This window comes from Hyla sarda, chromosome 5, assembly GCF_029499605.1.
Source record: "Hyla sarda isolate aHylSar1 chromosome 5, aHylSar1.hap1, whole genome shotgun sequence".
NCBI lineage: Eukaryota > Metazoa > Chordata > Amphibia > Anura > Hylidae > Hyla > Hyla sarda.
The window spans coordinates 70,736,768-70,808,856 of record NC_079193.1 but is presented as its reverse complement, the minus strand read 5'-3'; positions in this window follow the sequence as shown (position 1 = coordinate 70,808,856).

Genomic DNA, 72,089 nt, shown 5'->3' with positions numbered 1-72,089 from the left:
GGAGAAGGCAGAGGCAGACATCCGCACAGGCACAGTAAGACGTGGAGAAGCAGAGTAGACATCAAGGACTGTCTCACCTTTGTGCGGAGTCAGCGTACGTCTCTCCAGGCGGGGAGGACGGATAGGACAATCCCTCAGGAAGTGTTCGGTACTAGCACAGTACAGGCAGAGGTTCTCCATACGGCGTCGTGTCCTCTCTTGAGGTGTCAGGCGAGACCGGTCGACCTGCATAGCCTCCACGGCGGGAGGCACAGGAACAGATTGCAGGGGACCAGAGGAGAGAGGAGCCGAGGAGACGAAACGCCTCGTGCGAACAGAGTCCATATCTTGGCGGAGTTCCTGACGCCTTTCAGAAAAACGCATGTCAATGCGAGTGGCTAGGTGAATAAGTTCATGTAGATTAGCAGGAATTTCTCGTGCGGCCAGAACATCTTTAATGTTGCTGGATAGGCCTTTTTTGAAGGTCGCGCAGAGGGCCTCATTATTCCAGGACAATTCTGAAGCAAGTGTACGGAATTGTACGGCATACTCGCCAACGGAAGAATTACCCTGGACCAGGTTCAACAGGGCAGTCTCAGCAGAAGAGGCTCGGGCAGGTTCCTCAAAGACACTTCGGATTTCCGAGAAGAAGGAGTGTACAGAGGCAGTGACGGGGTCATTGCGGTCCCAGAGCGGTGTGGCCCATGACAGGGCTTTTCCGGACAGAAGACTGACTACGAAAGCCACCTTAGACCTTTCAGTGGGAAACAGGTCCGACATCATCTCCAGATGCAGGGAACATTGGGAAAGAAAGCCACGGCAAAACTTAGAGTCCCCATCAAATTTATCCGGCAAGGATAAGCGTATCCCAGGAGCGGCCACTCGCTGCGGAGGAGGTGCAGGAGCTGGCGGAGGAGATGACTGCTGAAGCTGTGGTAGCAACTGTTGTAGCATAACGGTCAGTTGAGACAGCTGTTGGCCTTGTTGCGCTATCTGTTGTGACTGCTGGGCGACCACCGTGGTGAGGTCAGCGACAACTGGCAGAGGAACTTCAGCGGGATCCATGGCCGGATCTACTGTCACGATGCCGGCTGGCAGGTAGTGGACCCTCTGTGCCAGAGAGGGATTGGCGTGGACCGTGCTAGTGGACCGGTTCTAAGCCACTACTGGTTTTCACCAGAGCCCGCCGCAAAGCGGGATGGTCTTGCTGCGGCGGTAGTGACCAGGTCGTATCCACTAGCAACGGCTCACCTCTCTGGCTGCTGAAGATAGGCGCGGTACAAGGGAGTAGGCAGAAGCAAGGTCGGACGTAGCAGAAGGTCGGGGCAGGCAGCAAGGATCGTAGTCAGGGGCAACGGCAGAAGGTCTGGAAACACAGGCAAGGAACACACAAGGAACGCTTTCACTGGCACTAAGGCAACAAGATCCGGCAAGGGAGTGCAAGGGAAGTGAGGTAATATAGGGAAGTGCACAGGTGAAAACCCTAATTGGAACCACTGCGCCAATCAGCGGCGCAGTGGCCCTTTAAATCGCAGAGACCCGGCGCGCGCGCGCCCTAGGGAGCGGGGCCGCGCGCGCCGGGACAGAACAGACGGGGAGCGAGTCAGGTAGGGGAGCCGGGGTGCGCATCGCGAGCGGGCGCTACCCGCATCGCGAATCGCATCCCGGCTGGCAGCAGGATCGCAGCGCCCCGGGTCAGAGGACGTGACCGGAGCGCTGCAGCGGAGGGAGTGAAGCGAGCGCTCCGGGGAGGAGCGGGGACCCGGAGCGCTCGGCGTAACACACACTTTGGGCCCCTCAGTAATAATTGAGCATTGTTTAAATGTGACACCCTACCACAGTCTTGTTGCTGACCATGTCCATCCCTTTATGACCACAGTGGACACATATTCTGATGATACTTCCAGGATAATGCACCATGTCACATGACATCATCTCATACATGACAATGAGGTCACTGGACTCCAATGGCCTCCACAGTCACCACATCTCAATCCAATAGATCACCTTTGGGATTTGTTGGAAGATTTACATCATGGATGTGCAGCCAACAAATCTGCAATAACTACGTTAGGCCATTATGTCCATATAGACTAATATCTCTTAGAAATGAATCCAGCACCTTATAGTAAGTATGCCACGAAGAATGAAGGCAAAAGGGGGTCCGGCCCGGCTCTAATAGGTGTATCTAATAAAGTGTCCAGTGAGTATATGTATTCTTTGGGCAACTGTCTCCTTCATATTACACACAGGACAACTTAAAGACGTCACGGCCTCGCCCCACTTGTCTCATGATGTCATGGCCATGCCCTCTCAATGCCAATCTATGGGAGGGGACTTGATTGCCGTCACTCCAGAACGGAGTTTGCTCCGTGCACCAGATGTCTGGGATGCCACAGCCGAGCTGGTACTACAGCTCCCAGCATGAAGCAGAGTGTGCTCCATGTTGGGAGTAGTAGTACCTGCAGTTGAGAACAGATCACAGCGGGTATCACTCCTGACACCCGATGCGATCTTCCTATCTATTGCAGAGATGTGGAGTGTCTCTATACAGCGCTCGCATCTCTGCACTATACTCCGTCGAGTGATGTGAATAGAACATATTCATATTTCCCTCTGAGAGCGGTGATTGGCTGCAACCATCCGGCCAATCTCCACTCTGGGTCGAAAATATGAATGAGTGATGTTCTAATCACATCACTGGCCGGAGTATAGTGCAGAGATGTGAGCACTGTATAGAGCCGCTCCACATCTCTGCTATATTATGGATGATTGCATCAAGTGTCACAATTGACACCCGGGGCGATATGTCTATAGTACAGGTACTACTACTCCCATCATGGAACAGTGTGTTCCATGCTGGGAGTAGTAGTACTACCTACAAAATGTAAAAAATAGAGAGAAAAAAGTGAAACACACACATACTTAAAAATGTATTAAAATTTCGTTATAAAAAATATAAATTTCGTCAAAGAAATGTATTTTCCATCACTACTGCATCCTTTTTTTTTTTTTTTTTTTTTTTTTTTTACCCAACTAATTTTGGGTACCAAAAAAAAAACAAAGGGGCCAAAATGCAATTTCCACTCAAATGCAAAAAACGCCAGAAAAAACGCAAGAAAAAAACACCAAACACAGGAAAAAGCTGTGGCGTTTTTTCTGGTGTTTTTTTCTTGCACTTTTTGGGCCACAAAAAAAAAAAAAAACAAGTAGAAACTTAGCCTTATACTTGCATTGTCGATTTGTCTTGCTTAGTGCACTCTTCTGCAAACTAGTTGTAGCTATCGGTCACTGGAAATAAATCAAAATGTTAGAGATATGAAGAATTTCCCTTTAAGACTTCCTAGTTGTCCTCACTGAATCATAAAACTATGCCAGTAAGATGATATCTACTGGCAAATGTGGATCTATTCTATAGTTGACTAGTCTGAAGTGTATGTGCAGAATGCATCTGAAGTGTGGCTGATTAGATTGTAGCTCAGGAGTGTGTAATACTCAGAATGCATGCTGCAGCTTATCATCAACTTCAGAAACTTTCCAAACTTTCCAGGCCATGACACAGTGATCGGAACCAGATGACAGGTCATTGTGATATAAACACGTTTTATGCCAAATAATAACACCTATTTTTAACCATTATCCTGAAAGAGCATATAACATTTCATAAATTTACCATATATTATTATTTACTGTTGTTATTATTATTATTATTATTATCAACCTCTTCAGGACACAGTCCATTTTGGCTTAGAGGACACAGAAAATGTTCATTTTAGTTTTTTTTGTAAAACTATACCCATGGTTTAATTTGTGTCTGTATAAATAATGTAAAACTTTTTTAAGAAAAAGAGTATGCTTAACCCCTTAACCTGTTCAGGTCCCAAGACATATTCATACGTACTGAGTCATTCCGGTCTCTGCCGCGCGCCGGGCAGAGATCGGAAGCGGATCCCTGCTGAAATCGTTCAGCAGGCATCCAGGGCAAACGCCGAGGGGGGCCATGTAGGCCCCCCATGTTGGCGATCGCCGCAAATCGCTGCTGAAATCACAACAGCGATCTGCAGCGATACCGGGCTGATCGGGTCTCTGGGACCCGACCGCCCGGTAATTTTGCATGATCCCGGCTGTCACAGACAGCCAGGACCATGCTGAAGTATAGGAGCGAGGTGGCAAGCCTGCCACCTCCTCCTATCTCCTGCGATTCTTCGGTTAGCTAACCGACCAATCGCAGGGGGGGGGCGGTTACTTCCTCCCGCCCTACCCGGCCCCTGGAAGTCCGGAGAGGACGGGAGGAAGGCCGGAGGACGCGGCGGGGGACGGGGGAGTTCTGATGCCCGGCCCCAGTACTTACCTAGTCCCTGAAGACCCGGATCCCGGCGGCGGCGACAGGTGAGTGGATCTTCAGCCGCGGTCGGGCCCTTTACAGCAATGCACGTCGCTGTAAAGCGACATGCATTGCTGTAATGGGACCCTGTATACTACAACTCCCAGCATGCCCAGACAGCTCTTGGCATCTGGGCATGCTGGGAGTTGCAGTTTTGCAACATCTGGAGGTCCACAGTTTGGAGATCACTGTGCCCTTCCAGATGTTACAAAACTCCACATCCTCAGCATGCCCTTACTGTCCAGTCATGCTGGGAGTTGTAGTTCTGTAACATCTGGCCCTTCAGATGTTGCAGAACTACAACTCCCAGCATGCCTGGACAGTTTTGGCATACTGGGAGTTGTAGTTTTGCAACATCTGGAAGGGCACAGATTGGGAACCACTGTATTAGTGGTCTGCAAACTGTAGTCCTCCAGATGTTGCAAAACTACAACTCCAAGCATGCTGGGAGTTGTAGTTCGGCAACATCTGGCTCTAAAGATGTCGCCGAACTACTACTTCCAGCATGCCTGAGAATGTTTGGGAGTTGTGATTTTGTAACAACTGGAGGCACACTGGTTGGGAAACATTGTCTGTTTCCTAACTCAGTGTTTCCAAACCCGTGTGCCTTCAGCTGTTGCAAAACTATAACTATCAGCATGCACTGATAGACTGTGCATGCTGGGAGTTGTAGTTTTGCAACAGCTGGAGGTCCCCCCCCCCGTGAATGTACAGGGTACATTCACATGGGCAGGGGCTTACAGTGAGTATCAGGCTGCAAGTTTGCGATGCAGCAAATTTTGCGCGGCAGCTCAAACTCGCAGCGGGAAACTCGCTGTAATCCCCCGCCCATGTGACTGTACCCTAAAAACACTACACTACACTACACTAACACAAAATAAAAAGTAAAAAACACTACATATACACCCCTACACAGCCCCCCTCCCCTCCTAATAAAAATGAAAAACGTCTGGTACACCACAGTTTCCAAAATGGAGCCTCCAGCTGTTGCAAAACAACAACTTTCAGTATTGCCGGACAGCCGTTGACTGTCCAGGCATGCTGGGAGTTTTGCAACAGCTGGAGGCACCCTGTTTGGGAATCACTGGCGTAGAATACTCCTATGTCCACCCCTATGCAAATCCCTAATTCAGGCCTCAAATGCGCATGGCGCTCTCACTTCGGAGCCCTGTCGTATTTCAAGGCAACAGTTTAGGGCCACATATGGGGTATCGCCATACTCGGGAGAAATTGCCTAACAAATTTTGGGGGGCTTTTTCTCCTTTAATCCCTTATGAAAAGAGGAAGTTGGGGTCTACACCAGCATATTAGTGAAAAAAATTTTTTTTTTACACTAACATGCTGGTGTTGCCCTATACTTTTCATTTTGACAAGAGGTAAAATGGAAAAAAGCCCCCCAAAATTTGTAATGCAGTTTCTCCTGACTACGAAGATACCCCATATGTGGGCGCAAAGTGCTCTGGGGGCGCACAACAAGGCCCAGAAGGGAGAGTGCACCATGTACATTTGAGGTGATTTGCACAGGGGTGGCTGATTGTTACGGCGGTTTTGACAAACGCAAAAAAAAAAAACCCACATGTGACCCCATTTCGGAAACTACACCCCTCACGGAATGTAATGAGGGGTGCAGTGAGAATTTACACCCCACTGGTGTCTGACAGATCTTTGGAACAATGGGCTGTGCAAATTAAAAATTTTGTACAGCCCACTGTTCCAAAGATCTGACAGACACCAGTGGGGGGTAAATGCTCACTGTACTCCTTGTTACGTTCCTCAAGGGGTCTAGTTACCAAAATGGTATGCCATGTGGAGGTTATTTTGCTGTCCTGGCACCATAGGGGCTTCCTAAATGCGACATGACCCCTGAGCAAAATTTGCTCTCAAAAAGCCAAATATGACTCCTTCTCTTCTGAGCATTGTAGCTCGTCCGTAGTGCACTTCAGGTCAACTAATGAGGTACCTCCATACTCAGAAGAGATGGGGTTACAAATTTTGGGGGGGTATTTTCTGCTATTAACCCTTGCAAAAATGTGAAATTTGGGGGGAAACACACATTTTAGTGAAAACATTATTTTTTTTTTTACATATGCAAAAGTCGTGAAACACCTGTGGGGTATTAAGGCTCACTTAATTTCTTTTTACGTTCCTCAAGGGGTCTAGTTTCCAAAATGTTTTTTTTTTGCTGTTCTGGCACCATAGGGGCTTCCTAAATGCAACATGCCCCCCAAAAACCATTTCTGAAAAACGTACTCTCCAAAATCCCCTTGTCGCTCCTTCGCTTCTGAGCCCTCTACTGCACCCGCCGTACACTTTACATAGACACATGAGGTATGTGCTTACTCGAGAGAAATTGGGCTACAAATATAAGTATACATTTTCTCCTTTTACCCCTTGTAAAAATTCTAAAATTGGGTCTACAAGAAAATGTGAGTGTAAAAAATGAAGATTGTGAATTTTCTCCTTCACTTTGCTGCTATTCCTGTGAAACACCTAAAGGGTTAAAATGCTGACTGAATGTCATTTTGAATACTTTGGGGGTGCAGTTTTTATAATGGGGTCTTTTATGGGGTTTTTCTAATATGAAGACCCTTCAAATCCACTTCAAACCTGAACTGGTCCCTGAAAAATAGTGAGTTTGAAAATTTTGTGCACGGCAGGTCCCGGCTGTGGATCGCAGCCAGGGACCCGCCGATAATGGCAGACACCCGCGATCCCACGGATGTCTGCCATTAATCCCTCAGATGCCGTGATCAATACAGATCACGGCATCTGCAGCATCGCAATCACTTAACAGGATGATCGGATCGCCCGCAGCACTGCCGCGGCGATCCGATCATCCTGCACGGCAGCCGGAGGTCCCCTCACCTGGCTCCGCTGCCTTCCGGGAGTCTTCTGCTCTGATCTGCCTTCTCGCAGACCAGAGCAGAAGATCACCGATAACCCTGATCAGTGCTATGTCCTATACATAGCACTGAACAGGATTAGCAATCGAATGGTTGCTATAAATAGTCCCCTATGGGGACTATAAGAGTGTAAAGATAAAAGTTAAAAAAGTTAAAAAATAAAGTTAAAAAAATTTGAAAAACACCCTCCCCCAATAAAAACGTAAATTGTCCCATTTTCCCTATTTTACCCCCAAAAAGTGTAAAAATAAATTATTTTATATACATATTTGGTATCGCCGCATGCGTAAATATTCGTACTATTAAAATAAAATGTAAATGATCCCGTACGGTGAACGCCGTGAACGTTAAAACAAAAAGTCCAAAATAGCTGCTTTTTAATAACATTTTATTCCCCAAAAAATTAATTAAAAATGTAATAAAAGTTTTGTATAAGCAAATATGGTATTAATAAAAAGTACAGATCACGGCGCAAAAAATGAGCCCTCATACCGCTGCTTATATGGGAAAATGAAAAAGTTATAGGTCTTCAAAATAGGGGGATTTTAAACGTACTAATTTGGTTAAAAAATTTGCTATTTTTTTTAAGCGCAACAGTAATAGAAAAGTGTATAATCATGAGTATCATTTTAATTGTATTGACCCAGAGAATAAAAAACACATGTCATTTTTACCATAAATTGTACGGCGTGAAAACAAAAGGTAGTAAGCCAGCCAGGTATGTAAGTAGTTAGATAGCCAGGTATGTAGATAAGTAGTTAGGCATTCAGGTACAAAGTTAGGTAGCCAGGAGTTAGTCAAGTAGGTAGCCAGCACCCCCCTACACCCAGTGGCGGATCCATATTCTAGTCTCGGGAGGGGCATTATGAAAACCCCCTATGTAGTTAGTAGGTAGCCATCCTATTAGCTTAGTAGTTTATTCCCATATTAGTTAGGCAGGAACATAGTAGATAGTCCCTCACATTAGGTGTAGGCAATAGAGTTCCCCCATAGTGAGTGTAGGCAGCAGAGTTCCCCCATCGTGGGAGTAGTCAGCAGAGTTCCCCCATAGTAGATATAGGCAGCAGAGTTCCCCCACAGTAGTTGTAGGCAGCAGAGTTCCACCACAGTAGGTGTAGGCAGCAGAGTTCCACCACAGTAGGTGTAGGCTGCAGGCCCCCCCCCTACAGAAGGTGTAGGCAGCAGGGTTCCCATACAGTAGGTGTAGGCATCTGGATTCCCCCCCCCCCCAGTAGTTGGAGTTAGAGTCCCCCCCCCCAGTAGTTGTGGACAAAAGGCATCAAATTACAGATTAGACATTCTTATAACATGTCAAGAAAAGTTAGATTTTATTTCCATCATTTTCACTGCAAAAGTTTGGGCACCCTGCAGAGTTAATATCTTGTACTGCCCCCTTTTGCAAGTATCCCAGCTTGTAAATGCTTTTTGTAGCCAGCTACAGAGTCTTTCAATTCTTGTTTGAGGTATCTTTGCCCATTCTTTCTTACAAAAGTCTTCCAGTTCTTTGAGATATCTGGGCTGTCTGTCACGCACTTCTCTTTTAAGGTCTATCCATAGATTTTCAATTATGTTGAGGTCAAGAGATTGTGAAGGGCATGGCAAAATCTTCAGTTTACGCCTCTTGATGTAATCCCCTGTGTATTTTGAGGTGTGTTTAGGATCATTATCCATTTGTAGAAGACATCTTCTCTTTAACTTCATCTTTTTCACAGATGGCATCAAGTTAGCATCCAAAATTTGCTGAAATTTTATTGAATCCATTTTTCCTTCTACTCGTGAGATGTTCCCTGTGCCACTGGCTGCAATACAACCCCAAAGCATGATTGATCCATCCCCATGCCTAACAGTTGGACATAGGTTCTTTTCATTCATTCCGGCCGAAAAGTTCAATTTTGACCTCATCGGTCCACAGAACTTGTTTCCAAAATGCCTCAGGCTTGTCTATATGTTCATTTGCAAAGTTCAAACGCTGATTTTTGTGGTGAGGCTGTAGAAGAGGTTTTCTTCTGATGACTCTTCCATGAAGACCATGGAAGACATTTATCAAGGGGTTTAGTCAGGTTTTCTTTACTATAATTGTCGCAAAATTGTCGCACTACATGTGTTTTCGTGCGACAATTTGCGCCAAGAACAAGAGAAGCAAGAAAATTCAAACTTGCTTACGTGGTTAATTTTTCAAAATGGATTTGCTTTAGTCAGGTATTTATTAACTGCTACAGTCGCAGCTGCGCAATAAAAAGTCGCAACTGCCTTAAAAATTGATAAAATTTACTCCAGCTCCAACATGGAGCAGGAAAAGCTACTGCTGCCCGGGCTCCGACATACTTTCTCCCCGCTACCCTCACTTCGCTACAGGGACACTGCAGTGATTTACATCCCACCCCTCTCACCTGCCAGCGCCACACAACTCCCATCTGTCTGCTAACTGTTGCAAGACTACAAGTCCCAGCATGCCCTTACAGTGAGGACACGCTGGGAGTTGTAGTCTTGTAGCAGCGGGAGCTGAGCGGCGGGGGCGGGAGACAAGGGGGGATGTATATCAGTGTCCCCATCATTATTAAGTGAGGGTAGCGGGGAGGCAGTATAAGGAGCCCGGGCGGCTGCACTGTAATGTCAGTTACAGGGTTCCTTATAACATATACCGGCACCGCAGACTCCTAAATCCCCTGCTGTCATTTCACATTTCCCGCTGGGTCCTGTGATTGGCCAGGACCAGCAGCCAATCACAGGACCCGACCGGAACAGTGACATGATTAGGGGATATAGGAGTCTGTCAGGGGGGATCAGTCAGCATACACCCCCCCAACTGCGCTGCGCCCGTCCGTAACCCCCCCCCCCCGGCCTTCACCTGCAGTGTTCCCGACCTCCACCCCACCAGCACCCCTCTCACCCCCCCAGCCTTCACCTGCACTGTGCCCGGCCTCCGCCCCCACCCGTGCCCCTCTACCCCCCCCCCCCCCCCCCAGCCCCACAGCCTTCACTTGCACTGTGCCCGGCCTCTGCTCCCACGTCTTCGGTTGCGCCGGCATGACGTCCCTCCGTCAATGACGTCACTCGCAGGGCGCCCGGAGAGAAGGAGCGCTGCGCTGGATGGGTGAGTGTGTGTGTCTGTCTCTCTGTCTGTCTCTATCTCTGTCTGTGTGTCTCTGTCTGTGTGACTGTCTGTGTGTGACTCTGTGTGTGTTTGTGTGTGTGTGACTCTGTGTGTGTTTGTGTGTGACTGTGTGTGTGTGTGACTGTGTGTGTGTGACTGTGTGTGTGTGCCCGGGCTCCCTTTGCAGGACTACAACTCCCAGCATGCCCTTACTGTAAGGACATGCTCGGAGTTGTAGTTGTGCAGTGCAGGCGAATGACAAGCTTGTCCCCTTCCCCCAGCTGCAGGACTAAAACTCCCAGCATGTCCTTACTGTAAGGGCATGCTGGGAGTTGTAGTCGTGCGGGGTGGGAGATGTGCGAGCAGGTGATAATAAATGTACTAACCCTTTTTTTTTTTCTTCTCATTTCAGATCCGTGTATCCTGTGGACTCCTTCGGATTCGGTGGACTACTTCGATGACCAGCGTTTTTCTTTGTTTGATTTTAATAAAATGGTTAACAAGGGCTTGTGGGGGAGTGTTTTTTGTAATACATTTTTTTTAAAACCTGTGTTTTTTCCTTACTTTACTTGTCAGGCTTAGTAGTGGAAGCTATCTTATAGACGGAGTCCATTACTAAGCTGGGCTTAGCGTTAGCCACAAAAACAGCTAGCGCTAACCCCCAATTATTACCCTGGTACCCAATGCCACAGGGGTGCCGGGAAGAGCTGGTACCAACAGGCCCGGAGCATGAAAAATGGCGCTCCTGGGCCTAGGCGGTAACAGGCTGGCGTTATTTAGGCTGGGGAGGGCCAGTATCAATGGTCCTCGCCCACCCTGGTAACGTCAGGCTGTTACTGTTTGGTTGGTATTTGGCTGAAAATAAAAATAGGGGGGACCCTATGCGGTTTTTTTTAAAATAAATAATTAAATATAAAAAAAAAACACATAGGGTCCCCCCTATTTTTATTCTCAGCCAAATACCAACCAAACAGTAACAGCCTGACGTTACCAGGAAGGGCGAGGACCATTGTTACTGGCCCTCCCCAGCCTAAATAACGCCAGCCTGTTACCGCCTAGGCCTAGGAGTGCCATTTTTGACGCTCCGGGCCTGTTGATACCGGCTCTTCCCGGCACCCCTGTGGTGTTGGGTACCGGGGTAATAATTGGGGGTTGGTGCTAGCTTTTTTTGTGGCTAATGCTAAGCCCGGCTTAGTAATGGACTCCGTCTGTAAGACTGCTTCCACTACTAAGCCTGTCTAGTAAGTAAAAAAAAAAACACACAACAGGTTTAAAAAAAATTTTATTACAAAAAAACACTCCCCCACAAGCCCTCGTTAACCATTTTATTAACATCAAGCAAAGAAAAACGCTGGTCGGCGAAGTAGTCCACCGAATCCGAAGGAGTCCACAGGATACACGGATCTGTAGAAGAAGTAACAAAAAAAAATGAGTAAGTACATTTAGGGAGAAAAAACAGTGTTAAAAAATGTAATAAACACACACACACACACACACACACACACTATATATATATATATATATATATATATATATATATATATGTGCACTCACGGACAAGCAGGACTGATTAGTGTCCCAGTAGGTATTCCACCCCTAGTGGTGGAATTTTCAGGACCCATTTTCTTTATTAAATATCCTAAAGTTTTGGGATTTACAGTGCCCGTTTGACTAACCAGGGCTTCCAGTCAAGATTTTAGCTGATCCAGGGCAATTCTTTATCAGTAAGACAGTTTCACAGCAACTTCCCTACTGATTATTTCAGTAACCAGCATGGATTAGCTCCACATCTGGATCAGCACATCAATCCACAGCAGAAATCTAACTTTTAGCTGTGGATTACCTTCAAAATGTGCCTTCTGTAAATTCAGACTGTGTGAACATGCTCTTAGGTTTTAAAATTTGAAGAAATTGTGACAAATATGCAAAAACATGATAAATACCAACTCTGTGTATTGCATGATAAAATAAGATGAAGGATTTACCATACTAAAATGAATAGTAATAGAAGAAGTCTATGTGCTTTGTCTTGATAAAATAAAAATAACATACCTAATAATGTATGAGGTCAGATCAGCAAAATCTGCTGATCTAAGTATTATACAACCTAACTTTGCTGTATGTGTTGAAAGTGTCTGTTAAAAAATGCATATATGGGCCTGACAGGCCTCAATTCAGCCAACCAGAAAATTACAAAGGCCATCGAGTGGATAATGGTGTTCTCTTTTCTTGCAGCATTAGCATCAATGTAACAATTATAGTTAATCCTGACTGGTTAGTTCACACACATTGAATATGACCGACCATCTCATGCAAGGAAGTGCTACTGTTTACTTCTGAAAGTCTTCTAGAATTTGATCCTTGATCTTAACCTTTTAAATGTAATGTTTGAAAACAGATAAAAAGTTAAGATAATGGTAAATGCTAGTTGTATACCATATGATTAAATTAAAGTAAAGTAGAGTAAGGCAGGATTGGGACTTTCCGATTTCCCCTGCCTGTAAAGTAGAGGGAAATTTAACGTGGTATTCCGGCTTTTTACATCTCATCCCCTATCCAAATATCCAAAGGATAGGGGATAAGATGTATGATAGCAGGGGTCCCGCCGCTGGGGACCCCAGCGATCTCGGTGCAGCTCCCGGCATTCTGTGCTGGGCGCTGCCTCTGAGAAGGGGACGTGACATCACGACCATGCCCCCTAGTGACATCACAGCACGGCCATGCACACTAGTAATGCTGGAGGGTCTTGCCATGCTGCCAGGGGTCAATAACCACCATGAAAAGGTGCAACAAAATAGCATGACACAATCTTGTATGATCACACAATAAGGAATGATCTATATGCCAGATCTGACTGTTATAACAAGGAACAACACGTTTTTTTTTTTTTCAAGTAACAACTAACTACTGAGACCACAAAATGTACAATGCTGCATAAACGCAATAAATACAACCCAGCTGTTGATGCCCAGTTGTAGCCAGCATGGCCACATTTCCAGGAACCACTGGTGCATTTTAGTATTGTGTAGCTACAAAATCCTATCTGCAACAGTTCTCTCGCTAACAGCAGAACTACAATCCCCAGCAATGTCTACTTAGTACTTATTCCTATGAATGTAGTGCTACATTGGGATGTGGCATGGGGCCACAGTGTTAAGATGTGGTCAGACAAATCGACTGGGAGACAGGACACTATCAGATACTATCTTGGGAATCTGGTTGAATTGCTAAGATGATGCTGCTCTGAGCCTCCGCTTGGCATCAGCTGCAGCATCCACCATATACAATGAACATCCATCATGGTTACAAGATGGTAAATGCTGGACACTAGAAAAGGAAATCCTGTTCCACCAATAACTTAATAGCATGCCCTCAGAAGCAGAAGGTGCATAGAGGATATTATAGAGCAGTTCTGTGGAATGTAGACTAGGAATCAAGCACTGGAGTGAGATTCAATGCTTACTACATGCAAAAACTTTCTCTCTGCCTTTGTCTATTTCCAGCAGTCATTACCCTCTCACTCTTCTCCTGTCTCTATACACCTCTATAAGTAGCATTTAACCTGATCTGTTAAGTAACTCACCCTCCATCTGGTCTGCTAAAATAAATTCAGACAATTTTTCGGAGTGAATTTAGGAAAGAGGGGAAGCTTGATTAGTGGAGCAAGAGGCATTCTCTAAAAAGATTCAATACAATTAATGTTTTTATTGATTCTTACAATGTTTCTTTGAAACAGCAATAACCATTTAAAAGGGTTATGTCTAGAGATGAGCAAATGTTTGAAAATTTTGATTAGTCCGATTCGCTGAATTTTCCCAAAAAATTTGGTTTGGTGCGAATTTATTTAAAAATGGCTATTTCTGACCTACAGAGAGCCTCAATAGGGGTGTAGAACACTTTGCCTTGCTGTAACACGTAGATGGTGTGTGCTGGTTTAGTGAAATAATACTGTCATTCATTATGACATGCAGATTAGAGGCATGTCTATTAGAATCACTGTCGCACAATGACACAGCCTGGAGGTGGCATCAGTATGAGGAGACATATAGTGGCTGAATGACACAGCGTGGAGGTGGCCGCAGCATAAGGAGACCATATAGTGGCTGAATGACCCAGCATGGAGGTGGCAACAGCCCGACGAGACCATAGGGCCTCACAACTGAAAAGATTAAAGATATTTTTTAACATTTAAATTGAAGATTTCAAATAGATTAAACCAAAAAGTTTTATTTAATGTGCCAGCAGCATGAGGAGATCATATGGCAGTATTGTGACACAGCCTCGAGGTGGCTGATTGACACAGCCTCTAGTTGGTGGCAGAATGAGCAGACCATATAGTGACTGAATGACACAGCCTGGAGTTTTTGGTAGCATGAGGAGACCATATAGTGGCTGAATGACACAGCCTGGAGTTGTTGGTAGCATGAGGAGACCATATAGTGTCTGAATGACAAAGCCTGGAGTTGGCGGCAGCATGAGGAGACCATTTAGTGGCTGATTGACACAACGTGGAGGTGGCAGCAGCATGAGGAGACCATGTAGTGGCTAAATGACCAAGCCTGGAGGTGGCAAAAGCCTAACGAGACCATAGGACCTCCCAATTGAAAAGATTAAAGATATTTTTTTTTACATTTAAATTGAAGATTTCAAATAGATGTACCTAAAACATTCTATTTAATGTGCCAGCAGCATGAGGAGACCACATGGCGGTACAGTGACACAGCCTGGAGGTGGCGGAAGCAAGAGCAGACGATATAGTGGCTGAATGACACAGCCTGGAGTTGGCGGCAGCATGAGGAGACCATATAGTGGCCTATAGGACTCCTGAAAGTGACCCGGTGACATAGTGGGACGGTGGGTGGCAATACGAGTACCCAGGGATGAAGGTTGGATGAAGAAAGGAGAACTTGGCATCAGATGGGTGGAATCAGGTGAGTGGCAGGATCAGAATAGTAGCTGAGGCAGGTAGGCAGAAGAAAACAGTCTCTTTTTTAAAAGTGTTAGTGTGCACAAGTAAGTATTGAGGATATGCATTACGTAAAACTTTACTTTTAATTATATTCTTAGGATAAAATATATGGACCCAATTTTTTTTATTTTAATCAAATAAAAGGAAAGTGGTCAAAAAACACCATGTGCCACCTACACGACCAAGTATTGATGTGATACAAAGACCTCTAAAGGTGGAAGGGAATAATGTATGGTTCATTGTAAGCGTTGGGGGTAAAAACTTTTCCTGTAAGGCCCTACTCTAGCATTATTAATTCCCTTCTTGGCAAGTGTTACTCGCCCTAAAAAGGGTGGCCCCACACAGGAACCTCTCCCTATTTCCAACCACATACACTGCAATTTCCCAGGGTTTTTAGGTAGAAATAGGGAGAGGTTCCTGTGTGGGGCCACCCTTTTTGAGACAAGTAACACTTTCCTCTAAAAGGTGGAATGGAACAATGTATTGTCCATTGTAGCAGGTGGGGGGGGGGGGGGATTCGCCTTATTAATTCCATTCTTGGCAAGTGTTACTTGCCCTGTAAATGGTGGTCTCACATAGGACATTCTCCCTATTTCCACCTAAAAACCCTGTAAAATGACAGTGTTTGTAGGTGGAAATAGGGAGAGGTTCCTGTGTTGGGCCGCCCTTTTTAAGGCCGAAGAACACTTGCAAAGAAGGGAATTAGCAATGCGATAGTAGGGCCTTACCGCTACCGGTTACAATAGACCATATGTTGTTCCCGTCCACCTTTTAGAGGTCTTTGCATCACATCAATACTTGGTGGTGTAGGTGGCACATGGTGTTTTTTGCACACCTTTCCTTTTGATTTAAAAAAATGTTGGGTCCATATTTTATCCTAAGAAAAGTTACTTTTTAGCTTATGCATATCCTCAATACTTACTTGTGGTCTGATGCGGAGGAATGTCTGTAACTGTGGAGCAGAACCTTAATTATGTTTTGCACATATCCAAATTTGTGAAGTGTTGGTGTGGCACCATGGTCAATCTTCTCTGATCTATCAGGCATTGGTGGGTGGAAATACTGGCTGATCCATGCCTGATTCATTTTCACAAAGGTCAGTCTCTCCACATTTTGCGTGGACAGACGAGTTCTCCCTGGGGTTACTATTGCCCCCCGCCGCACTAAACACCCACACTACTGGCCAGGCAGGACAGTTTTTCCAGGGCAATCTCTGCTAGTTGCGGCCACAAATCAAGTTTGGCTGCCCAGAAATACAGTGGGTCTTCAAGGTGTGTTGGCATGGTCATGTCAATGTATGCCACCATCTGCTGGTTAAGGTTCAGCTCCAAGTCTACTTCTGCTGATGAGTTGCTTCACTATGCGGGTGAAGAAAGCTACTCATCAGCGACTGTAGACTCAGGCTGCTGCTGATGGAGCTGGTACTGCTCCTGTCAACCCACCCCTCCCCAGCAGCCATGGCAGTGGAAGGTGAGAGCATAGGGCTCCAGAGTCAGACCTGCGAGAGGATGGACGATGGCACAGATAGGCATCGGCCAACTGACGACGTAGGATGTCTCTGTAGAAGGTCAGTTTGCCCTCCCTCTCAGTGGGTGTAAAAAAGGACCCGATTTTGTGATGGTAGCGAGGGTCCAATAAGGGGGAGAGCCAGAAGTCATCCAGCTGCCCAATGGTGACAATTCAGCGGCCACTACGCAAGCAAGTGAGCATGCATTGTCGTGCCATATGTGCAAGTGACTCGGAGAGACTCCCTGCCTCCATCTCCTCTGCATTCTGCCACGGTGTGTCTAGGTCCTCTGTCTCACCTTCCTCATAACCGTCTAACTCCTCTGGCTGCTCCTCCTCTCCTGTCAGTTGACTAGAAAAACTGCCCATCTCGCGAAACCTAAACTGTGCTCCACTGTGCCCCTCCCCCTCCTCCTCCTGTTCAGCCCTCACAGAGCTCATGTGGTCGTGAGATGTAGGCGCCACATCTCCATTGCCCTGACCAGCCCTCGTTTCCAACACATGTTGTAGTAGATGAAGCAGTGGAATGACGTTGCTCATCCCATAATCCTGGCGACTGACTAATAATGTGGCTTCCTTAAAGGGCCTGAACAAACCGCAGGTGTCACGTATGAGCTGCCACTACCGTGTTTCTCCGAAAATAAGACCGGGTCTTATATTAATTTTAGTCACAAAAAACACACTAGGGCTTATTTTTAGGGTAGGGCTTACGGTATGGGGGGCTGCAGCAGTGTGGAGGATGGGAGGCTGCAGGAGTGTGGAGGATGGGGGGCTGCAGGAGTGTGGAGGATGGGGGGCTGCAGGAGTGTGAAGGATGGGGGGCTGCAGGAGTGTGAAGGATGGGGGGCTGCAGGAGTGGGGAGGATGGGGGGCTGCAGGAGTGTGAAGGATGGGGGGCTGCAGGAGTGTAAAGGATGGGGGGCTGCATGAGTGTGGAGGATAGGGGGCATCCTCCACACTCCTTCAGCCCCCCATACTCCTTCAGCCCCCCATCCTCCCCTTCCCCTGTCGTCCTCCACACTTCTACCGTACCCTACAGCAGTGTTTTCCAACCAATGTCCTCCAGCTGTTGCAAAACTACAACTCCCAGCATGCCCTGACAGCCTTTGGCTGTCCGGGCATGCTGGGAGTTGTAGTTTTGCAACAGCTGGAGGCACACTGGTTGGGAAACACTGCCCTACAGTGCCCCCCACCCCTCTGCCATAATAAACTTGGGTACCGGGACTCATTTCACTTTCTCACCGCACGGTACTTCTCCTGTTGCTTAGCAGCCGGGGGCAGGGACACGTCCGTGACGTCGGCCGTGCATACGCGCCGACGTTTTAGAACGTCAGCGTCCCTGCCCCGGTTGAATTACGGTAAGCTAACTTGCTGCGGGTGCCGGGGCTGGCCGAGGGGGGCTGTGGGGTCGGCGGGCATTACTGGGGTGGCCGGGGGTGTGTGGAATCTGCGGGCATTACCGCACTGTGGTGGCCGGGCGCGGTGTCGGATCTGCGGGCATTACTGTGGCGGCCGGGGGGGGGAGGGGGAGGTGTCTGGAGTCTGCGGGCATTACTGTGCTGGCCATGTGGGGTCTGCGGGCATTACTGGCGGCCGCGGTCCGGATCTGGACCGCGGTCCGCCAGCAGATTACCCCTGAACTAGGTCTTATTTTTGGGGTAGGGCTTATATTGCAGCCCTACCCCATAATCCTGCTAGGGCTTACTTTCGGGGTAGGGTTTATTTTCGGGGAAACACGGTAATTGACATTGAAGTTACACAGGGGAGTCCCCCTATCCGCTTGGATCATCAAGAAATCGGTGATGGCTTTTCTCTGTTCACATAGTCGGTCCAACATATGGAGGGTGGAATTCTAATGTTGGGAAACATCGAAAATCCGGCTATTTTGCGGGGATACCATTCTGACGCTGCAGCTCAAGGAGGGTGTGCTTTGCAATGTACGAGTGGCTGAAGTGCATGCAAAGATTCCTTCCCATTGTTAGGATGTCTTGCAGATGGGGGGGAACACTTCAGCAATCGCTTGACAACCAGATTGAACATGTGTGCCATGCAGGGCGCATGTCTCAGGCTTCCTTGTCGCAGCGCAGACAAGATGTTCTTCCCGTTGTCGGTCACCATGGTTTACACTTCCAGTTTTCGTGGAGTAAGCCATGATTCAATTTCTTGATGATGACTTTTAGCAGTTCCTCCACTGTGTGACTCCGTTCGCCAGGGCAAACCATGTGAAGAACAGAGTGACACCACCATGCCCTGCACACATGGTTTGCTAGAGGGGCACTGAGACTTGTCTGTGCAGTGGCAGCTGAGGACACGGTGGAGGATGAGGAGGCAGAGTTACACACTGTCACAGGACCAATGGCCTGAGAGCAGGGAGGCATAAGCAGTGTGACCTGTCCAAATTGATATTGTGACTATGCAGGAACCACATTCACCCAGTGAGCTGTAAAGGACATGTATTGTCCCTGACCGTAGTTACAGCTCCACACATCGGCGCTGCCGTGCACTTTGGTACACATGGATAGGTTCAAGGACTGGCCCACCTTCTGTTTCACAAAAATGTCCAAGGCTGGTACTGCCTTCTTCGCAAAGAAATGACGGCTTGGGACTCTCCACCTCGGCTCGGCACAAGCCATCAGTTCTCTGAAAGGTGCAGAGTCCACCACTTGAAAAGGAAGGGACTGCAGCACCAGCAACTTGGAGAGGAGCACATTCAGCTTCTGCGTCGTTGGATGAGTGGGCACATACTGTTGTCTCTTGGACATGTTTTCCTGGCAGAATGACTGACTCGAAGTAGGAGGAGCAGGAGCATCTGGAGCAACAGAAGATGGGTATGACACACAGCACCCTTCAGCTGAGGTGGTGGAGCCTTGGCTGGCTGAAACAGGGAATGGCATGCCACTGGGTGATTCAGCAGGCTGGACCATCACATTGGAGCCACGGTTCTCCTATGCTGCTTTATGGTGACGCTGCATATGTTGAGACAGGGCAGTTCTGCCAGCATTGGGACCCTGGCCACGCTTCACCATCTGCCGACACATCTTCCATTTGGCCAGGTTAACATCCTCCAGATACCTGATGAAACACTGCCACACTGAGTAGCTGATTTTCCCACCAACAGTCCGCACTGATTGATTGCTTCTGCCGCCAGGAACCCCTGTTCCACTACCTCCTGGGAAGGTAGGCTGCTGTGAAGCAGGTGGTCTACCCCAGGCACGTTTGGCTCCAGACCTTCCACTTCTGCCACCATGCTGAGTGCCAACCATGCCACCACCTTGATGACTCAGTTGCTGCTTCACGGGCAACCTGCAGCTCTCTTCTCCTGATGATGTTGAAGCCCCTTCTGCACCCAGATCCCAAGTGTGATCGTCTTTATCATCATCGAGTTGTGTCTGCACATCACTGATGTCCTCCTTAGGTTCCTCAACAGTGTCTGCTTCAGGAGCCTGAACGCTCGCAACACCACCTCCCACGCCACTCTCCTCATCACTACTTGCCCGTCTAGCAAAGTAAGCGGCAGATGTCTCCTTCACTTTTTGGCTGGTCCTCACTAAATAGTGGAGCTGAACCCACAGCATAAGATACTTCTGTGGGGGAGGGAACAGCATAGGACAGAGGCAATGGGAGGACAGAGACTGCTCCCGGGCGATGCCAACTGAGGGTTGTGTCTGAGGAACCCACCAACTGTTAACTGGGGGTGTCAAATGTCACTTGTGTCAGATGTCACTTTAACAGGAAGAAAATGGTACACCACTTAGATGTGCGTATGTGGTATGCACTTAAGAGGGGAGTACAATGCGCTCCAGTATGCTTAAAACTGTATTTGTCAACAAAACCAGCAGGTGAGTACTTTTGCCTTGCCTTTCATAGTATCTAGGCGCTTAAGACTTTAACAGGAACAAAATGGTACACCACTTAGTTTTACGCACAGGTTACACGTAATAAAGGACGATACGCTTTTAGTGCTCTGTTCACCCTAACTGGCTGGCTACTATTAGCTTTTCAGTTGTTGTACACACCAGTGCTGCAGCTGTGTACTACACCTAAAACTGCACTCTCAATCTCACTCCCTTCCCTATCTGTGCTTCTAGGCTGTATTTGAGCTTGAGGTGAATCGCTGCTGTAAAAAAGCTTTTCTGTGCAACACACTGCTCTCTGTCCCTCTCTCTTTCTCTGCAATAGAAAGCTGATGTGACTGGGAGGTAAATTGCTGATGTAAAAATGCTTTTCTGTGAAACACACACTGCTGTCTGTCTCTCTCTCTGTAATAGAACACTGATATGACTGGCCGCAAGATGGCTGCCGGTTTTATAGGGCTGTGACATCACAGGGGTGGCGTGCTGCTGATAGGCTGCATGCTGCATGGGATTCAGGGTCATCCCGCTGACCCTTGTTCCCGCCTTCCCAGAATTCCTTGCCCCATGTCCTCACATGTGGATCTGACATTTTAGATGCCCAGCCCCTGGAGCTTGGACCGCACTAAATGGAGTTTAATAAGGCGATTTGCACAATCAAATTGTGGCGATATTCACATTCGTAACTATTTTTCCTGAAATTCGTAACAAATTTTGATTCACTCATCCCTAGTTATGTCACCATGGACCCTTATCTCCTATCCACAGAATGAATGTCCAACCACAAGGACCCCCTATATACTTTAGAATCAGACTTGCGAAAATCCTGTCTGAACGGAGCAGCAGTGTGCATACTGCTACTGAGGATAGCCAAGTACAGTGCATGGCTATCTTGTCCACACACATGGACAATGAATAGAGCAACAGTGCCCATGAAGAACAATGGCCTATCTATGTCATTTCCAGGCGTGGTGTGACTTCCAGGGAGAAATACTCTCAATACAATAATTGCTTGTTTTCAACATAATACAAATGGTTTAAATAAATATTGTACAAATGTTGGCTTCATCATCCAGCCATCTCCTACATCAATTTTCTCCTGAAAACAATAGTTTTTTGATTGTTCATTTGGAGAACACATTGATTTACGATTTCATTAAAAATTAAGTGATAATAATTATTTTAATGTTAACAATAGAAACACAATTGAAGACATAGAGTACCTGCAGTACCTTGTAAATGGCATTGCTAAATGGCAGAAGAAATACTTTGTTTCCGCTACTACAATTTCAATGGGAGATAAATATGTAAAACTCTTTCGGCTTTTCACCCTGTAAGCAACAGGTGCCTTGTAATTAGAGTTAGCTGTTCGAAACAGATTAAACGCATTACGCTTATTCCAGCACTTGTTCTTACGGTCACAGCTGCTAGCCTGAAAGCAAATTTGTGGTCAGGACCTTGCTTATCAAATTCAATGTTCACAATGTGCTAAAGAGCGAAGCAGTATGGGAATTAGCAACACTGTTGGCTGGACTTGTTCTTTGGTTATTCATAATTTTTTTTGCTTTAATGCAGTTTACAAGGATATGTTATTACTTTTACAATTGCTTCCCATAAAGCCTATGGCTGTGGGCTAGTTCATTAAAAACAATGTGGGTTATGCATGTGAACTCTTTTAAGTGTCAACTCATGGTAGCCATGATACTGGCTGGATTGGTTGGATTGTTTTGATTTATATGAAATTTTACAGCATCATTTTACAGGAGTTGTACATTATTTGAAAAATATGGCTGCTTACTTCTACAAACAGCACCACACCTGACCAAACATTGCGTATGGTATTGCAGATTTTTTTTTTTTACTTTAGTGGTTTTGTTACTTTAAATGGGCACTGCCATTAAACATGATTTTTTGATAATTTATTCCTTATGCCAAATAAATAACTTTTGTAATTGGCTTCCGTTAAAAAATAAAAGATGCTTTATGTTAGTTTTTCTGTTCTATACTTCTGTCCACCAGGGGTCTCCCTTCTTGGCCAGAACACATTCCGTCTGGTCAAAATCTCAGATTCTGAGACCAAACTCAGGAAGTGTTTCTCTGCACTGAGCTAGATTGACAGCTGTACAGAGTCTCACTGAAAGCTGCACAATCTAAAAGCTGCACAGGCTTAAAGCTGCAAATAGCCTCACTCAAAGATGCACAGACTGAAAGCTGCTGTACAGAGATTGAGGTCTTTTATTCATCACAGCACTGCAACCATCTGAGGGCGGAAGTGGTCCCCCTGCAGGCTTCAGTGATGTCATGCCTGCTGGGAAACACCCACTTTCTCTGGTCAGAGATTGCACTATGTGAGCGAGAATTTGTTTGGAATGGAAGTCAGGGGCCATGTGCGTTTACAAAGCCCCACCCGTGGTGCCAGAACAGTGGACCCCCCCACATGTGACCCCATTTTGGAAACTACATCCCTCACAGAATTTAATAAGGGGTGCAGTGAGTATTTACACCCCACTGGCGTTTGACAGATCTTTGGAACAGTGGGCTGTGCAAATGAAAAATTTTATTTTTAATTTTCACGGACCACTGTTCCAAAAATCTGTCAGACACCTGTGGGCGTAAATGCTCACTGTACCCCTTATTAAATCTCATGAGGGGTGTAGTTTCCAAAATGGGTTCACATGTTGGGGGGGGGAGTCCATTGTTCTGCCACTATGGGGGCTTTGTAAACACGTGGCCTTGAATTCCGGAAACATTTTCTCTTCAAAAGCCCAATGGCGCTCCTTCTCTTCTGAGCATTGTAGTTTGCCAGCAGAGCACTTTACATCCACATTTGGGGTATGTTTTTACTCAGAAGAAATAGGCTTTTTTTTTTCCTATTTTCCTTGTGAAATGAAATATTTTGGGTAACACCAGCATTTTAGTGAAAACATTTTTTTTTATTTTCCTATCCAACTTTAATGAAAATTCTTCAAACACCTGTGGGGTGTTTAGGCACACTATACCCCTTGTTACATTCTGTGAGGGGTGTAGTTTCCAAAATGGGGTCACATGTGGGTATACATTTTTTTGCATTTATGTCAGAACCGCTGTAAAGCAGCCACCCCTGTGCAAATCACCAATTTAGGCCTTAAAGGTACATAGTGCGCTCTCACTCCTGAGCCTTGTTGTGCGTCCACAGAGCATTTTCCGTCCACATATGGGGTATTTCCATACTCAGGAGAAATTGCGTTACAAATTTTGCAAGTGTTTTTGCCTTTTACTGCTTGTGAATTTAAAAAGTATGGGGCAACACCAGCATGTTAGTGTAAATTGTTTTATTTTTTTATGCTAACAGGCTGGTGTAGCTCCCAAGTTTTCCTTTTCAAAAGCCCCCCAAAATTTGTAGTGCAATTTCTCCCGAGTACGGAAATACCCCATATGTGGCCCTAAACTGTTTCCTTGAAAGACGACAGGGCTCCGAAGTGAGAGAGCGACATGCGCATTTGAAAACTAAATTAGGGATTGCATAGGGGTGGACATAGGGGTATTCTACGCCAGTGATTCCCAAACAGGGTGCCCTAAAGCTGTTTTTAAACTCTCAGCATGCCTGGACAGTCAGTGGCTGTCCAGAAATGACGGGAGTTGTTTTGACACAGCTGGAGTCTACGTTTTGGAAACACTGCCGTGCAATAAGTTTTTTTTTTTTTTATTGGGGACAGTGTAAGGGGGTGTATATGTAGTGTTTTACCCTTTATTATATGTTAGTGTAGTGTAGTGTTTTTAGGGTGCATATGCACTGGCGGGTTTACGGTGAGTTTCCCACTAGGAGTTTGTACTGCGGCGAAAAATTAGCCGCAGCTCAAACTTAAAGCAGGAAACTTACTGTAAACCCGCCCGTGTTAATGTACCCTGTACATTCACATAGGGGGAGGGGGGCAAACCTCCAGCTGTTTCAAAACTACAACTTTCACCATGTACTGACAGACCGTGCATGCTGGGAGTTGTACTTTTGCAACAGCTGGAGGCACACTGGTTGGAAAACCTTCAGTTAGGTTCTGTTACCTAACTCAGTATTTTCCAAAAAGGGTGCCTCCAGCTGTTGCAAAACTACAACTCCCAGCATGTACTGATCGCTGAAGGGCATGCTGGGAGATGTAGTTATGCAACAGCTGGAGGTGCGAAACTACAACTCCCAGCATGCCGAGACAGCTGTTTGGGCATGCTGGGATTTGCAGTTTTGCAACATCTGGATGGCTACAGTTTAGAGACCACTGCCCAGTGATCTCCAAATTGTGGCCCTTCAGATGTTGCAAAACTACAAATCCCAGCATGCCCAGACAGCAAACTGCTGTGTGGGCATGGTAGGAGTTGTAGTTTTGCAAGATCTAGAAGGCCACAGTTTAGAGACCACTGCACAGTAATCTCCAGACTGTAGCCCTCCAGCTGTTACAAAACTACAAATCTAAGTATGCCCAAACAGCAAACAGCTGTCTGGGCATGCTGGGATTTGTAGTTTTGCAACATCTGGAGGGCTACAGTTTAGAGACCACTGTATAGTGGTCTCAAACTATAGCTCTCTAGATGTTGCTAGGCAACTCACCGGCTTCTGTATAATTCAGGGAGCCACATCGCTGTCCTCTTCTGTTGCCGATCACCGCTGCCAATCACCACACGCTGCGGCAGCCGATGGGTGAGTGGACTTCGGCGCCGGTCCCCGTCAGTTCCCCGTTCTGCCCGGCCTACTGTGGGTGGGCAGAATGGAGAAACCAAAAGTTAACCCCCCTGCCCCCGATCTGCTATTGGTCGTCACTTGTGAATGCCCAATAGCTGGGATAGGAGGGGTGGCACCCCTGCCACCTCACTCCTATCCCTTCAGGGGGATCGTGGGTGTCTTGGACAACCCCAATCCCCCTTATTTTCTGGGTCACCGGGTCACTGGAGACCCGTATGACCCCAAATTGCTGGTGTGAATTCACTGTCGATTTGTGATGATCACTGACATGGGGGGGGGTTCTCAGGACCCGCCTGGGCATTTGCGCGGGGGGCCTGCTGATAGATATCAGCAGTCACCCCTGTCCGGTCCCCGCCCCGCGCACGGCGGGGACTGAAATTCCCACGGGCGTACAGGTACGCCCTGGGTCCTTAAGTACCAGGGCGTCAAGGCATACCTGTACGCCCTGGGTCCTTAACTGGTCAAGTAACAGTTGTGGATCATGATCAGACAGACTGGCTCAGACTGCATGCATAAAGCCCAGGGTAGCTTTCTATTTTTCCCTTCCTCCTGCTCATAGCATTAACTGATCCTTGCCCCCACTTCATGTATTCTTTCCTGATCTAACGATTACTAGAGACAGATTTCATCTAACGTCAGACAGAGGAGAGTAGATTGCATATAAGGGAGACACCTAGTGGTCAAGACTTTAGAGCTGTTTTCCTGCAGTATGGAATTATTTTTGATAAATTAAATAATTTACAAACATGTTAGAGGTCAAATGGAAAAAAAGTTGTTTCAGGTGACAATGGCCACTTGAATGGAGTGGAAAAATGCCATTCACAACCCTTTTCCTTATTCAAATTTCTTTTAATTGACATTTAAAAAAAAAAAAAAATACAGAATATGTCACAATGTATAAAGAGAGTCTCTGTAGAAAGGTATCTCAGACAGAGGGTTATTAACCCCTTAAGGACCAGGCCATTTTACACCTTAGGATCAGAGCGTTTTTTGCACATCTGACCACTGTCACTTTAAACATTAATAACTCTGGAATGCTTTTAGTTATCAATCTGATTCCGAGATTGTTTTTTCGTGACATATTCTACTTTAACATAGTGGTAAAATTTTGTGGTAACTTGCATCCTTTCTTGGTGAAAAATCCCAAAATTTGATGAAAAATTAGAAAATTTTGCATTTTTCTAACTTTGAAGCTCTCTGCTTGTAAGGAAAATGGATATTCAAAATATTTTTTTTATTTTATTCACATTTCCAATATGTCTACTTTATGTTTGCATCATAAAATTGACGTGTTTTTACTTTTGGAAGACACCAGAGGGCTTCAAAGTTCAGCAGCAATTTTCCAATTTTTCACAAAATTTTGAACCTCGCTTTTTTTTTGACCCCATTATAAAAACTACACCCCCCAAAGTATTCAAAATGACAATCAGTAAGTTTTTTTAACCCTTTAGGTGTTTCACAGGAATAGCAGCAAAGTGAAGGAAAAAATTCACAATCTTTATTTTTTACACTCGCATGTTCTTGTAAACCCAATTTTTGAATTTTTACAAGGGGTAAAAGGAGAAAATGTATACTTATATTTGTAGCCCAATTTCTCTCGAGTAAGGACATACCTCATATGTCTATGTAAAGTGTTCGGCGGGCGCAGTAGAGGGCTCAGAAGCGAAGGAGCGACAAGGGGATTTTGGAGAGTACGTTTTTCAGAAATGGTTTTTGGGGGGCATGTTGCATTTAGGAAGCCCCTATGGTGCCAGAACAGCAAAAATAACCCACATGGCATACCATTTTGGAAACTAGACCCCTTGGGGAACGTAACAAAAATAAAGTGAGCCTTAATACCCCACAGGTGTTTCACGACTTTTGCATATGTAAAAAAAAATTTTTTTTTCCACTAAAATGTGTGTTTCCCCCCAAATTTCACATTTTTGCAAGGGTTAATAGCAGAAAATACCCCCCAAAATTTGTAACCCCAGCTCTTCTGAGTATGGAGGTACCCCATAAGTTGGCATGAAGTGCATTACGGGCGAACTACAATGCTCCAAAGAGAATGAGTGATATTTGACTTTTTGAGAGCAAATTTTGCTCGGGGGGCATGTCGCATTTAGGAAGCCCCTATGGTGCCAGAACAGCAAAAAAAAAAAACACATGGCATACCATTTTGGAAACTAGACCCCTTGAGGAACATAACAAGGAATAAAGTGAGCCTTAATACCCCACACGGGTTTCACGACTTTTGCATATGTAAAAAAATATATATATTTTTTTCACAAAAATGTGTGTTTCCCCCCAAATTTCACATTTTTGCCAGGGTTAATAGCAGAAAATACCCCCCAAAATTTGTAACCCCATCTCTTCTGAGTATGGAGGTACCCCATAAGTGGACCTGAAGTGCACTACGTGCGAACTACAATGCTCAGAAGAGGAGGAGCACCATTGAGCTTTTGGAAAGAGAATTCGTTTGGAATGGTAGTCAGGGGCCATGTGCATTTACAAAGCCCCCCGTGGTGCCAGAACAGTGGACCCCCCCCCCCACATGTGACCCCATTTTGTAAACTACACCCCTCACAGAATTTAATAAGTGGTGCAGTGAGCATTTACACCCCACTGGCGTTTGACAGATCTTTGGGACAGTGGGCTGTGCAAATGGAAAATTACATTTTTCATTTTCACGGATCACTGTTCCAAAAATTTGTCAGACACCTGTGGGGCGTAAATGCTCACTGCGCCCCTTATTACATTACATGAGGGGTGTAGTTTCCAAAATGGGGTCACATATGGGGGGGGTCCATTGTTCTGGTACCATGGGGGCTTTGTAAACACAAGTGGCCTTCAATTCCGGACAAATTTTCTCTTCAAAATCCCAATGGCGCTCCTTCTCTTCTGAGCATTGTAGTGCACCCATAGAGCACTTTACATCCACATATGGGGTATGCTCTTACTCAGAAGAAATTGGGTTACAAATTTTGGGGGGCTTTTTTTTATTTTCCTTTGTGAAAATGAAAAATTTAGGGTGACACCAGCATTTTAGTGAAAATTTTTTTTTTTTTTCACTTTCCCATCCAACTTTAATGAAAATTTGTCAAACACCTGTGGGGTGTTCAGGCTCACTATACCCCTTGTTACGTTCCGTGAGGGGTGTCGTTTCCAAAATGGGGTCACATGTCTGTATTTATTGTTTTGTGTTTATGTCAGAACCACTGTAAAATCAGCCACCCCTGTGCAAATCACCAATTTAGGCCTCAAATGTACATGGTGCGCTCTCACTCCTGAGCCTTGTTGTGCGTCCGCAGAGCATTTTACGCCCCACATATGGGGTATTTCCGTACTCAGGAGAAATTGCGTTACAAATTTTGGCGTTTTTTTTTTCCTTTTACCTCCCGTGAAAATAAAAAGTAAAGGACAACACCAGCATGTTAGTGTAAAAAAAAATTTTTTTTTTACACTAACAGGCTGGTGTAGACCCCAACTTTTCTTTTTCATAAGGGGTAAAAGGAAAAAAACAAAAACAAATTAGTAACGCAATTTCTCCCGAGTACGGAGATACCCCATATGTGGCACTAAACAGTTTCCTTGAAATACGACAGGGCTCCAAAGTGAGAGAGCGCCATGCGCATTTGAGGACTAAATTAGGGATTGCACAGGGGTGGACATAGGGGTATTCTACGCCAGTGATTCCCAAACAGGGTGCCTCCAGCTGTTGCTAAACTCCCAGCATGCCTGGACATTCAGTGGCTGTCCGGAAATGCTGGGAGTTGTTGTTTTGCAACAGCTGGAGGCTCTGTTTTGGAAACACTGCCGTACAATACGTTTTTTATTTTTTATTAGGGGGACAGTGTAAGGGGGTGTATATGTTGTGTTTTACTCTTTATTATGTGTAAGTGTAGTGTAGTGTTTTTAGGGTACATTCACACTGGCGGGTTTACAGTGAATTTACCGCTAGGAGTTTGCGCTGCGGTGAAAAATTTGCCACAGCCCAAACTTGAAGCAGAAAACTTACTGTAAACCCGCCAGTGTGAATGTACCCTGTACGTTCACATTGGGGGGGGGGGGGGGGCAAACCTCCAGCTGTTTCAAAACTACAACTCCTAGCATGTACTGACAGACCGTGCATGCTGGGAGTTGTACTTTTGCAACAGCTGGAGGCACACTGGTTGGAAAACCTTCAGTTAGGTTCTGTTACCTAACTCAATATTTTCCAACCAGTGTGCCTCCAGCTGTTGCAAAACTTCAACTCCCAGCATGTACTGATCGCCGAAAGGCATGCTGGGAGATGTAGTTATGCAACAGCTGGAGGGATCGCAACTACAACTCCCAGCATGCAGAGACAGCTGTTTGGTGTTTAGGCTTGCTGGGAGTTGCAGTTTTGCAACATCTGTAGAGCTATAGTTTAGAGACCACTGCATAGTGGTCTCCAAACTGTGGACCTCCAGATGTTACAAAACTACAACTCCCAGCAAACTGCTGTCTGGGCATGCTGGGAGTTGTAGTTTTGCAAGATCTGGAGGTGCACAGTATAGAGATCCCTGTGCAGTGGTCTCAAACTGTAGACCTCCAGCTGTTTCAAAACTGCAACTCCCAGCAAGCCTAAACAGCTCTCTGGGCATGTTGGGAGTTGTAGTTTTGCAACATCTGGAGGGTTACAGTTTAGAGACCACTATAGTGGTCTCAGACTGTAGCCCTCCAGATGTTGCTAAGTAACTCACCGGCTTCCGTTGGATCCAGGGAGCTGCGTCGCGGTCCTCTTCTTCCGCCGATCGTCGCCCGCTGCCGCCGCTGATCGTCGCCGCTGTCGTCGCCAATGGGTAAGTGGATCTTCGGCGCCGGTCTCTGTCGGTTTCCCCGTTCTGCCCCGCCTATTGTGGGTGGGCAGGACGGGGAAACCGAAAGAAAACCCCTCCGCCCCCGATCTGCTATTGGTGGTCGTGTCTAGACCACCAATAGCAGAGATAGGAGGGGTGGCAACCCTGCCACCTCACTCCTATCGCTACAGGGGGATCGTGGGTGTCTAGGACACCCGCGATCCCCCTTCTATTCCGGGTCACCGGGTCACCATAGACCCGTATGACCCGGAATCGGCGCAAATCGCAAGTGTGAATTCACTTGCGATTTGCGCCGATCGCCGACATGGGGGGGTCTAATGACCCCCCTGGGCATTTGCGCGGGGTGCATCAGCAGTCACCCCGGCGTGATCCCCGCCCGGCGCGCGGCGGAGACCGAAATTCCCACGGGCGTACAGGTACGCCCTTGGTCCTTAAGTACCAGGGAGCAAAGGCGTACCTGTACGCCCTTGGTCCTTAAGGGGTTAAAGGAAAATGATCATCTGTTCACCCACACTAAACCAATACACCGGGTTATAGTGTGGGTGAACATTGGACCGATGTGGGTCTCTGACTAATATACATACTTTCTGTCCTGTGCCTGGTCCCTTTGAATATCCTCTTATATCTTCGCTGAAATGCATGCTGGAGGCAGACCCGCCCCTGAATTTGAATATTTATGGTCGCTGGTCACATGAGCACTTGTGCCTTCATCATGCAATTCAGCAAAGATAGAAGAGGATCTTCAGTGGGACCGCGTGCTGGAGAGAAGGTAAATATATTAGTCAGAGATCCTGCATTGGTCTCCTGTTCATCAGCACTATAACCGGTGTATTAGGTTTAGTGTGGGTGAAAAGGATGACCGTTTGGTACAATAAAAAAGGGTACATGGTAAGATTCAAGTGACATTTGTACAGTCTCAACAAAGTTTTTACATACTTAGCTGAATAAGTGTTCAATCATTTTCAAGCAGAGAGGGATCTTTGGGAACGTCTGTTGCAGTGGAATATACAGTAGGCACTGGCAAAGGACTTTGAGAAGTAGTGTGCTTCATACCAACAGTAAAAAAAAAAAACTACAAGAATATTTTATAAGAACATCAGAACTTTTTTTCCCCCGTATGTTTACACTATTGTGGTGACTAGGGATGAGCGAATTTGATGAATCCGAATTTGTTACGAATTTCAGGAAAAATTTGATTTGCAACGAAGGCAAATATTGCTGCAATTTGATCGCACAAATTGCTTCATTAAACTCCATTTAGTGCTGTCCAGGCTCCAGGGCATCTAAAATGGCTGATCCACATGTGAGGACATGAGGCATTGAACTCTGGGAAGGAGTGAAATCAAGGCGGGAAGGCGGGTAGACAGGATGACCCTAAATCTCATGCAGCATGCAGCCTATCAGCAGCCAGTCACCCCTGTGATGTTACAGCCCTATATAATCGGCAGCCATCTTGCGGCCAGTCACATCAGTGTTCTATTGCAGAGAGAGAGAGGGACAGAGGGCAGTGTGTTGCACAGAAAGAGATTGAGAGAGAAAGTTCAATTGTGGGTGTATTAAACAGCAACTGTGTACTGCAGCACTGGTGTGTACAACACCTGAAAAGCTAATAGTAGCCAGCCAGTTAAGGGGAGCAGAGCATTAAAAGCATATTGTCCTCTATTACGTCTAACCTGTGCGTACATCTAAGTGGTGTTCCATTTTGTTCCTGTTAAAGTCTCAAGGGCCTAGTTACTGTGGCCAGTCAAAAGTACACACCTGCTGGTGTTGTAGGCAAATACTCTTTTAAGCATACTGGAGAGCATTGAACTCCCCTCAAAAGTGTATACCACATATGTACATCTACGTGGTGTACCATTTTGTTCCTGTTAAAGTCTTTAGGGCCTAGATACTGTGAAAGACCAGGCAAAAGTACACACCTGCTGGTGTTGTAGACTTGTGTTGAGCATGAATATTCGTAATGCAAACTTTTATAGTGAATATCGGCACTTTGCGCTTTCGTGAATATTTAGAATATAGTGCTATATATTCGTAATTACGAATATTCATTTTTTTTGCATGCAAATTTTTATTTGAATTTTTCATGCAAATTTTCACATGGAAAAATAGCGAATATAACATAGGACGAATAATCGTCAATATATTTGTGAAATATCGGCAATTTGAATATGGTCCCTGCTGCTCATCACTTGTGGTCCTCTTACCGTCGTGGGCTGGATGCAGTATTCCTAGCTGCGGCTGGCCAGCAGAGCAGAAAGAGTTCTTGATCGAGCGTGTTTCTCTAATCAGAGGCTCCTAGAGTATATTGATGGGAAGAAGTTACATCATCTAGGTGATAGGTAAACTCTGGATAAGATTTCCATAGAGTCTGTCTCACCTAGTAAATACTATCACTGGACAAAATATGGACAACATAGGGAACTATAGTATACAAGAAAAATAGAGAAAAAGAAGAAAAAAGAAAGAAAACAGCTTCATATACTATTTTCAAGTTGCCACCTATCTTAATGGCTCCTTAACATCCCTACCAGCCAGTATAGAAAGCTAAAAGAAATTGCACACAAGACGAACAATATCAAAAAGAGGCACAAGACTAACCAATAAATTTCTGAGTAAACATTATCCCAACAAGATTTTAGCAATTTTTAAAGAGAAAATAGAAAATTTAGATAGAACAGATTTTTTTCAGAACCAACATCATCCACAAACAACTGATAACACAATATGTTTGATCTTTCCTTTCAATCAGGACCATAAAAAATTTAGACAAATATGTAAAAAAAAATTGGCATTTATTGTTACAGGATAGATATTTAGGGACATTATTACCGAATAGACCACCGATTGTGTTCACCAAAGCACCGAATCTAGGCATACAAGTTACCCCGACTATTCGGAATAAACAAGAAGAAAACTCAAACACCTGGCTACTCCATCGATGTGGACTTTGTTCCTGCTGCAAAGCCACAAAAGTCCCCCAAAAAAACAGAAAAAATATTTTCTACATCCAATACTTTCCAATGGGAAATTAAACAATTACTTACCTGTAATTCTAAAGGTGTCATCTACATCATTACATGCCACTGCCATAAGCAATACATGAGAAGAACCAAACGTCCATTAAAAACCAGAATAGCTGAACATACAGTGCATAGTGAATGTATTTGGCCCCCTTGAACTTTTCGACCTTTTGCAACATTTCAGACTTCAAACATAAAAATATAAAACTGTAATTTTTTGTGAAGAATCAACAACAAGTGGGACACAATCATGAAGTGGAAAGAAATGTATTGGATATTTCAAACTTTGTTAACGAATAAAAAACTGAAAAATTGGGCGTGCAAAATTATCCAGCCCCTTTACTTTCAGTGCAGCAAACTCTCTCCAGAAGTTCAGTGAGGATCTCTGAATGATCCAATGTTGACCTAAATGACTTATGATGATAAATACATAAATACACCTGTGTGTAATCAAGTCTCCGTATAAATGCACCTGCACTGTGATAGTCTCAGAGGTCCTTTTAAAGCGCAGAGAGCATCATGAAGAACAAGGAACACACCAGGCAGGTCTGAGATACTGTTGTGGAGAAGTTTAAAGCCAAATTTGGATACAAAAAGATTTCCCAAGCTTTAAACATCCCAAAAAGCACTGTGCAAACGATAATATTGAAATGGAAGGAGTATCAGACCACTACAAATCTACGAAGACCTGGCTGTCCCTCTAAACTTTCAGCTCATACAAGGAGAAGACTGATCAGAGATGCAGCCAAGAGGCCCATGATCACTCTGGATGAACTGCAGATATCTACAGCTGAGGTGGGAGACTCTGTCCATAGGACAACAATCAGTCGTATTCTGCACAAATCCAGCCTTTATGGAAGAGTGGCAAGAATAAAGACATTTCTTAACCCCTTAAGGACACAGCCCATTTTCACCTCTAGGACGCAGCCCTTTTTTGCACATCTGACCACTGTCACTTTAAACATTAATAACTCTGGAATGCTTTTACTTATCAATCTGATTCCGAGATTGTTTTTTCGTGACATATTCTACTTTAACATATTGGTAAATTTTTGTGGTAACTTGCATCCTTTCTTTGTGAAAAATCCCCAAATTTGATGAAAAAATTTAAAATTTTGCATTTTTCTAACTTTGAAGCTGAGGAAAATGGATATTCCAAATATTTTTTTTTTGGATTCACATATACAATATGTCTACTTTATGTTTGCATCATAAAATTTACGTGTTTTTACTTTTGGAAGACACCAGAGGGCTTCAAAGTTCAGCAGCAATTTTAAAATTTTTCACAAAATTTTCAAACTCGCTATTTTTCATGGACCAGTTCAGGTTTGAAGTGGATTTGAAGGGTCTTCAAATTAGAAATACCCCATAAATGACCCCATTACAAAAACTGCACCCCCAAAGTATTCACAATGACATTCAGTAAGTGTTTTAACCCTTTAGGTGTTTTACAGGAAAAGCAGCAAAGTGAAGGAGAAAATTCAAAATCTTCATTTTTTACACTTGCATGTTCTTGTAGACCCAATTTTTTAATTTTTACAAGGTGTAAAAGGATAAAATTTATACTTGAATTTGTAGCCCAATTTCTCTCGAGTAAGCACATACCTATATGTCTATGTAAAGTGTTCGGCGGGCGCAGTAGAGGGCTCAGAAGCGAAGGAGCGACAAGGGGATTTTGGAGAGTATGTTTTTCTGAAATGGTTTTTGGGGGGCATGTTGCATTTAGGAAGCCCCTATGGTGACAAAACAGCAAAAAAAAAAACACATGGCATACCATTTTGGAAACTAGACCCCTCGGGGAACAAGGAATAAAGTGAGCCTTAATACCCCACAGGTGTTTCATGACTTTTGCATATGTAAAAAAAAATTAATAATTTTTCACTAAAATGTGTGTTTCCCCCCAAATTTCACATTTTTGCAAGGGTTAATAGCAGAAAATACCCCCCAAAATTTGTAACCCCATCTCTTCTGAGTATGGAGGTACCCCATAAGTTGACCTTTAGTGCACTACGAGCGAACTACAATGCTCAGAAGAGAAGGAGTCATATTTGGCTTTTCGAGAGCAAATTTTGCTCGGGGGGCATGTCGCATTTAGGAAGCCCCTATGGTGCCAGGACAACAAAAAAAAAAACATGGCATACCATTTTGTAAACTAGACCCCTCGGGAAACGTAACAAGGGGTAATGTGAACCTTTATACCCCACAGGTGTTTCACGACTTTTGCATATGTAAAAAAAAAAATGTTTTTTTTTACCAAAAATGCTTGGTTTAGCAAAAATTTTACATTTTTAAAAAAGATAATAGCAGAAAATACCCCACCAAATTTGAAGCCCAATTTCTCCCGATTCAGAAAACACCCAATATGGGGATAAAAAGTGCTCTGCTGGCGCACTACAGGTCTCAGAAGAGAAGGAGTCACATTTGGCTTTTTGGAAGCAAATTTTGCTCTGGGGGCATGCCGCATTTAGGAAGCCCCTATGGTGCCAGGACAGAAAAAGAAAACCACATGGCATACCATTTTGGAAACTAGACCCCTTGGGGAACGTAACAAGGGGTAAAGTGAACCTTAATACCCCACAGGTGTTTCACGACTTTTGCATATGTAAAAAAAATATATTTTTTTTACACTAAAATGCTTGTTTTCCCCCAAATTTTACATTTTTACAAGGGATAATAGCAGAAAATACCCCCCAAAATTTGTAACCCCATCTCTTCTGAGTTTTTGGACAGAGAATTTGGCCATGTGCATTTCCAAAGCCCCCCGTGGTGCCAGAACATTGGAACCCCCACATGTGACCCCATTTTTAAAACTACACCCCTCACGGAAGGTAATAAGGGGTGCAGGGAGAATTTACACCCCACTGGCATTTGACGGATCTTTGGAACAGTGGGCTGTGCAAATTAAAAATTTTATTTTTCATTTTCACAGATCCCTGTTTCAAAGATCTGTCAGACACCTGTGGGGTGTAAATGCTCACTGTACCCCTTATTACATTCCGTGAGGGGTGTAGTTTCCAAAATGGGGTCACATGTGGGTATTTATTGTTTTGCACTTATGTCAGAACCGCTGTAAAATCAGCCACCCCTGTGCAAATCACCAATTTAGACCTCAAATTTACATGGTGCACTCTCCCTTCTGAGCCTTGTTGTGCGTCCCCAGAACACTTTGCGCCCACATATGGGGTATCTCCGTACTCAGGAGAAATTGCGTCACAAATTTTGGAGGCTTTTTTTCTTTTACCGCTTGTGAAATTTTAAAGTATGGGGCAACACCAGTATGTTAGTGTACAAAAATGTTTTTTTTTACACTAACATGCTGGTGTAGACCCCAAATTTACCCCATATGTGACCCTATTCTGTTGTCTTGAAGTACGACAGGGCTCCAAAGTGAGAGCGCCATGCGCATTTGAGGCCTAAATTAGGGATTTGCATAGGGGTGGACATAGGGGTATTCTACACCAGTGATTCCCAAACAGGGTGCCTCCAGCTGTTGCTAAACTCCCAGCATGCTTGGACAGTCAATGGCTGTCCGGAAATGCTGGAAGTTTTTGTTTTGCAACAGCTGGAGGCTCCGTTTTGGAAACACTGCTGTAGGATACGTTTTTCATTTTTATTGGGGGGGAAGGGTGGTGGTGGTGGGGGGGGGGGGGCAGTGTACGTGTGTATATGTAGTGTTTTACTCTTTGTTTTATGTTAGTGTAGTGTAGTGTTTTTAGGTTACATTCACACTGACGGCGGATTACACTGAGTCTCCCGCTAGGAGTTTGAGCTGCGGCTGCAGCTCAAACTTGAAGCGGGGAACTCACTGTAATCCGCCGCCAGTGTGAATGTAACCTGTACATTCACATGGGGGGGGCAAAACTACAACTCCCAGCTTGCACTGACAGAACGTGCATGCTGGGAGTTGTAGTTTTGCAACAGCTGGCGGCACACTGGTTGGAAAATACTGAGTTAGGTAATAGAACCTATTACCTAACTCGGTATTTCCCAACCAGTGTGCCTCCAGCTGTTGCAGAACTACAACTCTCAGCATGTACTGATTGCCAAAGGGAATGCTGGGAGATGTAGTTATGCAACAGCTGGAGGCACGCAAGTACAAATCCCAGCATGCCGAGACAGCCATTTGCTGTTCCTGAATGCTGGGAGTTGTAGTTTTGCAAGATTTAGAGGGGTTCAGGCTAGAGATCACTGACAGTGGTCTCTAAACTGTGGCCCTCCAGATGTTGCAAAACTACAAATCTCAGCATGCTAAGACAGCAAACTGCTGTCTGGGCATGCTGGGAGTTGTAGTTTTGTAACATCTGGAGGGCTACAGTTTAGAGACCACTGTCAGTGATGTCTAGCCTGAACCCCTCTAAATCTTGCAAAACTACAACTCCCAGCATGCCAACACAGCAAACAGCTGTCAAGGCATGGTGGGAGTTGTAGTTTTGCAACATCTGGAGGGCCACAGTTTAGAGACCACTCTCTAAACTGTCGCCCTGCAGATGTTGCTAGGCAACAGACTCCCGGACACGCGGCGCCATACTCACCTCCACCGCCATGATCACAGCCTCCGCCGGGTAAGTGACCGCCGCTGCCGCCGTCACTATTACACGGTTCCCCCCGCTGTGCCCGGACACCGATGGGTGGGCATAGCGGGGGGAACCGAACTTTAACCCCCCGCCCCCAGTCTGCTATTGGTCGGCCGCTCCGCCGATCAATAGCAGGGATAGGAGGGGTGGCAACCCTGCCACCTCACTCCTATCTCTTCAAGGGGGATCGAGGGTGTCTTGGACACCCCCGATCCCCCTTATTTTATCGCGGCGCCGCCGTTGATGGGCAGGGGGAGAGCGCTCCCCCTGCAAACACCGTAGATGCCGTGATCAGAACTGATTACGGCATCTATGGGGTTAATGCTGCCAGGACCGGCGCGATCGTGGCCCCGGCAGCTGCGGTCGGACTCCGGCTGTGATTGACAGCTGAGTCCCACCCGCGATCTCCTGCGCTGCCCGCGGCAGAGCAGGAGATCGCTTGGACGTATGCATACGTCCATTTGCGCGAACGTGTAGTTCGCCTGGACGTATGCATACGTCCAATAGCGGGAAGGGGTTAAAGATATCCATAAAAAGTGTTGTTTAAAGTTTGCCACAAGCCACCTGGGAGACACACGAAGAAGGTGCTCTGGTCAGATGAAACCAAAATTGAACTTTTTGAAACAAAGCCATACCTTATGTTTGGCGGAAAAGCAACACTGCTCATCACCCTGAACACACCATCCCCACTGTCAAACATGGTAGTGGCAGCATCATGGTGTGGGCCTGCTTTTCTTCAGCAGGGACAGGGAAGATGGTTAAAATTGATGGGAAGATGGATGGAGACAAATACAGGACCATTCTGGAAGAAAACCTGATGGAGTCTGCAAAAGACCTGAGACTGGTGACGGAGATTTGTCTTCCAACAAGACAATGATTCAAAATATAAAGCAAAATCTACAATGGAATGGTTCACAAAAAAACATATCCAGGTGTTAGAATGGCCAAGTCAAAGTCCAGACCTGAATCCAATCGAGAATCTGTGGAAAGAACTGAAAACTGCTGTTAACAAATGCTCTCCATCCAACCTCACTGCGCTCGAGCTGTTTTGCAAGGAGGAATGAGCAAAAAAAAATTTTGTCTCTCGATGTGCAAAACTGATAGAGACATTCCCCAAGCGACTTACAGCTGTAATCGCAGCAAAAGGTGGTGCTACAAAGTATTAACTTAAGGGGGCTGAATAATTTTGCACGCCCAATTTTTCAGTTTTTTATTTGTTAATAAAGTTTGAAATATCCAATAAATTTCGTTCCACTTCATGATTGTGTCCCACTTGTTGTTGATTCTTCACAAAAAATTACAGTTTTACATCTTTATGTTTGAAGCCTGAAATGTTGCAAAAGGTCGAATAGTTCAAGGGGGCCGAATACTTTCACTATGCACTGTATGTATAACATGAAAAAAGCAGTAACAAACACCCTTTATCAGCTAATTTTTACACGCACCATAACTCAGACCCATCTGAACTCAAGTTCGCAACTATACAGTCAATTAAGAAAAAATGCAGAGGAGGCAACTATCTATCACAAATGTCCCAAGCAGAGGCGAGAAAAATATGTGAATTCAGCAGCCTCAAGCCCAGAGGACTGAATGCCGAACTAGAATTATTCGGTTTCTTATAAAATGAGCTCTCTTAACCAAACCTATTCCACATTTTCCATTTTTCCATACATTTTTATATAATTTTTTTATATATATTTTTATACATTTTATACATATATATTTTTTTACATTTTGCAATTTTTGTAAGATAATACAGATAACACAGCAATCACTTTATATTTTTTCTTTTCTACTATATATTTTTTTATATTTATATTCTCAGACTATATATCCTAATATCTTTTCGACTGTCACAAACTAATATTCCCTTCTTCTTTACTCTATCCCTCTTTTTTTCCTTCTTTTTCTCTATTTTTCTTGTATACTATAGTTCCCTGTGTTGTCCATGTTTTGTCCAGTGATAGTATTTACCAGGTGAGACAGACTCTGTGGAAATCCTATCCAGAGTTTATCTGTCACCTAGATGATGTAACTTCTGGACATGTTATAAAGCACTGTAATTCCCGGTCATTCTCACTCACTGCTATCGAAAAAGGGGACGTGGCTCCCCGAAACACGTCAAGCCCGAGAAGACACCTACCATCACCCCCACTGTGGACACACGGAAGGACTTATACCCTAGGAGCCTCTGATTAGAGACACACGCTCCATCAAGAACTCTTTCTGCTCCCCTGGCCAGCCACAGCTAGGACGACTGCATCCAGCCCACAATCGGCATAGCCGGTAAGAGGCACACAATGCCAAACTCACATTGCGCTCGGAACCTCGCATAGCAAAGCGGAGGATTACAATAACTGTGGGCAATCAACTACAACCCCCTCTGAGTTTGAATCCACTCATACTGTAGCCCTGGGCAGTCAGGGTAGAGTGGGCTCCAAAAAGGGGGCATCCAGCACTGCGAAATGCTGCAACGAAATATTATCTACTGCTAACTAACTTATTTCGGCATGGTGCCGTCCCTGCCAAGGTATTGACTATACACAATCCATCTCCAGTTGCGGAGGAAATATCCATAGTTGCAGCACTTGTAGAGCCTAATATAGCGCAAATACTTTCCTATTTCCGTGTCCAGTTCTAATTATATTTAATAGGGGTACTATTATCCAGTATTGTTTTTATATATACCTTCAGTACAGTTTTCATAGTATATCTATATATTATATTTTATATCTTGAATAGTCCGAAGCAAGGGCCCTGCTAAGGACCTCACTCCATGAAAGTTTATTTAAATAAATGCTAGGTTAATTTGGAAATTCTTTTATTCTCTTTTCTTTTTTATTTATTTTATTACTCTTTGCATTTTTTCTGTTCTTTCCCTTGTCTCTCACCCCTAGCCTAGTAGGAATGTTACCCATTTTTTGTCTCCACTTGCACTATATGATCTCCTCATGCTACTTCCACCTCCAGGCTGTGTCATTCAGACACTATGTGGTCTCTTCATGCTGCCAACAACTCCAGGCTGTGTCATTAAGCCACTATGAGGGACATTTATCAATGTTTGCTTATGTATTCTTTTTTTTAGTAATTTTTTCCTTACTTTTATTTTGCTTATGTGCGACTTATTTATCAACTGGTTTCAGCCTGTTGATAATTTTCTTTCACGTAAGCAATTTTTCCTTTTTTACTTTGGTAGTAGCTTTTTCTGCTCCATGTTTGAGCTGGAGTAAATTTAGTCAATTTTTAACCCTGTTGCAACTTTTTTTTGCGCAGTTGCGACTGTCGCAGTTAATAAATACCTGACTACCCGTAGTCCATTTTAACATTATTACTACGTAGTTAATTTTTGGAAAACTTGCTTTTCTCGCTTTCCAGTCAATATGTCGCATGAAAAATCGCGTAGTCGCAGTTGCGACAATTTTGCGACAATTATAGTAAAGAAAACCTGACTAAACCCGTTGATAAATGTCCACATATATGTTCTCCTCATGCTACCGCCACCTCCACGCTGTGTCATTCAGCCACTATATGGTGTCCTCATGCTACCGCCACCTCCACGCTGTGTCATTCAGCCACTATATGGTCATCTCATGCTGCCGCCACCTTCATGCTCTGTCATTCAAGCACTATATGGTCCCCTCAGGCTGCCGCCACTTCCATGCTGTGTCATTCAGCCCTTATATGGTTTCCTCATGCTGCTGCAAACTCCAGGCTGTGTCATTCAGCCACTATATGGTATCCTCACATTGATGCCACCTCCACCTCTGTCATTGTGCCGCTCACACACCCCATGTATGTTGCAGCAAGGAAAAGTGTTCTACACCCCTATTGAAGCTCTCTGTAGGTCAGAAATAGCTGTTTTTAATAGCAATTTGCTGCAAATAAATACAAAGTGAAACAAATTTTGGGGGGAAATTTGGCGAATCGGCCGAATCGAATTTTTCAAAAATTCGCTCATCTCTAGCAATAATATTATTTATAAGCAAGCACAGCTGTGCAAAATACCTAGGAAAAAATAGAACTCCTGGCCATCTTGTGATTTAATCAGGATGCTTCAGACGAAGCTTAATGTAGTTGCTACAGCAACCTTGTATGGCTGGCACAGACATAAAGCCCCTAGATATTCTGGGGACTATCAGGCTTCCATATCCTGCAGTGTCTGGAATTAATTTTTACATTCTAAGTTTCCAATCCAAGAGGCTGGAACATGATGTTGTAGTTGATGTAGAGGATTACCTTAAAATGTTGAAAACACGATTTATTGGAAAACATTACCATTAGAGTTGTGTGAGCTGGCAAACTGCGATGGACATCCTTCACCACACAAGGGCTCATATCAAAATGAAACCAATTACCATTGCCAAGTGTACAGAAAAAACTGTTGCGGTGATAAATGTGAATATTTACAGTCTCCATCGTTCTTCTTAATATCTTTCTTTTATGTGTCATACCTTGAACTGGTAACATTTTATTTTTGATTATATTTGAAAATATTTGTATACATGACTTAGTACCTTAATGGCCTCATTTAGATACTTTTTTCCCCCCTAAATTGGTAAAAAAAAATGTACTGCTTAATCTCTTTCTATATCATCTGATATAATTTCTTAATATATATTTCTAATGTGATGCTTCAAATCCCCTGCATTGGCACAGATTGATAAGGAGAATTTTTTGCTGCTGCCACTTGGAGGCAGCATGCGCAGCCCGCAGGGATGTCCCGAATGTGACGGGGGGGGGGCCTGCGGGCACAGGGTCCGGAGCAGGTGTGTTACGCCGAGCGCTCCGGGTCCCCGCTCCTCCCCGGAGCGCTCGCTTCTCTCTCGCTACCGCAGCGCTCCGGGCAGCTCCACTGACCCGGTGCGCTGCGATACCGTCTCCAGCCGGGATGCGATTCGCGATGCGGGTAGCGCCCGCTCGCGATGCGCATCCCGGCTCCCGTACCTGACTCGCTCTCCGTCTGTCCTGTCCCGGCGCGCGCGGCCCCGCTCCCTAGGGCGCGCGCGCGCCGGGTCTCTGCGATTTTATGGCCACTGCGCCGCTGATTGGCGCAGTGGTTCCAATTAGTGTGTTCACCTGTGCACTCCCTATTTATACCTCACTTCCCCTTCACTCCCTCGCCGGATCTTGTTGCCATTGTGCCAGTGAAAGCGTTTCCTTGTGTGTTCCTAGCCTGTGTTCCAGACCTCCTGCCGTTGCCCCCGACTACGATCCTTGCTGCCTGCCCTGACCTTCTGCTACGTCCGACCTTGCTTCTGTCTACTCCCTTGTACCGCGCCTATCTTCAGCAGTCAGAGAGGTTGAGCCGTTGCTAGTGGATACGACCTGGTCACTACCGCCGCAGCAAGACAATCCCGCTTTGCGGCGGGCTCTGGTGAAAACCAGTAGTGACTTAGAACCGATCCACTAGCACGGTCCACGCCAATCCCTCTCTGGCACAGAGGATCCACTACCTGCCAGCCGGCATCGTGACAGTAGATCCGGCCATGGATCCCGCTGAAGTTCCTCTGCCAGTTGTCGCCGACCTCACCACGGTGGTCGCCCAGCAGTCACAACAGATAGCGCAACAAGGCCAACAGCTGTCTCAACTGACCGTGATGCTACAGCAGCTACTACCACAGCTTCAGCAATCATCTCCTCCGCCAGCTCCTGCACCTCCTCCGCAGCGAGTGGCCGCTTCTGGTCTACGACTATCCTTGCCGGATAAATTTGATGGGGACTCTAAATTCTGCCGTGGCTTTCTTTCCCAATGTTCCCTGCACTTGGAGATGATGTCGGACCAGTTCCCTACTGAAAGGTCTAAGGTGGCTTTCGTAGTCAGCCTTCTGTCTGGAAAAGCTCTGTCATGGGCCACACCGCTCTGGGACCGCAATGACCCCGTCACTGCCTCTATACACTCCTTCTTCTCGGAAATTCGAAGTGTCTTTGAGGAACCTGCCCGAGCCTCTTCTGCTGAGACTGCCCTGTTGAACCTGGTCCAGGGTAATTCTTCCGTTGGCGAGTACGCCGTACAATTCCGTACTCTTGCTTCAGAATTATCCTGGAATAATGAGGCCCTCTGCGCGACCTTTAAAAAAGGCCTATCCAGCAACATTAAAGATGTTCTGGCCGCACGAGAAATCCCTGCTAACCTACATGAACTCATCCATCTTGCCACTCGCATTGACATGCGTTTTTCCGAAAGGCGTCAGGAGCTCCGCCAGGATATGGACTTTGTTCGCACAAGGCGTTTTTTCTCCCCGGCTCCTCTCTCCTCTGGTCCCCTGCAATCCGTTCCTGTGCCTCCCGCCGTGGAGGCTATGCAGGTCGACCGGTCTCGCCTGACACCTCAAGAGAGGACACGACGCCGCATGGAGAATCTCTGCCTGTACTGTGCCAGTACCGAACACTTCCTGAAGGATTGTCCTATCCGTCCTCCCCGCCTGGAAAGACGTACGCTGACTCCGCACAAAGGTGAGACAGTCCTTGATGTCTACTCTGCTTCTCCACGTCTTACTGTGCCTGTGCGGATATCTGCCTCTGCCTTCTCCTTCTCTACTATGGCCTTCTTGGATTCCGGATCTGCAGGAAATTTTATTTTGGCCTCTCTCGTCAACAGGTTCAACATCCTAGTGACCAGTCTCGCCAGACCCCTCTACATCAATTGTGTAAACAATGAAAGATTGGACTGTACCATACGTTTCCGCACGGAGCCCCTTCTAATGTGCATCGGACCTCATCACGAGAAGATTGAATTTTTGGTCCTCCCCAATTGCACTTCCGAAATCCTCCTTGGACTACCCTGGCTTCAACTCCATTCCCCAACCCTGGATTGGTCCACTGGGGAGATCAAGAGTTGGGGGCCCTCTTGTTTCAAGGACTGCCTAAAACCGGTTCCCAGTACCCCTTGCCGTGACTCTGTGGTTCCCCCTGTAACCGGTCTCCCTAAGGCCTATATGGACTTTGCGGATATTTTTTGCAAAAAACAAGCTGAGACTCTACCTCCTCACAGGCCTTATGATTGTCCTATTGACCTCCTCCCGGGCACTACTCCACCCCGGGGCAGAATCTATCCTCTGTCCGCCCCAGAGACTCTTGCTATGTCGGAGTACATCCAGGAAAATTTAAAAAAAGGCTTTATCCGTAAATCCTCCTCTCCTGCCGGAGCCGGATTTTTCTTTGTGTCCAAAAAAGATGGCTCTCTACGTCCTTGCATTGACTACCGCGGTCTTAATAAAATCACGGTAAAGAACCGCTACCCCCTACCTCTTATCTCTGAACTCTTTGATCGCCTCCAAGGTGCCCACATCTTTACCAAACTGGACTTAAGAGGTGCTTATAATCTCATCCGCATCAGAGAGGGGGATGAATGGAAAACGGCATTTAACACTAGAGATGGACACTTTGAGTATCTGGTCATGCCCTTTGGCCTGTGCAACGCCCCTGCCGTCTTCCAAGACTTTGTTAATGAAATTTTTCGTGATCTCTTATACTCCTGTGTTGTTGTATATCTGGACGATATCCTGATTTTTTCTGCCAATCTAGAAGAACACCGCCAGCATGTCCGTATGGTTCTTCAGAGACTTCGTGACAATCAACTTTATGCCAAGATAGAGAAATGTCTGTTTGAATGCCAATCTCTTCCTTTCCTAGGATACTTGGTCTCTGGCCAGGGACTACAAATGGATCCAGACAAACTCTCTGCCGTCTTAGATTGGCCACGCCCCTCCGGACTCCGTGCTATCCAACGTTTTTTGGGGTTCGCCAATTATTACAGGCAATTTATTCCACATTTTTCTACCGTTGTGGCCCCTATCGTGGCTTTAACAAAAAAAAATGCCAATCCCAAGTCTTGGCCTCCTCAAGCGGAAGACGCCTTTAAACGGCTCAAGTCTGCCTTTTCTTCGGCTCCCGTGCTCTCCAGACCTGACCCATCTAAACCCTTCCTATTGGAGGTTGATGCCTCCTCTGTAGGAGCTGGAGCGGTCCTTCTACAAAAAAATTCTTCCGGGCATGCTGTTATTTGTGGGTTTTTTTCTAGGACCTTCTCTCCGGCGGAGAGGAACTACTCCATCGGGGATCGAGAGCTTCTAGCCATTAAATTAGCACTTGAGGAATGGAGGCATCTGCTGGAGGGATCAAGATTTCCAGTTATTATTTACACCGATCACAAGAATCTCTCCTATCTCCAGTCTGCCCAACGGCTGAATCCTCGCCAGGCCAGGTGGTCTCTGTTCTTTGCCCGATTTAATTTTGAAATTCACTTTCGGCCTGCCGATAAGAACATTAGGGCCGATGCTCTCTCTCGTTCCTCGGATGCCTCAGAAGTTGAACTCTCTCCGCAACACATCATTCCTCCTGACTGCCTGATTTCCACTTCTCCAGCCTCCATCAGGCAAACTCCTCCAGGAAAGACCTTCGTCTCTCCACGCCAACGCCTCGGAATCCTCAAATGGGGTCACTCCTCCCATCTCGCAGGTCATGCAGGCATCAAGAAATCTGTGCAACTCATCTCTCGCTTCTATTGGTGGCCGACTCTGGAGACGGATGTCGTGGACTTTGTGCGAGCCTGCACTGTCTGTGCCCGGGATAAGACTCCTCGCCAGAAGCCCGCTGGTTTTCTTCATCCTCTGCCTGTCCCCGAACAGCCTTGGTCTCTGATTGGTATGGATTTTATTACAGACCTACCCCCATCCCGTGGCAACACTGTTGTTTGGGTGGTCGTTGATCGATTCTCCAAGATGGCACATTTCATCCCTCTTCCTGGTCTTCCTTCAGCGCCTCAGTTGGCTAAACAATTTTTTGTACACATTTTTCGTCTTCACGGGTTGCCCACACAGATAGTCTCGGATAGAGGCGTCCAATTCGTGTCAAAATTCTGGAGGGCTCTCTGTAAACAACTCAAGATTAAATTAAACTTTTCTTCTGCATATCATCCTCAATCCAATGGACAAGTAGAAAGAATTAACCAGGTCTTGGGTGATTATTTACGACATTTTGTTTCCTCCCGCCAGGATGATTGGGCAGATCTTCTACCATGGGCCGAATTCTCGTATAACTTTAGAGTCTCTGAATCTTCCTCCAAATCCCCATTTTTCGTGGTGTACGGCCGTCACCCTCTTCCCCCCCTCCCTACTCCCTTGCCCTCTGGTTTGCCCGCTGTAGATGAAGTGACTCGTGATCTTTCCACCATATGGAAAGAGACCCAAGATTCTCTTTTACAGGCTTCATCTCGCATGAAAAAGTTTGCCGATAAGAAAAGAAGAGCTCCCCCCATTTTTGCTCCAGGAGACAAGGTATGGCTCTCCGCTAAATATGTCCGCTTTCGTGTCCCCAGTTACAAACTGGGTCCACGCTATCTTGGTCCTTTCAAAGTCTTGTGCCAAATTAATCCTGTCTCTTACAAACTTCTTCTTCCTCCTTCTCTCCGTATTCCTAATGCCTTTCATGTCTCTCTTCTTAAACCACTCATCATCAACCGTTTCTCTCCCAAATTAGTTTCTCCCACTCCTGTCTCCGGTTCTTCTGACGTCTTCTCAGTGAAAGAGATACTGGCCTCCAAGACGGTCAGAGGAAAAAGGTTCTTTTTGGTGGATTGGGAGGGCTGTGGACCTGAAGAGAGATCCTGGGAACCTGAGGACAACATCCTAGACAAAAGTCTGCTCCTCAGGTTCTCAGGCTCTAAGAAGAGGGGGAGACCTAAGGGGGGGGGTACTGTTACGCCGAGCGCTCCGGGTCCCCGCTCCTCCCCGGAGCGCTCGCTTCTCTCTCGCTACCGCAGCGCTCCGGGCAGCTCCACTGACCCGGTGCGCTGCGATACCGTCTCCAGCCGGGATGCGATTCGCGATGCGGGTAGCGCCCGCTCGCGATGCGCATCCCGGCTCCCGTACCTGACTCGCTCTCCGTCTGTCCTGTCCCGGCGCGCGCGGCCCCGCTCCCTAGGGCGCGCGCGCGCCGGGTCTCTGCGATTTAAAGGGCCACTGCGCCGCTGATTGGCGCAGTGGTTCCAATTAGTGTGTTCACCTGTGCACTCCCTATTTATACCTCACTTCCCCTTCACTCCCTCGCCGGATCTTGTTGCCATTGTGCCAGTGAAAGCGTTTCCTTGTGTGTTCCTAGCCTGTGTTCCAGACCTCCTGCCGTTGCCCCCGACTACGATCCTTGCTGCCTGCCCTGACCTTCTGCTACGTCCGACCTTGCTTCTGTCTACTCCCTTGTACCGCGCCTATCTTCAGCAGTCAGAGAGGTTGAGCCGTTGCTAGTGGATACGACCTGGTCACTACCGCCGCAGCAAGACCATCCCGCTTTGCGGCGGGCTCTGGTGAAAACCAGTAGTGACTTAGAACCGATCCACTAGCACGGTCCACGCCAATCCCTCTCTGGCACAGAGGATCCACTACCTGCCAGCCGGCATCGTGACAAGGCGCTCCAGTGCTCCAATGATGATCTGGCCCTGGCAGCAGCATACAGTCAGGGGGTGTAAATGTAGTACATTGAGGGGTGTGTATGCCTATGACAATCCCCCTCATTGTATAACCCGCCCATCATCTGATGTGGTGTGAAAAGGTGTAAATTCACTGTAAATAGCAGGTTATTCCTATTTTCCTTTAAAGTCTATTGGTTATGTTATAGAATGATTATACCGCATAGGGACATGCAAGTATTGTACCATTTAGTACCTGTTAAACTGTCAAGGTGCTCCATACCGTCAAAGTCAAAACAATAGTATCCACCGGCTGGTGTATTACAAAAATACAGAGTTTTTTCTGCTAATAGGCCCTCATCAGTGCATACCGCATAGGTACATTCAAGTATTGTACCATTTGGTACCTGTTAAGCTGCCAAGGTGCTCCATACCGTCAAAGTCAAAACAATAGTATCCACCGGCTGGAGTTTTACAAAAATAAAGAGTTTTTTCTGCTAATAGGCATATTACTGCCCTAATCAGTGCATACCGCATACGTACATCCAAGTAGTGTACCATTTAGTACCTGTTAATCTGTCAAGGTGCTCCAAACCGTCAAAGTCCTAACAATAGTATCCACCGGCTGGTGTATTACAAAAATACAGAGTTTTTTCTGCTAATAGTTAGGCATATTACTGCCCTCATCAGTGCATACCACATATGTACATCAAAGTATTGAACCATTTAGTACCTGTTAATCTGTCAAGGTGCTCCAAACCATCAAAGTCCTAACAATAGTATCCACCGGCTGGTGTTTTACAAAAATACAGAGTTTTTTCTGCTAATAGTTAGGCATATTACTGCCCTCATCAGTGCATACGCATATGTACATCCAAGTATTGTACCATCTAGTACCTGTTAATCTGTCAAGGGCCAGCCGTAAGTAATCACCTGCTGCTGTTCTAGACAAATACTGTTTAAAGAGTAGTGTAGTGTATTGTAATACCCTCATAAACGCACTAAGTATGTCAGGCAGAGAAGTGCCAGGACGTGCACAGAGGCAGAGGCCTAAATACTTCAGGCAGAGTTGACAGCAGACTTGGGGCGAGTGGCAGCAGGAGTCGCAGCGAGAGGCCTGAGCTCCCGTTATCAGTCAGCGGTCGTGTCTCCACCAGCAACCCATCTGTCGTCGTCGATTGGTTAACACGCTCATCCACATCATCACAAGTGACATGACAACCCCAGTCAACAGTCGGTGGGTTCCTCAGACACAACCCTCAGTTGGCATGGCCCGGGAGCAGTCCGTGTCCTCCCATTGCCTTTGTCCTATGCTGTTCCCTCTCCTAAAGAAGTATCTTATGCTGTGGGTTCAGCTCCACTATTTACTGAGGACGACCCAATAGAGGACAGTCAGAAGCTACTGGACAGCCAAGAAGGGGAGGAGACATGCGCCGCTTGCTCCGCTAGGCGGCCAAGTAGTGATGTGGAGAGTGACGTGGGAGGCGGTGTTGCAAGTGTTCAGGGTCCTGAAGCAAACACTGTTGGGGAACCTGAGGAGGACATCAGTGACGTGTACACAACTATTGATGATGATGAAGCCGATCGCAATTGGGAGCCGGGTGCAGAAGGGGCTTCATCATCATCAGGAGAAGATAGTTGCAGGTTGCCCTTGAGACAGCAAGGCGGTAGCACGGTTGGTAGTCAGCGTGGTGGCAGTAGTGGAAATTCAGGAGCCAAACGTGCCTGGGGGAGACCACCTGCTTCGCGGCAGCCAACCTTTCCGGGAGGTAGTGGAACAGGGGTTCCTGGAGACGGCGCCAGTAGCAGTCAATTAGTGCCGACTGCGGGTGGGAAAATAAGCTACTCGGCGGTGTGGAAGTTTTTAATAAGGCATCCGGAGGAGGTTCACGTAGCCACATGCAAGATCTCTCGGCAGAAGGTGAAGCGTGGCCAGGGTCCCAATGTCGACACCACGGCCCTGTGTCAACCCATGCTTCGCCACAATAAAGCGGCCTGGGAGAACCGTGGCTCCGATGTAGTGGTCCAGCCTGCTGCATCACCCATTGGCCATCCGCTCCCTCCTTCATCCAGCCAAGCCTCCACCACCTCAGCCGAAGGGAGCTGTGTGTCAAACCCTCCTTCTGTCGCTCCTGCTTCTCCCGCTTTTATTCAGCCATTCCGCCAACAATCCATTGGCGAAGCCATGTCCAAGAGACAACAGTATGCGCCCACTCATCCAACGGCGCAGAAGTTGAATGTGCTCCTGTCCAAGTTGCTGGTGTTGCAGTCCTTCCCTTTTCAAGTGGTGGACTCTGCACCTTTCAGAGAATTGATGGCTTGTGTCGAGCCGAGGTGGAGAGTCCCAAGCCATCATTTCTTTGCGAAGATGGAAGTACCAGCCCTACATAAGTTTGTAAAAGAGAAGGTGGGCCAGTCCTTGAGCCTGTCGGTGTGTTCAAAAGTGCACGGCAGCGCCGACATGTGGAGCTGTAACTACGGGCAGGGACAATACTTGTCTTTTACGGCTCACTGGGTAAATGTGGTTCCTGCACAGCCACAACAGCAACTTGGACAGGTCACACCGCTTCCTCCTCCACGCTCTCGCTCCCAGGCAGTTGGTCCTGTTACAGTGTGCGACACCGCCTCCTCATGCTCCACCGTGTCCACGGCCTCCACTGCACGTCCAAATCTCGGTGGCCATTCATCGTACCATGTGTCACATGGTTTGCCTTGGCGAACGGAGTCACACAGGGGAGGAACTGCTAAAGTTCATTCGTAAAGAAATCCAAGTATGGCTTACTCCACGAAATCTGGAAATGGGAACCATGGTGACAGACAACGGGAAGAACATCGTGTCCGCGCTGCGACAAGGAAGTGTGAAACATGCGCCCTGCATGGCACACGTGTTGAATCTGGTTGTCAAGCACTTCCTCAAGTCTTCACCCCATTTGCAAAACATCATGAAAATGGCAAGGAAACTGTGCATGCACTTCAGCCACTCGTACACCGCCAAGCACACCTTCCTTGAGCTGCAGCGTCAGAACGGTATCCCACAACATAGTCTTATTTGTGACGTTGCCACACATTGGAATTCCACCCTCCATATGTTGGACAGACTATACGAACAAAGAAAAGCCATCACTGATTTCTTGATGATCCAAGCAGATAGGAGTACTCCCCTGTGTAACTTCAATGTGAACCAGTGGCAGCTCATACGTGACACCTGCCGTTTGCTGAGGCCCTTTTATTTGTGAGTCGCCTGGATTACGCCATGAACGACGTAATTCCACTCCTACATTTCCTACAACAAATGATTGAAACCATGGCTGGTCACGGCAATGGAGACGTTGCGCCTATATCTCAAGGCTACATGAGCCCTGTGGGGGCTGAACTGGAGGAGGAGGATGATGAGGGGCAGAGCGGAGCACAGTTTAAGTTGCATGAGATGGCCGGTGTTTCTAGTCTTCGGACAGGAGAGGAGGAGCAGGAGCAGCCAGAGGAGCTAGAGGGTTATGAGGAAGTTGAGACAGAGGACCCAGACACACCGTGGCAGTATGCAGTGGAGATGGAGGCAGGTAGTCCCTCCGAGTCACTGGCGCAAATGGCACGATGCATGCTCAGTTGCTTGCGTAGTGACCCCCGAATTGTCAAAATTCATCAGTGGGATGACTTCTGGATCTCCACCTTATTATACCCTCGCTACCGTCCCAAAATGGGGGCCTTTTTTACACCCACTGAGAGGGAGGACAAACTGACCTACTACAGAGAGATTCTACATAGTCAGTTGGATGGATGGAGTCCATTCACTCCCAGGTCTGACTCGCGGGGGCCCTCTGCGCTCACCTTCCACTGCCATGGCTGCTTGGGAGGGGAGGGGTGGGAGGAGCAGTACCAGCTCAATCAGCAGCAGCCTGAGTCTACAGTCGCTGATGAGTAGCTTTCTTCACCCGCATAGTGAAGCAACTCATCAGCAGCAGGTAGACATGGAGCAGGACCTGAACCAGCAGGTGGTGGCATACCTTGACATGGCCATGCCAACAACCATTGAAGATCCGCTGGACTTCTGGGCAGCCAAACTTGATTTATGGCCACAACTAGCAGAGTTTGCCCTGGAAAAGCTGTCCTGCCCGGCCAGTAGTGTGCCATCAGAGCGGGTGTTTAGTGCGGCGGAGGCCATAGTCACCCCAAGGCGAACTTATCTGTCCACGAAAAATGTGGAGAGACTAACGTTTGTGAAGATGAATCAGGGATGGATCAGCCAGGATTTCCAGCCAACAATGCCAGATGCCTCAGAGTAGATTGACCAAGCTGCTACACCAACATTTCCCAATTATGGTTAGTCATGAAACCCTCTTGGGTTATCAATTAGGGTTATGGAACCCTCTTTGGTACTGTGATTGCCTGCTCCTGGCTCATCCTGTGTCTTTCAGGAACTACTTGCCTCACTGATGCTTCTGGCCTTGGGCCTTTCATCTTTGGATGTTTAGCAGTAGCTAAATACATGCTTAATGCAAATTTCAACATTCTTCTTTAAATGTAAGGGGTAGAAAATGGTGTCACCCCATACCTTCCCCCCCCCCCCAGTAAGTTTTTAGCCTGTTGTGACAGACACCACTGGTGTAGCGCATTGTGAGAAATTCCAGTATAATAATCAGATATACCAGTTGCCACAGAATAGGAAAGTGTTAAAGAAGTTTTCACCATTTAAATATACAGCTCCCAGAATTACTTAAAGGGGTACTCCACTGGAAAACATTTACTTTTATATCAACTGGTGCCAGAAAGTTAAACAGATTTTGAAATTACTTCTATTTAAAATCTTAATCCTTACAGTACTTATCAGCTGCTGTATGCTCCACAGGAAGTTGTGTGGTTTTTTCCAGTCTGACCACAGTGCTATTTGCTGACACTCTTTTTTATTATAAAAATACAAAACAATTCCAAAAAACAAGAACACAAAACAAGCTTAACCAGCTACAACAGAAATGTAAAATAAAATAAAACCCTGCCTAACCGGCCAGCCCAGCTTCAATAGATTCTAAAATATACCAAACTACAACTATACTATACCTATACACCTAAGCAAACTATGAAATTCACACTCACACACATAACATAAAAAAGAAAAAAAAAAAAACATTTGCACAACTTGGCTAATTAAATGAAATAAATAAACCAACATAAAATTCAGCACCACCTGGCTATAACTCAAAATCATCCATACTTGGGAAAATAAATAAATAAATAAATAAATACAGCAACAGAAAACATAACACACGCATAATCTCCAAAATTAACAAAGACACACACATATATTGAGAATGAAAATAACAACAGCACAACTTGGCTTATCAAAAAAAAAAAAAATTATTTAAAGCACACCTCTGCTTTTTAAATAAAAGTTATATATACACAGACAAAAAACACCTATATACAATAATAATACTACATAACTACAACTGGTCCGACTGCCCTTTTCTTATGGCCAATGCAACAATATAAAACAAAATACATGACACAATATACCAACAAATAAATAAAATAAAACAATAATATAAAACAATATACATAGCACAGCATACATACAAATATAATAAATGTGCCTCACAAAAATACCTACAAAAACCCAAAAATAAATCCTACACTAAAACTGTGCCCTCTCCCACACCAACCCTCCTGTACATGGGTCAGTCCATAACCGTTCGTACAGTTCTTAAGTCCAGTCCTTAACTGACCCATGTCAGATCCCTTAAGGAAGAAAGAGAAAAAAAAAAAAAAACACCCTCCCCACCTAGCACTCCAACCAACTAAATACAACCTTACATACAAGACCACAACCCAATTTAGGCCCAAGTTCAGTGCCTGTAAGCCCTTCATACCATATCAGCTGAAAACAAAACAAAAGCTATGGTGCACATGCAACAGCCCACCACCAGGGAGAAGGATGGCACTGAAGAAATTTTAACTCTTTCCCTAACTCCCCCTACTATTCTCCCTAATTCTATCCCTTCATCAAACTGACCCTACTATCACCCTATCTCTATCCCTGTATGCCTGTCCTTAACCAAAATAAAGGTACTCTATCAAAAAGGTCTAGTACCTAGGGCACATCAAAAGAAAACCCTCTCCATAGGAGAGAAGCCCTACTGGTGCCAAGACTGCCATACTCCAAAGACCTGATCTTCTCGAGGTCACCGGTGATGTTCCTACAGACCTCCACCTCGGAGAGGACTTTCTGCTGGGTTGACACTAAACACCGTGCATTCCACGTGTGATACTTAACCACTAAGCTAACTAAAAATAAAGTGCCCCGATCTCGGCCACCGAGGGTCCTGAATGCCCCATAAGCCCACTCCGGATAGGTAAGGCCGGCAAGCTTACTCCAGCCAATGGAAGCGCCCACCCGGTTGTAGACCCCCACGTTAAAGGGACAATGAAGCAGAAAGTGGTCCATGCTTTCCAGCGTGTCCACACACTCTTCTCGGGGACACCCCCGGTCATCAGAGTTCCTGTACTTCAGGTTGTCCCTTACACCTAGCTTCCCCTGAAAGCAGCGCCAGGCCAAGTCCCAAAACTTCTGGGGGATCCTTTTCAAGTTTAAAAGATACAACCCCACCCTCAGATCCCGACCTGGGCAGTCCCTGAGCGCCAGAGGCTTTTGGAAGTGGGTCAACAGAACCCGTTTGTCAAGGAACTGCCTTGACTGGGTCCTGATCTCCCACACTCCCAGACCCCACCGACGTAACGCCTTCAGAGTCGGGGTAGCGTAAGCCAGAAGATATCCATGGGGCGTACGGAGGTCCTTCACTCGCCCTCCTCTCTCCCATTCCTGGAAGAAAGGCCGAAACCATTCCCTGCAGGAGAGTACCCACGGAGAAGCCCTCTCTTTCCAGAGGTTTGAGATGTTAGCTTTCAAGAAGGTGTTTGTTAAGAACACCACAGGGTTTACCATAGATAAACCCCCTAGTCTCCTCGTACGGTACGTAACCTCCCTCTTGACTAGGTTCAACCTGTTCCCCCATAACAGTTGGAAAAACAGGCTGTAGACCCTAGTGTAGTAAGCCTCTGGCAAGATACATACACTGCCCAGATAGATAAACAAGGGGAGCAGGTATGATTTGATCAGGTGTACCCTTTCCCTGAGAGTCATAGACCAACCCTTCCACTGGTTCACCCTCTTAGTGGCATCATGGAGCTTACCGTCCCAGTTTTTGGTGGGATAATCATCCTGGCCGAATGTGATGCCCAGAATTTTTGCTGAGTCTTGGGGCCCTGGGAGGGTGTCCGGGAGATCAAATGTGGGATCCCCCCCTCCCAGCCAGGGACTTTCACACTTTTCCCGGTTGATCTTGGACCCGGATGCCTCCGAGTAGCGCTCCACCTCTGACATCACCACATCGACCTCCTCCCTCGAGAAAATAGTGACATCATCAGCGTACGCCACCACTCTCCGGGTGACATCCAGCTCCACCAGACTCATCCCGACTCCCGCCAACGGCCCACGATCTACTCTCCGGACGAAGGGATCAATCGAGAACACGTATAAAAGCGGGCTCAAAGGACAACCCTGACGGACTCCGGACCCCACCTCAAAAGAGCGGCCAGACCACCCGTTCACCAGTGGGAAACTCTCTGCCCCGGCATACAAGATCTTAAGCCAATTCACGAAAGTACTCGGTAAGCCATACCTAAGGAGGACGGACCAGAGGTACTCGTGGTTCACCCGATCAAATGCTTTGGCCTGATCCAAGGACAGTAAGTACCCCTTCCAGAGACCCGCACTACTCCGCTCCACTGCCTCCCTGACACTGAGGACAGCACTTAAGGTGCTTCGGCCTGGAACAGAGCAGTGCTGAGCCCCCGAAAGGAGCCGGGGTGCAAACTTCATCAGCCGATTAAACAGTATCTTGGCCAGAAGCTTCCTGTCCGTATTGAGAAGAGCTTTGGGCCTCCAATTCTCAATACGGCTAGGATCTTTACCTTTTGAGAGAAGAATCAGGGCCGACCTCCTCATTGACTTTGGCAGAGTGCCCGAGGAGAGACACTCATTGAATACCTTGGTCAAGAGGGGAGCTAAAGACTCCTTAAAGGTCTTATACCACTCGGATGTTAAGCCATCCGGACCTGGCGACTTCTTGGGGGCGAGCCCCTCAATCGCCAGTCTCACTTCCTCTTCCCTGATATCTTCTGCAAAAACATCAAGAGAGGGGTCTATCCCTGGCTCAGGGATGGTTTCAGCCAGGAAAGACGACATCCTGTCTCGATCTAGATCCTTCCTCCCCAAGAGGTGCAAGTAGAAAGATCTGATGACCTCCAGGATCCCTGATCTGGACCGATTCAGGGATCCCGTACTATCAACCAGTCCTGAGACTACTTTACTACTCACTGACATCTTGCAGTTCCTGTAAGGGTCGGGCGAGCGGTACTTCCCGAAATCCCTCTCAAAAACCAAAGATGCGTGCATATCGTACTGACACCTCATCAGCAAGGACTTCACTCTGGAGATATCCTCCCGACTACCTCCAGTCGAGACAAGGAGCTCGAGTTTCCTCCTCAGACCCTGATACAAGCGATACCTGTTCAGGGACCTGAGGCTCGAGAGCTGGCGGAAGAACCCCGCAACCCGCTTCTTGAATATCTCCCACCACTCTGACTTACTACTACAAAGGCCCAGTAAAGGTACCTGACTCTGAAGAAAATCCTCAAAGGACTGTCTTATCTCTGCTTCCTCCAGGAGGGACGAATTCAGCTTCCAATAACCTTTACCCATCCGGGGGGTGTCTGAAACATTCAAGGAAAACAAAATCATACAGTGATCGGAGAATTCCACCTCAACCACTGACAATGCGGAAGAGACGGCTTCCTCCTTCAAATAAAACCTATCTATCCTAGACCTGCGACTACCTTGATGATAGGTGAAACCCGCGTGGCCTGAGGGGCTCCGGATGTGGGCGTCCTCTAGGCGAGCTTCCCTAAGTATATTATTAAGGACCACACTATCGCAATCCAGTGGACCATTGGAGCCTCTCCTATCTTGGGACCTCGTGAAATTATTGAAGTCCCCTCCAAAGATCACCTGCCGGCCTGTAAAAAGGAAGGGCTTAATCCTCATAAAAAGATTTTTACGGCCCAGCTTAGTTTGTGGGGCATAGATGTTTATGAGCCGGAGCTCTTGTCCCTTCATGAGGACATCTAAGATCAGGCACCTCCCCATTTCTAACTCAATAACCCGTCTGCATTCAACCGGAGCGGTAAAAAGGACCGCCACCCCACTATACGGCTCAGCCGCAAGAGACCAGTGGGAGGGCCCGCGCCTCCACTCTCTTCTGGCTTTCACCAGAGAGGCTAGATCTGACAACCTGGTCTCCGGTAAAAAGAAAATATCGGCTTCAACACGGCCAAGAAAATCGAAGGCTGCGAATCTAGCCGTATCAGACTTTATACTGGCACAATTAATAGATGCCAGCGTCAGTGGGGTGAGTGCCGCCATCATGGGTGATTGAGTTAGACGGCCACATCTTTACTTCTGCTTCCCCTTCTTTTTCGCCCCCTCATCCCCTGAAGAAGAGGAAAGGGCAGGACCACTTTTGGATCTTTTCTTAGATTCTGATTGGTCCATGTGGTCCCCGTCTCCATCCGGCCCCAGTCTAGCCTTGCCCTCCGAGGAAGATGCCTCCGCAGGACAGGGCCCAGTTCCCCCCAGAGGCTCTCTCATACTAGGCACCCCGCCCTCACCTTCCCCCTCCAAGGAGGGGGAGGAGATGGTATCGAGGACGAGGTACCGGTTTGACAGGTCAATCAGAGGGGCAGTCAGGCTTCCGTTTTGGACCTGGTCCATAGTACAAGGCTTAACAGAGGGCTCCGACCTCTTCTTTCTCCCTTTCCTTTTTGCCCTTGTCTTTCTTTTTTGGCCTTTCCCCACTCTCCTCATCCACACTTTCATAGTGGGAGGAATCAGAAGGGTCGGCCATTTTGCCTTCCTCTCTGCGCAGCCTCCTGATCTCCTCATCCAGCACGTTCTCCCCCAGGGCTTCAGTGGTTACAGGGCCAGCTTCAGGAGCAGGGGCCGGAGCTACCCCAGTCACCTGGGCACTCTCCAGCTCCCTACTCCTCCTACGATTTTCCTCCCGCCTTAGTTTGGTGGGGCCCTTTTTCCTCGTCACTAGCCCTGTTATGCCCCCATCCCTGCTCGTACCCTCCCCAGCCGGGGCAACTTCACAGCTCTCCCCGGCCGGAGCGGCCCCAGCACGGGCGAAGTCGCTTGGACAACGGCTGAAAGGGTGCCCGAGGACACCACACAGGTGGCAGCGGATCTGTCTGCAGGATGCAGCCAGATGACCCACCCCACCACACAAAGCACAAACCTGTACAGTACAGGCTGCACTAAAATGGGTGGGGCTACCGCACCTGTGACAGACCTTAGGCTGCCCCTGGTAAAAGACCTGGATTCTGTCACGTCCAAGGAAGGCAGCTGACGGAATGTGGGCAACTGTACTACCTGAACGCTTGAGTTTGACGGAAAACGTCCAGGCCCCAGACCAGATCCCGTGCTCATCTAGATTTTTCTTGGGCATGTCCGTCACATCCCCATACCGTCCCAGCCAGGTCATGATGTCATAGCAGGAGAGTGACTCGTTACGAGTCAAAACGGTCACTTTCTTGACTGAGTACTGACGGGAAATAGCCTTTACAGCAAAATCCCGCCAGCCGGGCTCATTCTTCGCCACTTCGTAGTTCGACCAGAAGAGTTCGAGACCCTCCGGTCGAACAAAACTGACGTCAAATTCGGATGAACCATAGGGGTGAATCAGGGCAAAGATGTCACTCGCCCTGAATTCCATCTGGAGGAGGAGCTCAACCACTTTAGCGCGAGGCGGGCACACATCCTTGCCCCTCCAAATCAGACGGACCACGTTCCTACGGTTATTGTCCTGCCCGGGTGTCGGGAGGGACCAGACCACCTCCCCATTCTGCTCTCGGAATGCCCCCAAACCGTGCCTCTCTATCCAGAAAGACAGGTCGACCTCACCCCTTCCCTCTACCTCGATTGACCTGTCGCCCCTACGTAGAGCCTCCAAGAGGCGCTGCTGCAAGTGACCCCCGGGGCCGGATGGAGAGGGGGACCCCCCGGCAGCGACATGAGCATAGCTCCTAGGAGCAGTCACTACCGGGGGGGCAGCCGAACCAGACCCAGACTCAGACCCAGGACCACCATTCACACCACTACACCCACCAACATTCACACCACAATTCTCATCATCCATACCAGACTTTGTATTCATACCACCACTACTCCCACCATTATTCACTTCACTAACACTCCCACATGCACTCTTCTCATTCACAACACTACCACACCCATCATCCTCACCCCCTACACTCGTGTCGTGCCTAACATATCCTGGGCTGGCTGGGACTTGTAGTACTGCCGGTTTTAACAGAGTCTTTTTTGCTGGCTTTGCTGTTGCTGGGGTCGACTCTGATGGCTCCTCCTCCATGGGCGATGTTACTGCCTGAGCCTGGGGCTGCCCCTCTGAGCGCACCCCAGCTCCTCCCACAACGCCATCACCATGTCTTCCCGACTGCACGGGCTCTGAGGCTGGCACTGGCACTCGGACACTCTCCCCCCTCACAGGAGAGTGCCCCGCAGCACCCACAGCACACACAGACCGACCGTTTTCCACTCCTGATGCCCGGACACTCCCCCTCCTCACAGAGGGTGCCCTGCAGCGCCGGTAATGTCCACGGCACTCGGGGGACCGCCCCCCAAGCACACAGACATATCACTTATCTGGACACTCCCCCCCCTCACAGGGAAGTGCCCCTCAGTGCCAGCGACACCTGGGGAACCGCTCCCCGAGCAAACAGTAGCATAGCTTGCCCCTGGTGCCTGGACACGCCCCCCACCACCCTGGGGCGCTCCCGCAGCACCAGGGCTGCTCACCTTAAGCCCAATAGGACTTGCTGGCTCTATAGCGTCCTCTGCCATCTTGGACGCCATGCTGTACCCCCCTTTCTGGCCCTGCTTCACCACAGAAACGGGGACTGGCAGTTTGGGGGGCCCAGCAGTCTGAACCAACTTTACAGCTGGCCCGGACTGCTGGAAAGGACGAAACACATAAGTCACAGTCTCCTGAACCTTCTGCCTTTTCTTCCTTTTCTTTACTAGATCATCTTTACCGAGATCCTCACCAAAGGTAAAATCCTCCATACGGGTAGGGGACTCCTGCTGTATAATGGCTTGCAGCAAACCCACACTGGCCAGCTTCTCCTCACCGCTCTCCTCTGTCTCCCCATCACTGGAGGGTAGCGCCACCTGGGCGGGCTCAGGGTAGCTATCTTGGGGGGGCTGGGGCTCACACACACTAGGGGTGGCATCCATTTCACTTCCCACAGCCGACTCTCCGCCATCTTCCTCCCCTCCTTCCTCCTCCTCCTCCTCCTCACTGCTCTCCTGAGGGCAGCATGCACCATACTTCCTTTCCTTGAATCTCTCCTCATTAACCAGTTTTTCTTTTAGGAATCCTGCTCCCTCAGAGATTTTTCTTTTGGCCTCCTCCACCTCCGCCACCTCTATCTTCAGAGCCCGCACCTGGGCAGTGAACTTCTGCCTCTTACCTGTAGGGCCCTGGTCAGCCTGGTAGCGGGCAAATCTCAGGTCCTCTCTCAGACTCCTCAGCTTCCTGCCCAGCTCTTCGTGCCACGCTCCTGGGAAAGCCCGATGTAAAAACCTGCTTCTCTGCCTGGAAGTCTGGAGAGCAAATGGAGCCACACCCGACAGCTGCACACACTGAAACCACAGGATGTGCTCTCTGCTGACACCTCTGTCCATGTCAGGAACTGTCCAGAGCAGGATAGGTTTGCTATGGGGATTTGCTCCTACTGTGGACATTTCTTGACATGGACAGAGGTGTCAGCACAGAGCACATCCTGTAGTCCAGAGGAGTTCTGTGTGAGAAGCTGTCGGGTGTGTCTCTTTTGAGCTCCAGACATCCAGAGAAGCAGCATTTTACATCAAGGCTTTCCCAGGGGTGTGGCAGGCTCCCTGGGGGAACTTTCCTGCATGGAGCCTCAGGCCTCCATTCCCCGTTCTTCAAGGCTGGCGGGGGGTGGAGAGAAAACTGCTACAGCCATTGTTCCAGCCGGAGGCAGAAGATCCAGCAGAGTCTGCAGCAATGCAAGCTCTGCTCATCAGGCAACAGGTGCCAGCCAGAGATCTGGTGGTGGAAGGAAAACAAGGAGGAAGAGTTTGGAGATGTGGGCTGAAAGAGGCCCCAAAGAATCAAGTGAGACCTACTGCTCCCGCATGGCCGCACGCTTTGCGGAATACGACCGCTGCAGTAAAGAGCTCAGGCTTGCAAGAGAAGATCTGCGTGGGACTCAGAGTCTGGCAAACTCTGGGTCCAGGAGAAGCAAGCCTGAGCTGAAGAAAAGGATCACAGCCCTGAAAGCCCAGATTGCCAAGCTGGAGGAGAGGAAGGCAGAGATCCTGGAGGGCAGCGGTCTCCTAAGAGAGAAGCTGGCAAATGATGAAAGGTTTGCCGCCATGAAATCCCCAGGTAAGGTGGAGGTTGAGGTGGATGATGGGGAGACTAGTGGCGGTGAAGATAGTGAGGATGGCAGTGAAGGAGTTAAGGAGAAGGTAGAGGAAGGAGCGCATGTGGTGGAGGATGCTGTGTCTGTTCCTATGCCCTGTGACACCCAGGACAGCTACATAGAGCCGGCCCAAGTGGCGCTCCCTGTGACTGACAGTGAGGAGGACGAGGTGGAGAGTGAGGCTGGGGGTTTATTGAGGGCAATTGTCATGCAGGAATCCCCAGTCCACCTCCAGAATTTCACCTTCGGTGAAGATCAGTGCGAGGATGGAAAAGTCAGGCGTAAAGCAAAGAAGCAGAAGACCCAACAATCTGTGCAGTACATGTTCGTACCTTTCCAGCAGTCTGGGTCAGCTGCAAAGCTGGTTCAGGCTGCTGAGCCCCCCAAACTGCAAGACGCCGTTCCTGTGGTGGAGCGGGGCCAGCAAGGGGGGTATAGAATGGCGTCTGAAATGGCTATGGACGCAATAGATGTGAAGCCCACCCGTCCTGCCGGTAGGGAAGGGCAGGATGGGCTCATGTTGGGCAACTCTGGCACTGCTGGGACGCCCCAGGGTGGCGGGGGGCATGTCCAAATGCCAGAGAAGAGCTATGCTGCCGTGTGTTTGGGGGGCGGTTCCCCGAGTGCTATGGGCACTACCGACGCTGCTGGGTACTCTCCTGTGAGGGGGGGGAGTGTCCGGGCGTCGGAAGCAGAGAAAGGTCGGTCGGTGTGCTCGGGGGGCGGTCCCCCGAGTACTGTGGTTTCTGCGGGCGCTGCGGGGCACTCCTCTGTAAGGGGGGAGAGTGTCCGGGCGTCAGTGTCATCAGCAGAGCCTGAACGGTCGGGCAAGCCTAGTGGTGGCATTGTGGGAGGAGCTGGGGTGCGCCCGGTGGGGCAGCCCCAGACTCAGGTGGTAACATCGCCTATGAAGGAGGAGCCATCAGCGTTGACCCCAGCGGCAGCTAAGCCAGCAAGAAAACCTGTATTAAAACCGGCGGTACTACAGGTCCCAGCCAGCCCAGGATATGTTAGGCAGGAAGTGAGTGCAGGTTGTGAGAATGATGGGGGTGGTAGTGTTGTGATTGGGAGGAGTGCCAGTGGAGTGAATGATGGTGGGAGTAGTGGTGGTGTGAATGCAACATCTGGTATGGATGATGGGAGTTGTGGTGTGAATGGTGCTCCTGGGTCTGGGTCTGGGTCTGGTCCGGCTGCCCCCCCGGCAGTGACTGCTCCTAGGAGCTATGCCAGTGTTGCTGCCGGGGATTCGGTGGGGTCCCCATCTCCGTCCGGCCCCGGGGGTTACTTGCAACAGCGCCTCCTGGAGGCTCTGCGTAGGGGCGACAGGTCGATCCAGGTAGAGGGAAGGGGTGAGGTCGACCTGTCTTTCTGGATAGAGAGGCACGGTTTGGGGGCTTTCCGAGAGCAGAATGGGGAGGTGGTCTGGTCCCTCCCGACACCCGGGCAGGACAATAACCGTAGGAATGTGGTCCGTCTGATTTGGAGGGGCGAGGATGCGTGCCCGCCTCGCGCTAAAGTGGTTGAGCTCCTCCTCCAGATGGAATTCAGGGCGAGTGACATCTTTGCCCTGATCCACCCCTACGGTTCGTCTGAGTTTGACGTCAGTTTCGTTCGGCCGGAGGGTCTCGAACTCTTCTGGTCAAACTACGAAGTGGCGAAGAACGAGCCCGGCTGGCGGGATTTTGCTGTAAAGGCGATTTCCCGTCAGAACTCAGTCAAGAAAGTGACAGTTTTGACCCGTAATGAGTCACTTTCTTGTTATGACATCATGACCTGGCTCGGTCGATATGGGGATGTGACGGACATGCCCAAGAAAAATTTGGATGAGCACGGGATCTGGTCCGGGGCCTGGACGTTTTCCGTCAAACTCAAACGTTCAGGTAGTACAGTTGCCCACATTCCGTCAGCCGCCTTCCTTGGACGTGACAGGATCCAGGTCTTCTACCAGGGGCAGCCTAAGGTCTGTCACAGGTGCGGCAGCCCCACCCATTTTAGCGCAGCCTGTACTGTACAGGTCTGTGCTTTGTGGGGTGGGGTGGGTCATCTGGCCGCATCCTGTAGGCAGATTCGGTGCCACCTGTGTGGTGTCCTCGGGCACCCTTTCAGCCGTTGTCCGAGTGCTTTCGCCCGTGCTGCGACTGCTCCGGCCGGGGAGAGCTGTGAAGTTGCCTCGGCTGGGGAGGGTACGAGCAGGGATGGGGGCACAACAGGGCTAGTGACGAGGATAAAGGGCCCCGCCAAACTAAGGCGGGAGGAAACTCGTAGGAGGAATAGGGAGCTGGAGAGTGCCCAGGTGACTGGGGTAGCTCCGGCCCCTGGTCCTGAAGCTGGCCCTGTAACCACTGAAGCTCTGGGGGAGAATGTGCTGAATGAGGAGATCAGGAGGCTGCGCAGAGAGGAAGGCAATATGGCCGACCCTTCCGATTCCTCCCACTATGAAAGTGTGGATGAGGAGAGTGGGGAGAGGCCAAAAAAGAAAGACAAGGGCAAAAGAAAAGGGAGAAAGAAGAGGTCGGAGCCCTCTGTTAAGCCTTGTACTACGGGCCAGGTCCAAAACGGAAGCCTGACTGCCCCCCCTCTGATTGACCTGTCAAACCGGTACCTCGTCCTCGATACCATCTCCTCCCCCTCCTTGGAGGGGGAAGGTGAGGGCGGGGTGCCTAGGGTGAGAGAGCCTCTGGGGGGAACTGGGCCCTGTCCTGCGGAGGCACCTTCCTCGGAGGGCAGGGCTAGACTGGGGCCGGACGGAGACGGGGACCCCATGGACCAATCAGAGTCTAAGAAAAGGTCGAAAAGTGGTCCTGCCCTTTCCTCTTCTTCAGGGGATGAGGGGGCAAAAAAGAAGGGGAAGCAGAAGTAAAGGTGTGGCCGTCTAACTCAATCACCAATGATGGCGGCACTCACCCCATTGACGCTGGCATCTATTAACTGTGCCAGTATAAAGTCGGATACGGCTAGATTCGCAGCCTTCGATTTTCTCGGCCGTGTTGAAGCCGACATTTTCCTTTTACAGGAGACCAGGTTGTCAGATCTAGCCTCTCTGGTGAAAGCCAGAAGGGAGTGGAGGCGCGGGCCCTCCCACTGGTCTCTTGCGGCTGAGCCGTATAGTGGGGTGGCGGTCCTTTTTACCGCTCCGGTTGAATGCAGACGGGTTATTGAGTTAGAAATGGGGAGGTGCCTGATCTTAGATGTCCTCATGAAGGGACAAGAGCTCCGGCTCATAAACATCTATGCCCCACAAACAAAGCTGGGCCGTAAAAATCTCTTTATGAGGATTAAGCCCTTCCTTTTTACTAGCCGGCTGGTGATCTTTGGAGGGGACTTCAATAATGTCACAAGGTCCCAAGATAGGAGAGGCTCCAACGGTCCGCTGGATTGCGATAGTGTGGCCCTTAATAATATAGTTAGGGAAGCTCGCCTAGAGGATGCCCACATCCGGAGCCCCTCAGGCCACGCGGGTTTCACCTATCATCAAGGTAGTCGCAGGTCTAGGATAGACAGGTTTTATTTAAAGGAGGAAGCCGTCTCTTCCGCAGTGTCCGTGGTTGAGGTGGAGTTCTCTGATCACTGTATGATTTTGTTTTCCCTGAATGTTTCAGAGACCCCCCGGATGGGTAAAGGTTATTGGAAGCTGAATTCGTCCCTCCTGGAGGAAGCGGAGATAAGACAGTCCTTTGAGGATTTTCTTCAGAGTCAGGTACCTTTACTGGGCCTTTGTAGTAGTAAGTCAGAGTGGTGGGAGATATTCAAGAAGAGGGTTGCGGGGTTCTTCCGCCAGCTCTCGAGCCTCAGGTCCCTGAATAGGTATCGCCTGTATCAGGGTCTGAGGAGGAAACTCGAGTTTCTTGTCTCGACTGGAGGTAGTCGTGATGATATCTCCAGAGTGAAGTCCTTGCTGATGAGGTGTCAGTACGATAGGCACGCATCTTTGGTTTTTGAGAGGGATTACGGGAAGTACCGCTCGCCCGACCCTTACAAGAACTGCAAGATGTCAGTGAGTAGTAAAGTAGTCTCAGGACTGGTTGATAGTACAGGATCTCTGAATCGGTCCAGATCAGGGATCCTGGAGGTCGTCAGATCCTTCTACTCACACCTCTTGGGGAGGAAGGATCTAGATCGAGACAGGATGTCGGTTTTCCTGGCTGAAGCCATTCCTGAGCCAGGGGTAGACCCCTCTCTTGATGTTTTGGCAGAAGATATCAGGGAAGAGGAAGTGAGACTGGCGATCGAGGGGCTCGCCCCCAAGAAGTCGCCAGGTCCAGATGGCTTAACATCCGAGTGGTATAAGACCTTTAAGGAGTCTTTAGCTCCCCTCTTGACCAAGGTATTCAATGAGTGTCTCTCCTCGGACACTCTGCCAAAGTCAATGAGGAGGTCAGCCCTGATTCTTCTCTCAAAAGGTAAAGATCCTAGCCGTGTTGAGAATTGGAGGCCCATAGCTCTTCTCAATACGGACAGGAAGCTTCTGGCCAAGATACTGTTTAATCGGCTGGTGAAGTTTGCACCCCGGCTCCTTTCGGGGGCTCAGCACTGCTCTGTTCCAGGCCGAAGCACCTTAAGTGCTGTCCTTAGTGTCAGGGAGGCAGTGGAGCGGAGTAGTGCGGGTCTCTGGAAGGGGTACTTGCTGTCCTTGGATCAGGCCAAAGCATTTGATCGGGTGAACCACGAGTACCTCTGGTCCGTCCTCCTGAGATATGGCTTACCGAGTACTTTTGTGAATTGGCTTAAGATCTTGTATGCCGGGGCAGAGAGTTTCCCACTGGTGAACGGGTGGTCTGGCCGCTCTTTTGAGGTGGGGTCCGGAGTCCGTCAGGGTTGTCCTTTGAGCCCGCTTTTATACGTGTTCTCGATTGATCCCTTCGTCCGGAGAGTAGATCGTGGGCCGTTGGCGGGAGTCGGGATGAGTCTGGTGGAGCTGGATGTCACCCAGAGAGTGGTGGCGTACGCTGATGATGTCACTATTTTCGTCTCCTCGAGGGAGGAGGTCGATGTGGTGATGTCAGAGGTGGAGCGCTACTCGGAGGCATCCGGGTCCAAGATCAACCGGGAAAAGTGTGAAAGTCTCTGGCTGGGAGGGGGGGATCCCACATTTGATCTCCCGGACACCCTCCCAGGGCCCCAAGACTCAGCAAAAATTCTGGGCATCACATTCGGCCAGGATGATTATCCCACCAAAAACTGGGACGGTAAGCTCCATGATGCCACTCAGAGGGTGAACCAGTGGAAGGGTTGGTCTATGACTCTCAGAGAAAGGGTACACCTGATCAAATCATACCTGCTCCCCTTGTTTATCTATCTGGGCAGTGTATGTATCTTGCCAGAGGCTTACTACACTAGGGTCTACAGCCTGTTTTTCCAACTGTTATGGGGGAACAGGTTGAACCTAGTCAAGAGGGAGGTTACGTACCGTACGAGGAGACTAGGGGGTTTATCTATGGTAAACCCTGTGGTGTTCTTAACAAACACCTTCTTGAAAGCTAACATCTCGAACCTCTGGAAAGAGAGGGCTTCTCCGTGGGTACTCTCCTGCAGGGAATGGTTTCGGCCTTTCTTCCAGGAATGGGAGAGAGGAGGGCAAGTGAAGGACCTCCGTACACCCCATGGATATCTTCCGGCTTACGCTACCCCGACTCTGAAGGCGTTACGTCGGTGGGGTCTGGGAGTGTGGGAGATCAGGACCCAGTCAAGGCAGTTCCTTGACAAACGGGTTCTGTTGACCCACTTCCAGAAGCCTCTGGCGCTCAGGGACTGCCCAGGTCGGGATCTGAGGGTGGGGTTGTATCTTTTAAACTTGAAAAGGATCCCCCAGAAGTTTTGGGACTTGGCCTGGCGCTGCTTTCAGGGGAAGCTAGGTGTAAGGGACAACCTGAAGTACAGGAACTCTGATGACCGGGGGTGTCCCCGAGAAGAGTGTGTGGACACGCTGGAAAGCATGGACCACTTCCTGCTTCATTGTCCCTTTAACGTAGGGGTCTACAACCGGGTGGGCGCTTCCATTGGCTGGAGTCAGCTTGTCGGCCTTACCTATCCGGAGTGGGCTTATGGGGCATTCAGGACCCTCGGTGGCCGAGATCGGGGCACTTTATTTTTAGTTAGCTTAGTGGTTAAGTATCACACGTGGAATGCACGGTGTTTAGTGTCAACCCAGCAGAAAGTCCTCTCCGAGGTGGAGGTCTGTAGGAACATCACCGGTGACCTCGGGAAGATCAGGTCTTTGGAGTATGGCAGTCTTGACACCAGTAGGGCTTCTCTCCTATGGAGAGGGTTTTCTTTTGATGTGCCCTAGGTACTAGACCTTTTTGGTAGAGTACCTTTATTTTGGTTAAGGAAAGGCATACAGGGATAGAGATAGGGTGATAGTAGGGTCAGTTTGATGAAGGGATAGAATTAGGGAGAATAGTAGGGGGAGTTAGGGAAAGAGTTTAAATTTCTTCAGTGTATCAGATCTGCCATCCTTCTCCCTGGTGGTGGGTTGTTGCATGTGCACCATAGCTTTTTGTTTTGTTTTCAGCTGATATGGTATGAAGAGCTTACAGGCACTGAACTTGGGCCTAAATTGGGTTGTGGTCTTGTATGTAAGGTTGTATTTAGTTGGTTGGTTGGAGTGCTAGGTGGGGAGGGGGCATTTGTGGGTGTTGTTTATTTATTTATTTATTTTTTTTTCTCTTTCTTCCTTAAGGGATCTGACATGGGTCAGTTAAGGACTGGACTTAAGAACTGTACGAACGGTTATGGACTGGCCCATGTACAGGAGGGGTGGTGTGGGAGAGGGCACAGTTTTAGTGTAGGATTTATTTTTGGGTTTTTGTAGGTATTTTTGTGAGGCACATTTATTATATTTGTATGTATACTGTGCTATGTATATTGTTTTATATTATTGTTTTATTTTATTTATTTGTTGGTATATTGTGTCATGTATTTCGTTTTATATTGTTGCATTAGCCATAAGAAAAGGGCAGTCGGACCAGTTGTAGTTATGTAGTATTATTATTGTATATAGGTGTTTTTTTGTCTGTGTGTATATATAACTTTTATTTAAAAAGCAGAGGTGTGTTTTATTTTTTTTTTTTATTATTGTTTTTTTTTTTTTTTAAATTTTTTTTTTTTTTTTTTTTTTAATAAGCCAAGTTGTGCTGTTGTTATTTTCATTCTCAATATATGTGTGTGTGTGTGTGTGTCTTTCTTAGTTTTGGAGATTATGCGTGTGTTATGTTTTCTGTTGCTTTATTTATTTATTTTCCCAAGTATGGATAATTTTGAGTTATAGCCAGGTGGTGCTGAATTTTATGTTGGTTTATTTATTTCATTTAATTAGCCAAGTTGAGCAAATAATATTTATTTATTTATTTATTTTTGTTATGTGTGTGAGTGAGTGTGAATTTCATAGTTTGCTTAGGTGTATAGGTATAGTATAGTTGTAGTTTGGTATATTTTGGAATTTATTAAAGCTGGGCTGGCCGGTTAGGCAGGGTTTTATTTTATTTTACATTTCTGTTGTAGCTAGTTAAGCTTGTTTTGTGTTCTTGTTTTTTGGAATTGTTTTGTATTTTTATAATAAAAAAAGAGTGTCAGCACAGAGCACTGTGGTCAGACAGAAAATAAATTAAAAAAGAAAAAAACTTCCCGTGAATCACTTATACAGCAGCTAATAAGTACTGGAAGGATTAAGATTTTTAAATAGAAGTAATTTACAAATCTGTTTAACTTTGTAGCACCAATTGATAAAAAAAAATGTTTTCTAGTAGAGTACCCCTTTGAGCAGTGGTGAGGTTATGCTGGGAGTTGTAGTTTCACTCACCATAACTGTAGAACTGACAAGTGACTACAGCTCTGATAGGACATAGAGAGGAGAATGTACAATGATATCAGTGACTACAGGTGACGTCTTCTCTATAGTGAGGAGAATACACAATGATATCAGTGACTACAGGTGACGTCTTCTCTATAGTCTTTCCTTATCTAATTCAGATGGTATACACCGCCTGGTCCAGCTAAAACTTCTGTCTGTAGAATGTGATGCCCAGACGTCTCCTCACTATGTCAGCGCATTCTCATCCTCTATATGAAAACAAGTATTATTATAAACCTGCCAGACACTGTATCCTCTAAATATAATACTACTATACACTATACTCTTTGATTATAAACCTTCCATACACCATACCCACTGAATATAATACTACCACACACTGTACATTCTGAATACCAACCAACACATACTGCACCCTCTGAATATAAATCTGCCACATACTGTACCCCTGAATATAATACCGCCACACACTGTACCCTCTCAATATAATACTACCACCCACTGCGCCCTCTGAATATAATACTACCACAAACTGCGCCCTCTGAATTTAACATTGCCATACAGTGCACCCTCTGAATATAATACCACAACCGCAGTAGCACCCCTCAACATCCGTTAGCTGATGCTATTACCACAGGAGGGGTTTTTTGGTGTTGTTGCTATTGGATGATAGGGGTGCTACTACTGGGGGGTGTTGCTGGAGGATGATGAGGGTGCAACTGGCCATCCCGCCTGGCAGTATCACCCCCATCATCCATCCGCAGGATCATCCTCCTGGCAGGAGCACTGCCATCATCCACCATCAGGATCTGCTGATGGAGGTGCTACTGCTGGGGGGGGGGGGTGTTGCTGGTGGATGATGAGGGTGCTACTGCCAGGGGGGAGCATTATGTAGGCAGCAGTTCCCCCACTTTAGGTAGGCAGCAGTTCCCCCACATTGGGTAGCATATTTTCCCCACATTAGACAGCATAGATTCCCCACATTTGGTACGTGTTCCCCCACATTAGGTAGCAATTTCCCCACATTAGGTAGCACAGATTCCCCACATTAGGTAGCAATTTCCCCACATTAGGTAGCACAGATTCCCCACATAAGGTAGCAGTTTGCCCACATTAGGTAGGATAGATTCCCCACATTCGGTAGCACAGATTCCCCACATTAGGTAGCATAGACTCCCCACATTTGGTAGCACAGATCCCCCACATTAGGTAGCAGTTTCCCCACATTAGGTAGCAGTTTCCCCACATTAGGTAGCATATACTCCCCACATTAGGTAGCATAGACTCCCCACATTAGGTAGCATAGACTCCCCACATTTGGCAGTAGTTTCCCCACATTAGGCCACAGGTTCCCTTGCAGGTTCCCCACAATGGGTCAAAGTCTCTCCACATTAGATCGCTGGTTCAAACCCCCCCCCCCCCCCCCCAAAAAAAAAAACCACATACAACACGGAGAGACACACACACAAACACACACACACACAGTCAGAGAGACAAACACTCACAGACAGTCACACACACAGAGTCAGACACACACAGAGTCACAGTCACACACAGACACACACACAGTCACACACACACACAGAGTCACACAGTCACACACACACACACAGAGTCACACACACACAGAGTCACACAGTCACACACACACACACAGAGTCACACACACAGAAAATAAGGCATACTTGGCACACCAGAAGGCCTCCTACATAATTCCAATACAAGAAATGATTGTGGGCAGGGGTGTAGCTTAAAGCTCCTGGGTCCCCCTGCAACATTTATTACAGGTCCTCCTCACCTACTATCTGCCATAAATGTGACTACTGCCTCTGCCCCACCTTTATCTATGCTTCTGAAATAGGGAATGAGATATAACAAAAAAAAAAAAAAAGTCACACAGTCACACACACAGTCACATACACACACACAGAGTCACACACACACACACACACACACAGAGTCACATACACACACACACACACACACACACAGAGTCACACACACACACAGAGTCACATACACACACACACACTGAGTCAATAAGGCATACTTGGCACACCAGAAGGCCTCCTACATAATTCCAATACAAGAAATTATTGTGGGCAGGGGTGTAGCTTAAAGCTCCTGGGTCCCCCTGCAACACACACACAGTCACATACACACACACACAGAGTCGAGTCACACACACAGTCACACACAGTCACATACATACATACACACACACAGAGTCACACACACACACAGAAAAACCTCCAAACCCCAGTCACCAAGGTGACGGGGTAAAAAACCCTTATTGAAAATTCCCTCCCTAACTGAAAATATAAAACTTCACTTTTATTTCACTATTATTAAAAAAGTCCCCTGTAGTGAATAAAATTAGCAGGCTATTCCCTCAACTAGTGTAACTTCTCCTATCTGGAGTTCACAATAATATGTACTTGACAGTGGCTGCAGACCACTGTCGATTGGGGAAAGTGCTGCAAATAAAATG